The sequence below is a fragment of the Cenococcum geophilum genome, assembly GCF_001692895.1.
Source record: "Cenococcum geophilum 1.58 unplaced genomic scaffold K441scaffold_30, whole genome shotgun sequence".
NCBI classification, from domain to species: Eukaryota; Fungi; Ascomycota; class Dothideomycetes; order Gloniales; family Gloniaceae; genus Cenococcum; species Cenococcum geophilum.
The window spans coordinates 433,867-484,543 of record NW_027137588.1 but is presented as its reverse complement, the minus strand read 5'-3'; the positions used below and the strand labels follow the sequence as shown (position 1 = coordinate 484,543).

At 36.8% G+C, this 50,677-nt stretch overlaps 2 protein-coding genes across 2 annotated transcripts; one reads left to right on the top strand and one right to left on the bottom strand.

Moving 5' to 3' along the window:
• Positions 1–23,504: 23,504 nt before the first annotated feature.
• Positions 23,505–24,551, bottom strand: K441DRAFT_697516 (uncharacterized protein; the record flags this gene model as incomplete). Its single annotated transcript, XM_067652984.1, has 2 exons — positions 24,177–24,551; positions 23,505–24,104 (listed from the first exon to the last, which is right to left on the bottom strand). Exons 1-2 carry the CDS (start codon positions 24,540–24,542, stop codon positions 23,505–23,507), a joined length of 966 nt encoding a protein of 321 aa, XP_067502274.1. The 5' UTR covers positions 24,543–24,551.
• Positions 24,552–25,010: 459 nt separating this feature from the next.
• Positions 25,011–26,157, top strand: K441DRAFT_662388 (uncharacterized protein). The gene is made up of 2 exons (XM_067649026.1): positions 25,011–26,063; positions 26,118–26,157. The coding sequence occupies exon 1, from the start codon at positions 25,435–25,437 to the stop codon at positions 25,786–25,788; it is 354 nt and encodes a 117-aa protein (XP_067502273.1). The 5' UTR covers positions 25,011–25,434; the 3' UTR covers positions 25,789–26,063; positions 26,118–26,157.
• The last annotated feature ends 24,520 nt before the right edge of the window (positions 26,158–50,677 follow it).

Sequence of the window (50,677 nt, the reverse complement as noted above, 5' to 3'; positions counted from 1 at the left end):
CTCTTACGTACACCTCGTATACAGCTTATGTCAGCTACGCGTAGGTATATTACCTCCTTACGCCCTCGACCCTTACGATCGATCGCGTAACGTCTTATAGACTCCTTAAATATATACGCTTTATAGCCACTACCCCCGTCCTATAATATTACGTTGCGCCTTTTTTACCACTAACGCTTAGCCTACGACCAATTCTATATCTCTGTAATACTGTAGGCGCTGCCAGAAGTAGTATATCTATAAATTACCTCACTTTATACTTCTAAGGAACCTATAATAGTAAGACAATATCCCTTACTAGCTATTATATTAAACCTAAAGAACAATCCAATACCTATACCTAACCTACAACGCTAATTAATCCTAGGAGAATTTGATTTATTAGCCTTAGCCTTAACCCCTAAGGAGACGGACACTAATAATATCTTATCTTTTATTAACTATATAACTACGGATAAGTAAATAGAAGGGCTACTATCTATTAAAATTGAAATATAAGACGCCGAGACGTTTATAAAAATGGTAGCATAAGACCCTAATAAATACTACCGCCTTCTATAGAACTATTACCTAAAGCTTATATAAGCTAAGATGCGTACTACTTAAGATCGCGATATTATCTAAGACCTATAAGCTTATAAGGCGCTCACCAATAACATATATTAAGAAACTAAAGATAACCTCCGCGTATCTAAACGCGACATTTAATAGTTAAAGAAGGCTAAAATTATACTAATTACTACGGTTACTAAAAGAGAAGGCATAATTAAATACCTATAATCTTAGCTTAATAAGCACATTTGTAATAACGCTAGATACCTCTCTACTATATATAACGCCACCTAAGTCTCTACGCCCCTAGCAACTTTACCTACTTAATACTTAATAGAGGGCTAGCGTTAAGCAGCTTTACCTAATAGAAACCCCTACTAAAGCAGTAATAATAAAAGCTATAATAATTGGACCTAAACTGCTACTATAGGGTCTAATATACGCTACCCTAATCCCCTAGTCTTTTAGGGAGACTGTAAGGAATATAGCCACTAGAAGATATAAATCCGCGAGAAACTAATTTAGAGCGCCTGCCTTTTTCCTATAGAAGACACTAAGATTGGCTATATTATTGGGTAAATAAAGGGTATACTATTTAATAGACTCTTCGCCTAATAGGAGACTAGTAGCCCCTAGAAGTGGTAGTCCCACTAAAAAGTCCTTAATAATCTTAACCTAATATACCGCGACTATAACCTACTGGCTACTAACTAAGCTAAACTATATGCTCTAAAGATAAGCCCTACTAAATTATTTAATAAATTCTATATTAAATTCTAGGAATATACTAGAGCCCTTACTTAAGACGATATTAAAGACTAAGAGGACCTCCTTAAAAAAGTTACTTATCGCCTTAGTTACGCAGCCGCTAGCTATAACTATAATAATGTTTATAATATAGTAGCAGCTCTATAGAAGATTAAACGACAACTAAATTAGATTACTACTACTAACTTTTACCTAAAGACCTCTCTATAAAAGCCCCCCGGGCCTACTAAACCTATATATATTAACCCACTAACACCTACTACCTTAAGTACTACCGGAACTAATATTAATTTCTCTATACTAACCTTTTTATAGAAACTCCTAGATGGAGAGCACGAGCTACTTTAGAAACTAGGACGCTGCTATAGATACCGTTAAGAAGGCTGTTATTACAATAACCCAAACTACCTAATAGCTAGGTTTAGTAGCTGCTACCTAATACCTAACCTAATACCCTAAACACTAAATATGTTATTACGCGCTACTACCGTATAAGATAAAGACGTAGTAATAGTAGTAGAGTTAGATATAGAAACGGAAAACGCTAAGTCCTAGCCCTAAGTTGCGGGTTAGGACGCCCTAATAATAGAGGGATTTATATATTGGCTTGCTTAATAGAGGACTCTATAAAGATAAATAAACGGAAATAGATAGTTTTACTTATAATAGGAACTACTGCCAAAAAATAATATAAAAGCCGTTCTATAATTAATTGCGAAGCTATTAATAAATTTATAGATACCTAATTTATGCGCACTTACAACCTACCTACCTTACCCCTTACTAAAGCCCGCGCCCTATAACTCGCTAACGGTAATTATACCGCATAGAAGATTACCTATATAGTATAACTTTACCTAAATATAAATAGGTACTAGAAAGAACTCTAGGCCTATATAATACTACTTACTAACTACCCTATTATTCTTAGAATAAACTAGCTTAAATAATACAACCCCACTATTAACTAGAAGAAGAGAGAAGTAACCTTTAACTCTAAATACTACAGAGAGACTTACCTAGGGCATAGCCTAGCTTCCTTTATTTACTCTTTAGGATATTAACCTAAGGAACCCCTTATTACCCCACTTATAACTAACTACTACTATATAAGTGCCCTAGCCTTCTACCGTATAGTATATAAGAAAGGCTAGACCGTTACTATAGCTTCCTAATTATAACTATATAAGCTTAATAAAAAATAGGACTACGTCCTCTATAGTAATAGGATAGATATAGTTAACCTTTTAGAAGATAACGCCCCTATAGAACTCTATGGACTTTCACCTTTAGACTTTAAGAAGTTTATAAAGCTTAAAAAAGGACTTACTAACAAAGAACTCCGCAAGCTCCTCTTTAAGAGGTACTATAACTTTACTAATATATGCTTATAAAAGAGCGTAGATATACTCCCCCTATATTAACCTAATAACTATACTATTAATATTAAATAAGGAAAAATGCTACCTTATAAGAGACCCTACCTAATATTAAAAGATAAGCTTCTAGTTATAAAAAAGTATATTAATAAGCACCTTAACAAAGGATTTATTCGTCTTAGCATATTACTAGTAGCTACCCCTATTCTTCTTGCTAAGAAGCTAAAAGGAGGTATTTAATTCTACGTTAACTATAGAGGACTTAACGCTATTATAATTAAAAACTAATACCTAGTACCACTTATACGTGAGACCCTTAAGCGGCTTAGTTAAGCTAAAATCTATACTAAGTTTAATATTATTACCGCCTTTAACTATCTCTAAATATGGAAAGGTAATAAATAGAAAACCGCATTTACATCGCGCTTTGGCTAATTTAAATATACTATTATGCCCTTTAGCGTATATAACGGCCTAGGCACCTTCTAAAGCTATATTAATAACGCCTTATAGGACTACCTTAACGACTTCTGCTCTGCGTACCTAAATAACATACTTATTTATAGCGATAACCCCTCTAAGCATACTAAACACGTTTAAAAGGTCCTATAGCGCCTTAGGGACGTAGGACTTTATATTAATTTAAAGAAATGCAAATTCTTAGTTATAGAAGTAAAATACCTTAAACTAATTANTANTANTAAGGGTNTCNNTATNGACCCNAANAANGTANNTATANTTACTAAATAGNAAGCCCNTAACTNTATTNNGGNNNTATAAGCCTTCCTTAGTTTTACTAACTTCTATTAGAAATTTATATATAACTTCTTAGGCGTAGTAGTATTACTTATAGCAATAATGCAAACGAAGGGCCTTTCTATAAAAGGAAGAAAAACGTACCTATGCTTTACCTAGACGCCTAAATACGAGAAGGCGTTTTAAGACCTTAAAAATGCCTTTACTAAAGCACCTGTCCTAGCTTACTTTACACTAGGACGATAACTCTACCTTAAAACCAACTCCTTAGACTATATTAACGTAGGCGTCCTCTTCTAAATGGGTAATAACGGTCTCTTTTACCTAGTCGCATTCTACTCGTCTAAGCTTATACTATAAAAGTATAACTATAAGATCTATAATAAAGAACTCCTTATAATTATATAAGCGTTTAAAGAATTTTAACTAGAACTCTTTTTAGTAAAGCCTGATTAGCTAACTAAAGTCTTTACGGACTATTGTAACCTTAAGTACTTTATAACTATAAAGTAGCTAAACTAACGCTAAGTACGTTAGAACGAGTTCCTCTTTAGTTTTAACTTTAAAATTATATATAGATTAGGAGTATAAGGTACTAAACCTAATAGCCTAATATACCGCTCGCAAAACCTTCCTTAGTCTAAAGATAACCCTTATAATTAGTTCTAATAACAAACAATCTTAAAAGCACAAAATTTGGCCCTAGGTATACTACCTATAATAGAGCCAACTATACCCTAGCTTTATACTATAGAACTAGAGTTACCTCCTAAAATTAATAAGCTTATTACTACGGCATATAACGCCTTTGTTAACCTATTACTATATTAACTTATTGCCGTAAAAACCGCTAGCGCTTATACGCTGCCTACTAACCTTTAAAGCTTAGGCTAGATTAATATAGTAGCCTTAGAAGTAAAAGAGAATAGGCTCTATTATAGAGGCCGCCTATTTATCCCTAACTTAGAAAATCTATAACGGCAACTAATCTAAATAGCCTATAACCTCTAATTAAGCGGCTACCTAGGTAGAGGAGGAACCTATAAGCTTCTTAGCCGATACTACTTCTAGCTAAAAATAATAAACTTAGTTAAACGCTTTATAGGCGCCTGCTACAGTTATAAATATATTAAGGCCTTTAATATAAAGTACTAAGGACTACTATACCCTCTATTAGTACCTATATAACAATAGGCAGATATTACTATAGATTTTATTATTAACCTACTACCTTATAAACGACACGGCCGTACCTATAAGAACATCCTTATAATAATATACTAACTTATAAAAGAGCGCCACTACGTCCCAACTAAAGGCGTAGCTATTAGCGACGTTACTAACGCCTTCCTTTATAAAGTTTACTAACTATATAGGTTACCTAACTTAATTACGTCTAACCAAGGCATATAATTTAACTCTAATATATAGAGACGAATCTACTAACGCCTTAGCATCTCTGTTAAGATATTTATATTCTTTTATTATAAAACTACTAGGCAACCGGAAAACGCTAATGCCAGTATAAAAGCGTACCTATAATAGGTAGTCGCCTATAGTTAAGATAACTAGGTAGATTACCTCCTACTAGGTAAATTTATAATAAATAACTACGTCTTAACTATTATAGGACTTACCCCATTCTTTGCGAATAAGGGTTATTACCCCTAATCCGGTATAAAGCCACCAGAACCTATTAATAAAAAACTGCTATATAAAAAATGCCTTAAGATACTACTTACCGACTAGTATATAAACTGTATAAAAAATCTACTTAACTACTACAAGGGAGAAATGGCCTAGGCTTAAGTAAAGTAGGCCTACTTTGCTGACCGTTATAGAACGCCACTACTAGAGATGCGTATTAGCGACTGGATATAGCTAGATATATATAATATCTCTATATAAAGGCCTATAAAGTCACTTAATTATAAGAACCTTAGCCCCTATCTAATTAAATAAGTTATTAATAGGGGAGCCGTATATAAGCTAGAACTCTTGCCTACCCTAGCTACCCGCGGGATATGGCCTATATTTTACCTATAGCTACTATACCTTTATTAGCCTAACCCCTTACTAGGGTAGATATAGCCTAAACCCCTACTAGTATTAATCTAAGACAAGAATAAAGACAAGAACTATAAGGAGTAGACCATTAAACGAATTATTAACTCTAAATACTTTAGTAAAGGTAGAGGACGACGGCTCTACTATAGAGCTATATATACAGGATTTAACATAGATTAGCTAGAATGGCAACTATAGGAAGACTTTAAAAATGCAAAGGATCTAATTAGCGACTTTTACTACGCGAATCTATAGAAATTAGGCTTAAGTAGAGACTTTATAATAATAATAATTCTTTAATTAACGTCTGATACGGATACTATCTAGCCCTATACAGACTACTCCGTATATAAGGGAAAAGTAATATTAACGGGAAAAAACCCTTGCTGCTAGGGGGGAGGAAAAACCCTATGAGCCACCTTAGTAGGATAAAAAACCCTGATTTGCTATGTCCGTCCATAGCGGCGGCCCTACGGGTCTACGGCTACGTCCTGTCCTCCTTAGATGTTTAAACTTTTTAGGAACTACTGCTTCCTTCTCTAGCTTACCCTAGCTAGGGTTTACTACGTCCCAGCTAGGCCTTACCAATTAATTGCCGTACTGCTGTTTCCTATACCTTAGCTATCCCCTATATGCTATTTCTTGTCTAACTATTGCTATATACGCTATACCTTCCCCCCCTAGGGCCTATTAAAGGCGTAAGGGGGATTTATCCGTTCTAATTACCGTAATACTAATAAGCGAGCGGGATATTGTATTATATTTAGGTATCTTTTATATCTAGGCCCTAGCTAGGCCCTTTCTAAGGGTTACCACTCCGTTAAAAAAAGATAGGGAAAACCATAGGTCGCAATCCAGGCTGCTAGGTAGTATTTAGTAGAAAAAACGGTGAGTGACCGTATGCTCCGCGGGCGATCGCCCTAGGGGTTAGGAGGGGCCGTATATTTGCTTATTTATCTACTTATTCATTCGCAATCGCTCGTTTATTAATATAAGAGGTCATTAATGCTTTCTATTAGGGGTTAGGGGATACTATTAAATGCCGTATATCTATGTTGGATTATATAGGTGCCTTAATAGAAGAATAGCGTAGCTAAATTGTAGAGGGCCATAGTAGTGGTTTTTAAGATCTCACTATCTAAAAAATTTTTACCACCGCCTATAACGCTCACAACCACGACCACTAGGTCCTATCGCACGCTATATAACGTCTCTACGTTGGCTCTAAGTCTAAACTTCGAAGACCTAGGTTTGTAGCCATCACCACGTACAGGTGCAGAGTCCGTTTTCGACGGCTAGTAGAGACTTTATACCTAATCCTCTATAGGAGCCCTTATAGAGTTAAACTGTTATATATTGCTATATAAGGGCAAATTGCCGTTAGATTGCCGTTAGATTGTAGTAAAGTGTAATTATATAACTGGAATATCGTCGAGATATCCAGGAACTTTAACTAGCGGTTAAAGTTATCTAATTGGTTGGATTCTTAGATGCTAAGCCCTATTATATAACGTTGTTTTAAGCCTTTAGCGATACCCCCCTTTTCTTCTTTTCTATACCTTAAGTGTTTCTTCTATATATATATAGTAACCACAGCGTTGCTAGAGCTCCGCCTCTATAAGAAGGGGGGTAGTATTACGGAACCCTACTATAGGGGCCTCTATAGGAGAGCCCCGTGCTCTTGCATATACCTCGCGTACAGCTTATATCAGCTACGCGTAGGTATATCACCTCCTTACGCCCTCGACCCTTACGATCGATCGCGTAACGTCTTGTAGACTCCTTGAATATATACGCTTTATAGCCACTACCCCCGTCCCATGACATCTTTCTTCTTAAATAGGTCAATATACTGCTATACCTTATTAGTTTTAGCTATGTCTTAAATAATAAAGAACCATTAAATCTAATTAGGTGGCTTATTAAGGATAAGGTTAATTTTTAATTTAGTAAAGGTTGTTATTTTTAAAATTTAATAGGTTAGGAAGGGTCTAGGTTAGGGTCTAGCTAGCGTTTTAGTAGAACCTTATTTAGACGTTCCGAACTTTTAATTTAATTCGTTAGTTTAGATTACTAAAATCTAAAATTTTGTTACGGGGAGCGTAATTAATAACCCCTACTAACAGCTCTAACAACGTCTAATTTTTAATTTATAAATTGGCAGATTTATAGGTAATAGTTATTATAAGTAGCTTTAGATATAGTATATATAAAATCTTAACTATAGTATAGAGAAGTTATGGCTGCTAATATGGGGTCCTAAGTATTCTTAGAGGTTACGTAACTTCTTATATAAGCGACATTTCCACCCTTTAAAAAAATTGAAAAATTCTAAAAATTAATCAACGCTACAGATAGCAGTAATATTGATCTGGTAGTACTACCAATTCTTCTTATATACTATTGTATATATATCTAACAGCTTTAGAAGCGGTAAGAAGGTAGGACGGATAAGAGGGTTAAAATTTAGAAAATTAGATTTCGCGGTTAAGCTATTTAAAGGTTAGGAAACCAAGACGAATGCTATATTCTCTGCTTACCTCTAAGCTAGTATATAATTTCCTAATTAGGAAAAGTCGTTTATAAGTAGTTGCTACTGCCTCCGTGCAAAATCTTCTTATTATACCTCTTTAGTCTTACTTATAGATAACTAAAATCGTTTTATATTAAACCTACATTTAAATATAAGCCTTAAAAGCTTCTTAACTTGCGAGATTGCTATATAGGTTAGCCCAGCTGTTTTATTCTTTTCCTTAATATCTAAAACCACCTAGTTAAGTGTTAAGCCCTGGCTTTTATATACAGTAAGAGCAAAAGCTAGAGTAATTAGAAATTAACGCCGTGAGTAAGAGCCTCTTATACTCTCCTATTTACGAAGTATGGAAAATATAGGGACGACTTTCTTACTATCCTACCGAGTGAATAGGGTAGGTCCGTTATACCCATCTACTATAATTAGTAGTGACTGAGGCTGATTCTTTTTAATATCCGCGTGTCCCTTCTATATAATATCTTTAACTGTACTAGTAGTACCGTTTACTAAGCCTAGTTTAATCCAGATATTCTATATTAGTATTACTTTCGCGCCAATATATAGGGCTAGATTCTCTATAGTATCGCACTAATTAGGAGTAACTTTCCGCGCACCTATACTAGTGTTAACTAACTTAATAGCTACTACTGGCTGTAAAAGATCGCGAAGCCAAATAGTGTTATACTTACCTATAGTAGCGCGTGTGCTATATAGCCGAATTGCGTTGTTAAAGCCCGTAACCTTATTAGTAGATAGGCCCTGCTTATACCTAGTTAAAAGAAGCTTCTAGGTTAAATTACTTATAGAATTACTATATAGCTCTATAAGGGCGGTCCTAAATACAGAGCTCTTAGCGTTATTACCGCCCTACCATATAACTTGATCTAGGATAGTAGTTCGGTTAATCGCCTTATAGGCTTCCTTTTTATAGCTAGCGAGCTCTAATAGCCTAGCGGGTAGATTACTATATAAGGCCGCCTGACCTATAGGGGGAAGCTAATAGAAATTGCCTACTAGTAAGATATTTAAGCCTCTAAAGTAGTTGTCGTTACGCGTCATCAGGAAATTTTTTTTTAGGCACGTTGTCGCAAGCGAAAATCAGGGTCTGCAAAACCTGCGTAAGTCGCGATTTTAGCGATTTGCGGCAACTTACGGCAATTTGCTACAAACACATAGGCTACTCGTGCAAATTACTACAAATTACTACAAATATACAGGCTACTCGTGCAAATTACTATAAATTACTGAAATCGCGGCTTATACAGGTTTTGCAGACCCTAATTTTTAGCTGCAATAACGCGCCTAAAAAAAATCCTAATACTATAACCACAAAGCTCTACATAAAGCTCTGCACGAAGCTCTACACGAGGCTCTACACGAAGCTCTACACAAGGTTCTGCACAAAGCTTTACACGAAGCTCTGCTCGAAGCTCTATATAAAGCTCTGCTCGAAGCTCTGCTCAAAGCTCTATACGAAGCTCTACACGAAGCTCTGCACGAAGCTCTACACAAAACTCTACACGAAGCTTTACACGAAGCTCTGCTCGAAGCTCTACATAAAGCTCTGCTCAAAGCTCTGCTCGAAGCTCTACACGAAGCTCTACACGAAGCTCTACATAAAGCTCTGCTCGAAGCTCTGCTCGAAGCTCTACACAAAGCTCTACACAAAGCTCTACACGAAGCTCTACTCAAAGCTCTGCACAAAGCTCCGCACAAAGCTCCGCACGAAGCTCTACACAAAGCTCCGCTCGAAGCTCTGCGCAAAGCTCCGCTCAAAGCTTTACACGAAGCTCTACACGAAGCTTTGCACGAAGCTCCGCTCGAAGCTCTATACAAAGCTCTGCTCAAAGCTCTACACAAAGCTCTGCTCGAAGCTCTACACAAAGCTCTGCTCGAAGCTCTACACAAAGCTCTGCTCGAAGCTCTACACAAAGCTCTGCTCGAAGCTCTGCTCAAAGCTCTGCTCGAAGCTCTGCTCGAAGCTCTGCTCGAAGCTCTACACAAAGCTCCGCACGAAGCTCTGCTTAAAGCTCTGCTCGAAGCTCTACACAAAGCTCCGCACGAAGCTCCGCACGAAGCTCTACACGAAGCTCCGCTTCGAAGCTCTACACAAAGCTCCGCTCAAAGCTTTACACAAAGCTCTACCACAAAGCTTTGCACGAAGCTCCACTTAAAGCTCTATACAAAGCTCTGCTCGAAGCTCTACACAATCAGCTCTACATAAAGCTCCCGCTCAAATTAGCCTAAAGCTTACGAAGGCATACTAAGCTTCTCGAAGCTCTACGCGAAGCTCTACTCAAAGCTCTAGCACGAAGCTCTGCACGAAGCTCTACACAAGCTCTAACACGAAGGGATTACACAAAGCTCTGCGTACAGAGGCTCTGCACGAAGCTCTACTCGAAAGCTACACGACTTATAAAGCTCTACTAACAAAGCACTACAAAAGCTCTACGTATACGGAGGCTCTGCGACGGAGCTCTGCGCGAAGCTTTGCGTACGGAGGCTCTGCACAAAGCTCCGCATGATATCATTACTATCGGGTCCCGCTATATTCCCGAGTAGCCTCTACACATACACCTAGGTAGCCACCTTATTTTTACCCTTCCTTCCTCTACATCCTCCCTACCTAGGGAGGCACCAGAACGGCAGCCAGCTGAGGACCGTCGCCAGAACCAGACGACCGTCGCCAGAACAGACGACCGTCGACCGTCCGCGCCAGAGCCAGACGACCGTCGTCCAAGAGCCAGACGACCGGTCCGAGTCAGACGACCGTCGCCGGGAGCCAGACGACCGTCGCCAGAACCAGACGACCGTCGACCGTCGACCATCGCCAGAGCCAGACGACCGTCGTCAGAGCCAGACGACCGTCGCCGGAGCCAGACGACCGTCGCCAGAACCAGACGACAGACGACCGTCGCCAGAACCAGACGACCGTCGCCCAGAACCAGACGACGTCGTCCGCCAGAGCCAGAGCCAGACGACCCGTCGCCGGAGCCAGGACGACCGTCGACCATCGGCCAGAGCCAGACGACCGTCGTCAGAGCGCCGAGAACGACCGTCGCCGGAGCAGACGACCGTGCGCCAGAACCAGACGACCGTCGACCGTCGCCAGAGCCAGACGACCGTCCCCCGGAGCCAGACGACCGGCCGCCAGAAACAGACCGACCGTCGACCGTCCGCCAGAACCAGACGACCAGACGAACCGTCGCCAGAACCAGACGACCGTCGACCGTCGCCAGAGCCAGACGACCGTCGCCGGAGCCAGACAACCGTCGCCAGAACAGACGACCGTCGACCGTCGCCAGAACCAGACGACCAGACGACCGTCGCCAGAACCAGACGACCGTCGCCGTCGCCAGAACCAGATGACCGTCGCCAGAACCAGACGACCGTCGTCAGAGCTAGATAACCGGTCGTTAAAGCCAGATGACCGTCGCCAGAACACACACGACCGTCGCCAGAGCTACACGACCTCGCCAGAGCCATATGACCGGCTGCTAGAGCCAGACAACAACAGTTTAAACAACCAGCCAGCGAACACTATAAACGATTTAATTGATAGATTAAATCAAGGTAATATAGACAGGTAGATAGATAATAAAGATATGATAGATAGACAGATAGGACAGACAGATTAAGATAGGTAAGCAGGTAGTTAGCAGGCAGGTAGGTAGGTAGGTAGATAGGTAGGTAGGCAGGCAGGTAAGTTTAGCGTAGGTAGGTAGACTCAGAGATAAGTTAGGAATACGTTAATTAACAATTTGGAGCCTCTTATAAGAGCAATCCCTTTACCCAAATAGATAGCTCTATATTTTATATAGTTATAATATAAATATATTTAAAAGTATATTATAGCAATCTATGAAAATATATAATTATTTAATAAATTTAGAAAATATTTATTAAGGTGTTTTTTTGTTNCAAAACGTGCGAAATNTGCGAAATGTATAAAACGTGCGAAACGCATAGGCTCTACGCGAGGTGCTGTAAAACGCACAGGCTCTGCGCGAGGTGCCGTAGGCTCTGCGTAGCTCTGCGCAGGTTNCTGCAAAACGCACAGGCTCTGCGCAGCTCTGCGNAGGTTGCCGNAAAACGTACAAACCGCTAACGACCATATACCACTGCCGCGATTGTACAGTTTGCGCAACTTGCCGCAAACTGCAACAATACGCCTAAAAAAAAAATTCCTGATGGTAGGGTAGATTTAACGGAGGCGGCGATTAATCTAGGCTAGATGTACTTGCCTGATTATAGATTTCTTATTAAAAATAAGATAGCAAATATCCTTAAAAGCTTGTTATAGAGGCGTAAGACTAATAGCAGGCAATTTCTTAAAGGGGCGATTTACTAGCAACCTTAATAGTTCGTACGTAGTTCTACTGTTAATATTAAAGGCAGCTACTCTAGTAGAGGTGGCTTAAACTAATAGCGACGGCTTGCTATTAGATATGGCTATATTATAGAGCGTAGTAGACAGAATAGTAATAAGATATGACTTACCGGTTCCTACCTCTCTATTAATATTAATCCGCAGTGGGGGGGGGGGGCTAAGGCCTACTTGGATCTGCCTATAGTAACTAACTACGACATTATAGATATAACGCTGACCTGGTTATAAGGAGGACGAAGTTGCTATTTGGGATAGGCGGCTCTATAGTAAAGGCTGTAGCCATACTTCTTGCTAATAAGTCCTCTTATTAAGCTATGGGTATGTACCCTAATGCGTACTCTAGTCGTAGTTATAATTAAGCTCCCTATTACTAAGCCTGTCAGGATCCTCAATTTTAACTCCGTTGGTATTTTAAACGCGGGCATATAGGGCCTTAAAGGACTAGTATAGCTCTAAGTCGTCTACAAAATCGCCCTTAAACTTATTAACATTATTAGTAGTTTTATAACCTTCCTCTAGTTTCCGATTATAGAAGTAGTTAGGCTAATACTAATAAGAGTTAACGCAAGCCTAATAGGAAGCTATATAATTAGGAGCCCTAAATCTATTAGTATAAGTAGCTACTTCCTTATATTCCCTCTACGGGTGATAAAGAATAAGCTTTACGCGGTAGAACTTAGGATACTGCAGATAGAAACGATTGCCGTTATATCGCGGAAAGTACGATATAACTTAAGGCCTTGCTCTTAGCCGACGCTTATAAGTAAAGTAATTAAAATAGAGTAGAAAATTGAGGAAAGTAACGTCCTCTACCCTATCTGGGCGGCGCTTATATTTCTTATAGTTAGATAGCCTATACCCTCTTAGTTGCCCATTAGTAAGCTTATACGTAGCGCTTTAATTATCCTCTTAGTAGTAGTTTAAAGTTACTATATTCCTAGAGCCTTCGCAAAGGGGAATGTTAAGAAGTAGATAACATACCTCCTGCGCTAACTAATTGCGTTTAGTAATAAGCTTATTTATAAACCTAGCTACGACCGAATTAAAGGCATAAAGGCTATTGGCGTGCGGCTATACTAATTAGAGTAACTCCTAGTAGGAAGTTAACCTCCCCTCTTCCTTACTGTAATACTTGCCTATATAGTTAACTATTACTAATATACTTATAGCGGGTAACGTATTAATATTCGCCATCCACGCTAATATTATAGCTGCATTATAACTATTAAGAAGCTTATTATTACGCTATAGATAGAACGTCTAGTAATATAGATTTTGATTCTTTAATATAGCAGCCTTATTGCGGAGAGAGTGTAGAAAATAGAAGCGGCACTCCTTTGCTCTAGTGGGAGCCTTTCTTTAATCTTAAGCAGTAAGATTTAGTGTAATTACAGTGCCGTTAAAATCGATTAAGGTAGGCAGTAAGAAGCTCACTAGTATTAAGCTGTTCTTTATAGCTAAGAGTAGAAGGATATTAGAGATTAGGAGGCCTAGATTAATTAGGATTAATTACAAATATAAAAGTAGCCTAGTACTTAGTAAAAGCCGCCCTTAATTTAATAGCTAACGGATCTAGCCTTGGGGCTATTAAACTCCATAAGAAGCTATATATATAGCAGCTAGTAAGCAGCAATATATAGATTATTGTTAAGATTTTAAGAAGCAATCTGGTAGCGCTAAGCCTTATTAGCAGCCTTATATTCATTAAATCGAGGTATATAAGAGTGTAGATCATACCAATATAGATTAGCAGCGCTAAGTGTAAAGAATAGAGACCTGCTTTTAATATTCTTAGTATAAGCTATAAGCTTATTTCTTTTCTACCTCTAGTAAGGTCTAGTGCCCTTAAGGTTCCGTATATGCTGTATAATCTTATTTAGTAACTAGCTACCCCTATTGCTATTTATAAGATTACTAAGCTTATTTAAAAATAGACTATTTTTATTTAATTAGCCGTAGAGGAAGTGGGTGGCGTTAAGGGCTTGCTCTTTTATAATTTAATTAAACATATAGTAGTAAAATAAGGGGTGGCGGCCAAACCGACCGTCCTAATACTTAAGTATATGCTTAGCGTACGCAGCTAGGGTAACTATACAGCTTTATAGTATATTAAAATCGGCTTTACCATAAGGAAACAGAGTAGGAAAGGCGCTGCGTATAATGAAACTAGCTGATCGCTTAGAGAGAGGTGTCTATTATATAGTAGGAACCTCTAGGCCCGCTTATAGGTCTTATTAGTATTAAACCTTATAACCTAAAAGCTCTAATTTATTAAGGTTAGGTACTAGATTAGGAACTAAAGTATCTAATATATTGTTATTAAATTCGCTATCTAGTATATTACTGCTAAGCTTAGTAGGTAAAGAATTAATAGCAGGACGTTATATAGGAGCAGTAGGGTAAGCTATTAGGCCACTAGAATTAGACTCTAACTTATTAATATAAGGTAGCTAATCTAATATAGAGCTATTATTGGGTAAGCTAGTAAGCCAGGTGCTATATATTTTAATATCGCGATAATTAGGATAATTAACCTTTAGAAAGTAAAGCTATAGTAATATAGTAGAGCGCCTTATGGTATACCGCTTGGTAAACCGCTAACTTAGGTATTTGCTACCCTCTACCGCCGTAGGCCTTACGACTAGTATATTAAGTTTAGTAGGTAGCCGTAGTAGCTGCCTCTAAGTCTTTAGTATATTCTGGCTAAAGTAGCAGACATAGCTAGTATAGCGATATTATTAGCCACATATACGTTGTTACGGGACGGGGTAGTGGCTATAAGACGTATATATTCGAGGAGTCTATAAGATATTACGCGATTAATCGTAAGGGTCGAGGGCGTAAGGAGGTGATATACCTACGCGTAGCTGACATAAGCTATACGCGAGGTGTACGCAAGAGCACGGGGCTCTCCTATAGAGGCCCCTGCGGTGGGGTTCCGTAACACTACCCCCCCTCCTATAGAGGCGGAGCTCCGGCGACGCTGTGGTTACTATATACATATAGAAGGGACACTTAGGGTATAGAAAAGAAGAAAAGGGGGGTATCGCTAAAGGCTTAAAATAACGTCATATAATAAGGCTTGGCATCTAAGAATCCAACCAATTAGATAACTTTAACTGCCGGTTAAAGTTCCTGGACATCTTAACGATATTCTAGTTACATGATTATACTTTGCCGCAATCTAACGGCAATCTAACGGCAATTTGCCCCTACGTGGTAATGTATAACGGTTTAACTCTATAAGGGCTCCCATAGAGGATTAGGTATAAAATCTCTGCTTAGGCCCGGTTTCTATAGGTTCGCGTAGTGAAAGTCGCTGATTAGATCCTTTGCATTTTTGAAGTCTTCCTATAGTTGCTATTCTGGCTAGTCTATATCAAATCCTATATATATAGCTCTGTAGTAGAGCTATCGTCCTCTGCCTTTGCCAAAGTATTTAGAGTTAATAATTCATTTAACGGTCCACTCCTTATAGTTCTCGTCTTCGTTCTCGTCTTGGATTAGTACTAGTAGGGGTTTAGGCTATATCTGCCCCGGTAAGGGGTTAGGCTAGTAAAGGTATAATAGCCATAGGTAAAATATAGGCCATATCCCGCGGGTGGCTAGGGCAGGCGGGAGCTCTAGCTTATATACGGCTCCCCTATTAATAACTTATTTAATTAGGTAGGGGCCGAGGTTCTTATAATTAAGTGACTTTATAGGCCTCTACATAGAGATATTGCGTGTATCTAGCTATACCCAGTCGCCAACACGCATCTCCGGTAGTGGCGTTCTATAACGGTCGGCGAAGTAGGCCTGCTTTGCTTAAGCCCAGGCCATTTCTCCCTTATAGTAGTTAAGTAGATTTTTTATACGGTCTATATACTAGTTGGCAAGTAGCATCTTAAGGCGTTTTCTATATAGCAGTTTCTTATTAATAGGTTCTAGTGGTTCTATACCGGATTGGGGGTAATATCCCTTGTTCGCGAAAAACGGGGTAAGTCCTGTAGTAGTTAAGACGTGGTTATTCGCTGCGAATTTACCTAGTAGGAGGTAATCTACCTAGTTATCTTAACTATAGGCAACTACCTGTCGTAGGTACGCTTTTATACTAGCATTAGCGTTTTCCGGTTACCTAGTAGTTTTATAGTAGAAGGATATAGATATCTTAACGGAAATGCCAAGGCGTTAGTAGATTCGTCTCTATATATTAGAGCTAAACTATGTGCCTTGGTCGGACGTAATTAAGTTAGGTAACCTATATAATTAGTAGATTTCGCAGAGGAAGGCGTTAGTGACGTTGCTGACGGCTACGCCTTCGGTTGGGACGTAGTGGCGCTCTTTTATAAGTCGGTATATTATCATAAGGATGTTCTTATAGGTACGGCCATATCGCTTATAGGGTGGTAGGTCAATAACGAAATCTATGGCGATATCTGCCCATCATTATATAGGTACTAGTAGAGGGTGCAGTAGTCCTTAGTACTTTGTATTAAAGGCCTTAGCGCGCTTATAACCGTAGTAGGCGCCTATAAAGCGTTTAACTAAGTCTATTATTTTAGGCCAGAAGTAGTATCGGCTAAGAAGCTTATAGGTTCCTCCTCTGCCTAAGTAGCCGCTTAATCGGAGGTCGTAGGCCATTTAGATTAGTTGCCGTTATAGATTTTCTAAGTTGGGGACGAATAGACGGCCTCTATAATAGAGCCTATTCTCTTTTACTTCTAAGGCTGCTATATTAATCTGGCCTAAGCTTTAGAGTTTAGTTAGTAGCGTACGGGTACTGGCGGTCTTTACGGCAATAAGTTAATGCAGTAATAGGTTAACAGAGGTGTTATATGCCGTAGTAATAAGCTTATTAATTTCGGGAGGTAATTCTAGTTCTATGGTATGGAGCTAAGGTATAGTTAGCTCTATCGTAGGTAGCATACCTAGGGCTAAATTCCGTACTTTTAGGATCGTCTGTTGTTGGAACTGGTTATAGGGGTTATCTTTAGACTAAGGAAGGTCTTATAAGCGGCGTATTAGGCTATTAGGCTTAGTACCTTATACTCCTGGCCTATATACGATTTTAAAGTTAAAACTAGAAAGGAACTCGTTCCAGCGTACTTGGCGTCAGTTTAGCTATTTCATAGTTATAAAGTACTTAAGGTTACAATAATCCGTAAGGACTTTAGTTGGCTAGTTAGGTTCTGCTAAGGAGAGTTCCGGTCAAAATTCCTCAAACGCTTATACAATCGCAAGAAGTTCCTTATTATAGATCTTATAGTTACATTCTTATAGTATAAGCTTAGATAAATAGAATGTGACTAGGTAGAGAAGACCGTCATCGCCCATCTAGGAGAGGACGCCTACGTTAACGTGGTCTGAGGAGTCAGTCTTAAGATAGAGTTATCGTCCTAGTATAAAGTAAGCTAGGATGGGTGCTTTAGTAAAAGCATCTTTAAGGTCTTAGAACGCCTTCTCGTATTTAGGCGTCTAGATAAAACGTAAATATGTTTTTCTTCCTTTCGCGGAAAGGCCCTTTATTCGCATTATTACTGTAAGTAGTGCTACAACACCTAAGAAATTGTATATAAATTTTCAATAGAAGTTGGCGAAACTAAGGAAAGCTTATACGTCTTTAATGCAGTTAAGGGTTTGCTATTTAGTAATTATACGTACCTTCTCGGGGTCTATATAGACACCCTTAGTAGTAATAATTAGTCTAAGGTATTTTACTTCTGTAACTAAGAATTCGCACTTCTTTAAATCAATATAAAGTCCTGCGTCCCTAAGGCGCTATAGGACCTTTTAAACGTGCTTAGTATACTTAGAAGGGTCATTACTATAAATAAGTATATCGTCTAGGTACGCAGAGTAGAAGTCGTTAAGGTAGTCCTATAAGGCGTTATTAATATAGCTTTAGAAGCTGCCTAGGCCGTTATATACGCTAAAGGGCATAACGGTATATTTAAATTGGCCAAAGCGCGATACAAATGCGGTTTTCCATTCGTCACCTTCTCGTATTCAGAGGCGGTTAAAGGCAGCAATAATATCAAGCTTAGTATAAATTTTGGCTTGGCTAAGCCGCTTAAGAGTCTCACATATAAGCGGTACGGGGTATCAGTTCTTAATTGTAATAGCGTTAAGTCCTCTATAGTTAACGTAGAATCAAATACCTCCTCCTAGCTTCTTAGTAAGGAGGATAGGGGCGGCTGCTAGGGACATGCTAGGGCAAATAAACCCTTTGTTAAGATGTTCGTTAATATACTTTTTAATAACTAGAAGTTCGTCTTTTAATATTAAATAAGGTCTCTTATAGGGTGGCGTTTTTCCTTATTTAATATTAATGGCATAGTTATTAGGTTAATGTGGGGGGAGTATATCTGCGCTTTTTTATAAGTATATATTAATAAAGTCATAGTACCTCTTAGGGAGGAGCTTGCAGAGTTCCTTATTAGTAAGTCCTTTTTTAAGCTTTATAAACTTCTTAAAGTCTAAAGGTAAAAGTCCGTAGAGTTCTACGGGGGCATCATTTTCTAAAAGGTCGACTATATCTATCCTATTACTATAGAGGACGTAGTCCTGTTCTTTATTAAGCTTATATAGTTATAATTAAAAGGCTGCGGTAACGGTCTAGCCTTTCCTACATACTATGCGGTAGAAGGCCGCGGCACTTACATAGTAGTAGTTAGTCGTAGGTAGGGTAATAAGGGGTTTCTTAGGTTGGTATCCTAGGGAGTAGATAGAGGCGGCTAGGCCATATCCTAGGCAGGTCTCTCTACAGTATTTAGAGTTAAAGGTTGCTTCTCTCTTTTTCCAGTTAATGGCGGGGTTATATTATTTAAGCCAGTTTATTCTAAGAATAATAGGGTAGTTAGTAAGTGGTATAATATAGGCCTAGAGTTCTTCCTGGTACCCATTTATATCTAGATAGAGTTGTGCTATATAGGTAATCTTCTATGCGGTATAACTACTGTTAGTAAGTTATAGGGCGCGGGCTTTAGTAAGAGGTAAGGTAAGTAGGTTATAAGTACGCATAAATTAGGTATCTACAAATTTATCAGTAGCTCCGCAATTAATTATAGAACGGCTTTTATATTATTTTTTAGTAGTAGTTCCTATTACGGGTAAAACTATCTATTTCCGTCCATTTATCTTTACTAAGTCATCTATTAAGTAGGCCGATATATAGATCCCCTTATTATTAGGGCGTCCCAACCTACGACTTAGGGCTAGGACTTGGCGTTTTCCGTTTCCGTATCTAACTCTACCGCTATTACTACGTCTTCATTTTGTATAGTAGTAGTATATAGCGACGTATTTAGTATTTAAGGTATTAGGTTAGGTATTAGGCGGTAGCTACTAAACCTAGCCATTAGGCAGTTTAGGCTATAGCTATAATAGCCTTCTTAACAATATCTATAGCAACGCTTTAGCTTCTAAAGTAGCTCGCGTTCTCTATCTAGTAGCTTCTATAGGAAGGTTAGTATAGAAAGGTCGATATTAGGACTAGTAGTATTACTTAGGGTAGTAGGCGTCGGTGGTTTAGTAGGTCTAGAGGGCTTCTATAGGGAGGTCTTTGGGCGGGGGTTTACAGTAGCGATCTAATTCAGTCGTCGTTCAATCTTTTATATGGCTGCTACTATATTATAAACATTATTATAGTTATAGCTGGCGGCTGCGTAACTAAGGCAATAAGTGACTTTTTTAAGGAGATCTTCCTAGTCTTTAGTATTATCTCGGGCGAGGGCTCCGGTGTATTTCTAGAATTTAACATAGAACTCATTAAATAATTTAGTAGGGCTTATCTTTAGGGCACGTAGTTTAGCTTAGTTGGTAGCCAGTAGGTTATAGTCGCGGTACATTAGGTTAAGATTATTAAGGACTTTTTAGTGGGACTGCCACTTCCGGGGGCTATTGGTTTCCCATTAGGCGAAGAGTCTATTAAATAGTGTACCCTTTATTCGCCCGATAATATAGCTAATCTTAGTATCTTTTATAGGAAAAAGGCAGGCGCTCTAAGTTAATTTCTCGCGGATTTGCATCTTCTAGTAGCTATATTCTTTACGGTCTCCCTAGAAAACTAGGGGATTAGGGTAATATATATTAGACCCTACGGTGGCAGCTTAGGTTCAGTCGTTATAGCTTTCATTATTGCTTTAGTAGGGGTTCCTATTAGGTAAGGCTGCTCGGCACTAACTCTCCGTTAAGCGTTAAGTAGGTAAAGTTGCTAGGGGCGTAGAGACTTAAGTGGCGTTATATGCAGTAGAAAGGTATCTGGCGTTATTACGAATGTGCTTATTAAGCTAAGATTATAGGTATTTAATTATGCCTTCTCTTTTAGTAACCGTAGCAATAAGTACAATCTCAGCCTTCTTTAACTATTAGACGTCGCGTTTAGACACACGGAGGTCGTCTTCAGTTTCTTAACGCGTGTTATCGGCGAGCGCCTCGTAAGCTTATAGGTCTTAGATAATATCGCGATCTTAGGCAGTACGCATCTCGGCTTGTGTAAGCTTTAGGTAGTAGTTCTATAGAAGGCGGTAGTATTTATTGGGTTCTTATGCTACTATTTTTGCGAACGTCTCGGCGTCTCGTATTTCGATTTCAATAGGTAGTAGCCCTTCCGCTTGCTTATCCGTAGTTATATAGTCAATAAAAAATAAGACATTATCAGTATCCATCTCCTTAGGGGTTAAGGCTAGGGCTAATAAATCAAATTCTCCTGGGATTAATTAGCGTCGTAGGTTAAGTATAGGTATTGGATTGTTCTTTAGGTTTAATATAGTGGCTAGTAAGAAATATCGTCTTACTATTGTGGGTTCCTTAGAAGTATAAAGTGAGGTAACTTATAGGCACGCTGCTTCTGGCAGCGCCTATAGTATTACAAAGACGTAGAATTGGTCGTAGGCTAGGTATCGGTAGTAAAAAGGCACAACGTAATGTCACGGGACGGGGCAGTGGCTACAAGACGTATGTATTCAAGGAGTCTACAAGACGTTGCGCGATCGATCGTAAGGGTCGAGGGCGTAAGGAGGTAATATACCTACGCGTAGCTGACATAAGCTGTACGCGAGGTATACGCAAGAGCACGGGGCTCTCCTATAGAGGCCCCTGCGGTGGGGTTCCGTGACATACGTATAACTTACAGATAAACGTATACGCGCGTAATTAGAAGCTCCTCTACCGCAGTAAGTATAGGTAGGAAGCTAGGAACAGGCCCCAGATCGAGCCCGTTGCTTTTACTAAATAGAAAAGGAAGGGTTAAATCTTTAAGGCTATCGGCGTCCTTAATATAGGCTTTATATACACCTATATTATTACCCTCCGTAGCTAGGCCTATTTAGAACTACCGCTCCTTATAACAACTGTACGTCTCTATATATTTAGCCTATAGTATACTCCTAAACTTCTTAATTCGCTCCCAATTAACAGCTAAAACGGGTAATAGTATGGCCGTAGTTGGAGTAGAAGTAGGTATTAGCGGTAGAGTAGGTATAGGAGCTAGTTCCAGCAAAGACGTATTTAGGCTATTTAGTGTGCCTCTTCTACTATATAGAGCTTTATCTATAGTATATAGCGGAGGAGTAGGCAAGTAAGCTTTACCCTACTAATTAAGAATGCGGTGCTCCCGTTATATTACCCTAATTATCTTCCGCCGTTAAGCTATTTTAGGGGTATTTTGGCTATTCTGGCCGCAAGGCAGGAAGGCGTTCTCGGTATCATTTCTAGGTAGAGCAGTTCGCTAGCGCCTTATAGGACGATTCTTAGTAGTAGAACCTAACTCTATAGGAGCTCTTCGCTTATCTAAATTATATTTAGAGGCCTAGAAAAGTAAGCAGAAGTAGAAGTAGTATATAGGAAATACGCGCCTTTAACCAATATAACTGGCACAGCTTTAAAAGCTTTTTTAAAGGGCCATCTTTAACAAAGTTAAAGTGGGGCTTATAGATACAGCACCTGCTACACTTAATTACAGTAAGGTCTGCCATATTTACGGCATATATAGTAGTATTAATAGAGATATTAACAAAGACGTCAACAAAAAGGTACGTGTATAATATTTTGATGTTCTAATATTTTAAAGTTCGTTATGTGAATTCTGCCATAACTTACCGCTGCATCTTTTTTGAACCAATTAGAAGCTGGCTTGGCAAAGTTTGAATTCTAGGACCCGAAAATATAGACCACTCGTACCTCGGGTCAATAAAATTGTTTTTTACCCTCGGCTATATCATCTACCTCTCTAGTGCGACTTACATTTGTCCCTTTCCCTTTATATTCCCATTTTAATTTTAAGCCTCCCGTGTTACACGGGGTTGTAGGTAAGACTGACCCCCGTGTCACGAAGACAACCTGGCTGGCGGGATGGCACTGTCGGGAATCCAACTTTATATACAAAATGCCAAACTGCTGACATTGTTCCACTATATGATCCTGCAATGAAACCAATAGGGTGATAACAATGGTGGTGCCGAAACTCATGACTATATGATCCTGCAATGAAACCAATAGGGTGATAACAATGGTGGTGCCGAAACTCATGACTATATGATCCTGCAATGAAACCAATAGGGTGATAACAATGGTGGTGCCGAAACTCATGCTCTTGGCAGGCAACTGGAACAACGCTGAGTTCCCTGCCACGCCCAAATGGGACTCTTCTGCTTCGTGGCTCCCAACACGGTCTTGCAATCCCCGGAACTGCGCCGCACTCCCCAACATCTTCTTCAAATCGGCATAAATATCCGCCCTGCGTAACCGCTTTCACCGGGCCAACTGCGCAGCCTGCTTCTCTTCTTCACACACCCGCCGCTTCTGCTTGGTTCTTCCACTCATCCCTACCCCCTGATGTGCCGACAGAACCCCTAAAAAGCATTGCCATGCATAGCTGACCTGCCGGAACTTCTCTCGACGGCTAATGGTGGGACTTTCCCTTCCGAGCTTGGTTATCATCATCTCCCTCGCTGACATCATGTGGTGCTATTACCTTTTGACTGACGCGGATACCTCGTCCTAGTACCGGTCTTTCCCTTGGAAGAACATGCTGCAACCAGTTCTTGCGATGAAGTCTCGGCGCTGACTCCTGAATGGCTTAGCTCCGCTGTTTCAAACCCCGAAAGTAGTGATTCCAGAGGCGGATTTCTCGAGAAGCGTCCTTTGCAAAGCTGACCCCGCCAATGCGCGCCATGCTGAATTCGATCCAACGGATACGGGTCTCTGGGACTGATAATACCATAGCATTAAGGGTATTCTTCACGTCGCCGTGTAACACTCCTTGCTCGTGGATAGCTTTAAGACCTTCTCGGCCAGATAGAAGGATGTCGAGATTCGATACATCATTATCACAGAGTGGCCGGGCTGCCACAATGTCTTCGAGAACCAGACCCTGAAGAATGCAGTTCCCAGACGCATTTAAGAAATAATCCCTCCAAAGTTTATTCTGTACTGATTCGTTGTCCTCCGGATCCACGAGAAACACAGTATATAGAGCAGGTCGGTACGTTGTCGACTTCAACAGCTTCCGTGGTTTACTGCCAGGTCGATTTACCTGCGGTGGTTGGGAAAAATTTATGTAACCATAGCACGTCGGTATCGGTGCGAGCGGGGACTCGCTAAGGAGGGAAAGTTGAGAGTACGCGGCTCGTTCGGTCTCGAAGAAAATGTTTGGTTTGGGTGTGCCGGATTTCGATGACTTTATTGGCGTATTTATGCTGGTTATTGATTAGACGAACGGCTTGATCTCGTATAATATGCAAATACTTACAACCTTGAGAGCGAAAGTGCGTCCTCCAGCAGCGATGCGGTACACCACCGCATGATCCCCAGACCCAATAACCTCGAGAATCCTGATTTCCGACTCAGAATACTCGAATTTGCGCAGCAGATGTGAGCCGTCCAGGAAAGAGGGAGGTATTGCTTTCGGCATAGTTGCTTCTTCTCGTAGTCGGATATTATTATCGAGTAGTTGAAGGATAGTTGAGTCGGCGCGTCGACGTTTAACTCCAAGCGCGAGGGTAATCGCATCTTTGTCTTGGCAGGAGACGCGTTTCCTCTTTGCATGCGACGATATCAGTACATTGACTACCTTGGTTGCAGTGTCTGCAGCTCCAGATACTGAATCTGAACCCATGCTGCAGTTACTCGGTGTTGATGGGGAGTTGAAGTTAGCAAGAGGGCGTCCCTAAAAGTTCGCGGCAAAACCTCGGCCTTGCCGTTTAAACGCTCTAACTACTTCTAATATAACGTAGTCCACGGGCTAGTGACCCACATGGGCCAGTGATTCACCCCACCAAGAACGCGTCGCGATCTTTTTTACTACTGCTATAACTACACCACAACAACAGGCAGCCTTACGCAAAGAAGGTAGGCTTGAACTAGCTATTCAAGCCTACAAGCAAGGCCGCTTTCGAAGCTATAGAGACGCGTTCTTGGTGGGGTGAGTCACTGGCCCGTGTGGGTCACTAGCCCGTGGACTACGTTAGCTTCATTCGACGTCTGGGATTGAAGCCTACGAAGGATTCAAATCTAGTCTTGACATAGTCAAGCCACTAGGCAGACATGCTCCAGGTCGACAACTCCACACTGAGCAGTGTATATAGAGGCCCTTGAACCACCTTTAATAGACAGAGTTCTCAATCTTGATCTTCCGTTTGACAGAAGCAGAGTTATTTACTTCGATTTATCCTCAAGCCAGCATTATATTGTTTCATCTCAAAATAGCTCACTCATTGTAACTATGGCTAAGTTAAGCATCTTCAATTTTCTATCTCTTCCGCACAAACCTCTTGTCCACCATCTTACCAACCATATCTATAGAGGCAACACGACCAGCAGAACACTTAAGTAAGACTACACCGATGTTCACCGGGTTAAAATCTTGGGACCTATTCTGTTTAGAAACACTCAGGGATCGATTTGATCCGCTCTTTGACCTATAAATTTTAAGTGCCTCCCTAGTAGAAGTTATACCGGACAATTACCTCAATATTCGCTCAGAGGACCAATTGGAAATTCTTTTTCACATGACTATATTCACGAGAGTTAATATCACTTCGCAATCTGTCAACATACACCTAAATCAAAAACCTCATCTACTCGGTGCTTTCGGCAAAGTTCCAGACCGTCGAGTCATCTCTCCGGGCCTGCAATACGGGGCTGGTAAACCAGATCTCACTTTCCATCTCTACACCGATCATGGTCAACTTCATCCAATTGCCGTCGGCGATATCAAACTTTTTGCAAAATGGTCTCATGATCGTTGGAAGTCCTCGTCTCTAGAAGATCGCATGGACTTCCGGCAAGTTCTGGCTCAAATCAATTATTATATGCGCAAGCGGAAATGTAGATACGCGATCGCCATTAATGAAGTCGAATGAACCGCTATATATCGCGTACCGGGCTACAATGGTTGGCTGAACTTATCCGAGCCTTTCCCAATCGCACGGACGGACAACTCAGGAGGAGACGACGAAGTTATGACGGCTGATGTGGCCTTGATTGGCTTGTCGCTATGGGCACAGTGGGAGGCCGACACCAGCGAAGACGAAGAAGAGGAATATGCAAATTTGGACGAATACTACCCAGAAGAACCGCAATCGCCACCAATCCCCTTTTCTCCACCAAACCCCCATCATCCAACATCGGAGTACCTGTAGTGACTCGTTCCCGACCTTTCCACTTATACTTTCCTGACTTTTGCTACTAGGCCCTATTCGCAATAGAATTCTGCATCTACACGTTTACAGCTTCCCATCATCCTTCTATTATGAGGCGGATTTCTTCGAAGGGAGGGAAATAAGGTTGAAATTAATGCCAGTTTGTCAGACGGAGCAGTCAAGGAGGAGAACTCTGTCGAATTGATGTAGGCTGTTAAGCCTCAATATATACAGTCAAGCGAAATAGCCGAGACACCCCTAATCTATACTGACATAGGGGGCGGGACGACGATCGCAATTAGCGCGTCGTTCGACAGTTACTTCGCTGACTCGCTTCTGGAAGGCCTTGCAAAAGGCAAGGCTCCGTGGTGAGATATCCTTCTTCATTCGTAACATAGCTGGTTTCGATTTTTCCAGCTCCTCAAGCTTCAGACTTCTGTCTTCTTCATCTGAGCCGTGTGTCATTTCGTCCTGTAGCGTCGTATGCTTCCATAAAAAGTAAGCCATGACTTGCCTGTACTTACCTTATGGATAGCTTCTAGAGCCAGCTTTAATTGACAGAGTTCTTATTCTTAATTGTCCTATTTAACAGTTATAAACCTAGGCCATCTACTGCATTATCTTTAATTTAAAGTTGTAATTACATCATCGTCAAACTGTATCGTAGTGGCCTCAAATATGTCCTCTTAATAAGATACCCCAGTTACTGTCTCTACCGTAATCCTTATCCCATGCGCCGTCGATATAGGCGCTATGGTAAGCGAACCAACCAAATCGTCTAAATTTTTGATGTTCTGGTGTTTGCGCACGGACCACAAATTGTGGTAGCGCCTCGACGGCGCATGGGATAAGCCCAAACGACTAGGACAAATAAATTGAGGTTATTAAGTCTAAAGCTAAGAACAATGATATCTAGCAGTATGTTAACCTGTCACGGGACCACACCCATGACACCTTGGACACGCCCACCTGTTTCCACCGACTCAGTTAATCAAAGCCTGGTCACGCAGACTTGCTGATAAATAAACCCCGTTTACTAGTTTGTTTACTTGTTTGATTTGTAATTAAACAACCAATTAAGCCTAGAGGCCTGATTTTAGCAGTCAACCAAGCCCTATATCGTCCCGTTTGATTAAGTTGGTTTGCTCGTTTAATATATAAGATATAGGTATTGTTTTTAGTTAAGGAGGAGTTCTTAATAGTTAAGTTTTAGGTAGTTCTATAATATATAACGATCGTGATATAATATACGCGCTAAAAACAAGCGTCTTTCTAATTTAACGCTTTAAAGTCTCCTCTTTTACCTACTAATTCTGTCACGGAACCCCACCGCAGGGGCCTTTATAGGAGAGCCCCGTGCTCTCACATACACCTCGCGTACAGCTTATGTCAGCTACGCGTAGGTATATCACCTCCTTACGCCCTTGACCCTTACGATTGATTGCGTAACGTCTTGTAGACTCCTTGAATACATACGCTTTGTAGCCACTGCCCCCATCCCATGACATTACGTTACGCCTTTTTTACTACCGACGCTCAGCCTACAACTAATTTTACGTCTCTGCAATACTGTAGGCGCTGCCAGAAGCAGCATGTCTATAAATTACCTTACTTTATACTTCTAAGGAACCTATAATAGTAAGATAATATTCCTTACTAGCTACTATATTAAACCTAAAGAATAATCTAATACCTATACTTAACCTACAACGCTAATTAATCCTAAGAGAATTTAATTTATTAGCCCTAGCCTTAACCCCTAAGGAGACGGATACTAATAATGTTTTATCTTTTATTAACTATATAACTACGGATAAGCAAACGGAAGGGTTATTACCTATTAAAATTAAAATATAAGACGCCGAGACGTTTATAAAAATGGTAGCACGAGACCCTAATAAATACTACCGCCTTCTATAGAACTATTACCTAAAGCTTATATAAGCTGAGATGCGTACTACCTAAGATCGCGATATTATCTAAGACCTATAAGCTTATAAGGCGCTTGCTGATAACACACGTTAAGAAACCGAAGATAACCTCTATATGTCTAAACGCGACGTCTAATAGTTAAAGAGGGCTAAGATTATACTAATTGCTATAGTTACTAAAAAAGAAGGCATAATTAAATACCTATAATCTCAGCTTAATAAGCATATTTATAACAACGCTAAATACCTTTTTACTATATATAACGCCACCTAAGTCTCTACGCCCCTGGCAACTTTACCTACTTAACGCTTAATAAAGGGCTAGCGCTAAGCAGCTTCACCTAATAGGAACCCCTACTAAAGCAGTAATAATAAAAGCTATAATAATTGGACCTAAACTACCACTATAGGGTCTAATGCACGCTACCCTAATCCCCTAGTCTTTTAGGGAGACCGCAAGGAATACAGCTACTAGAAGATGCAAATCCGTAAGAAACTAACTTAGAGCGCCTGCCTTTTTCCTATAGAAGATACTAAGATTGGCTATATTATTAGGCAAATAAAGGGTATACCATTTAATAGACTCTTCGCCTAATAGGAGACTAGTAGCCCCTAGAAGTGGCAGTTCTACTAAGAAGTTCTTAATAATCTTAACCTAATATACCGTAATTATAACCTACTAGCTACTAACTAAGCTAAACTACGTACCCTAAAAATAAGCCCTACTAAATTATTTAATAAATTTTATATTAAATTCTAGGAATATACTAGAGCCCTTACCTAAGACAATACTAAAGACTAGAAGGACCTCCTTAAAAAAGTTACTTATTGCTTTAGTTACGCAGCCGCTAGCTATAACTATAACGATATTTATAATATAGTAGCAGCTCTATAGAAGATTAAATAATAACTAAATTAGATTGCTACTACTAACCCTTACCTAAAGACCTTTTTATAGAAGCCCCCTAGGCCTACCAAACCCATATATACTAAGCTACTAATACCTACTACCTTAAGTACTACTAGAACCAATATTAATTTCTCTATACTAACCTTCCTATAGAAACTCCTAGATAGAGAGCGCGAGCTACTTTAGAAACTAGGACGCTGCTATAAATACTATTAAGAAGGCTATTATCGCGATAACCTAAACTGCCTAATGGCTAGGTTTAGTAGCTGCTGCCTAATACTTAACCTAATACCCCAAATACTAAATATGTTACTACGCGCTATTACCATATAAGACGAAGATATAGTAATAGCGGTAGAGTTAGATACGGAAACGGAAAACGCTAAGTCCTAGCCCTAAGTTATAGGTTAGGATGCCCTAACGATAGAGGGATCTATATATTAGCTTACTTAATAGAGAACTCTATAAAGATAAATAAACAGAAATAGATAGTTTTACCTATAATAGGAACTATTACTAAAAAATAATATAAAAGCCGTTCTATAATTAATTGCGGAGCTATTAATAAATTTATAGATACCTAATTTATATATACTTATAACCTACCTACCTTACCCCTTACTAAAGCCCGCGCCCTATAACTTATTAATAGTAATTATACCGTATAGAAGATTACCTATATAGTATAACTCTACCTAGATATAAATAGACACTAGGAAAAACTCTAGGTTTATATAATACCACTTACTAACTACCCTATTATCCTTAGAATAAACTAGCTTAAATAATATAACCCCGCCATTAACTAGAAGAAGAGAGAAGTAACTTTTAACTCTAAATACTATAGAGAGACTTACCTAGGGTATAGCCTAGCCGCCTTTATTTACTCTTTAGGATATTAACCTAAGAAACCCCTTATTATCCTACCTATAACCAACTGCTACTATATAAGTGCCCCAGCCTTCTACTGTATAGTATGTAAGAAAGGCTAAACTATTACTATAGCTTTCTAATTATAACTATATAAGCTTAATAAAAAATAGGACTACGTCCTCTATAGTAATAGGATAGACATAGTTAACCTTTTAGAAGATGACGCCCTACAGAACTCTACGGACTTTCACCTTTAGACTTTAAGAAGTTTATAAAGCTTAAAAAAGGACTCACCAATAAAGAACTCTGTAAGCTCCTCCCTAAGAGGTACTACGACTTTACCGATATATGCTTATAAAAGAGCGCAGATATACTCCCCCCATATTAACCTAATAACTATACCATTAATATTAAATAAGGAAAAATACTACCTTATAAGAGACCCTACCTAATATTAAAAGACAAGCTTCTAGTTATAAAAAAGTATATTAACAAGCACCTTAATAAAGGATTTATTCGTCCCAGTATGTTACTAGCAGCCGCCCCTATCCTTCTTACTAAGAAGCTAGGAGGAGGTATTTAATTCTGCGTTAACTATAGAGGACTTAACGCTATTACGATTAAAAACTAATACCTAGTATTATTTATATATAAGACCCTTAAGCGGCTTAGTTAAGCCAAAATCTATACTAAGCTTAATATTATTACCGGGCCGTCGAAAACGGATTCTGCACCTGTACGTAGTGACGGCTATAAACCTAGGTCTTTGAAGTTCAGACCCAGAGCCAACGCAGAGACGTTATATAGCGCGTGCAAGTAGGACCTAGTGGTTGTGTGCGTTGTGGGGCGTAGTAAAAAGTTTTTACATAGGATGGTGAGATCTCGAAAACCACTACTAACGGTACCCCTTTATAATACAGCCACTAGTTCTCCTACTAAGCACCTATATAATCTAACGTGGATAAACAGCTTTTAAAAGCATCCCCTAGCCCCCAATAGAAAGCATTAATGACCTTATATTGACGGATAAATAAGCGTACGAGCGAATAAACGAACGAGCAAATATACGGCCCCTCCTAACCCCTAGGGCAGTCGCCCGCAGAGCATACGGTCACTCGCTGTTTTTAACTACCAAATATTACCTAGTAGCTTGGATTGCGACCTACGGTTTTCCCTATCTCCTTTTAACAAAGTGGTGACCCTTAGAGAGGGCCTAGCTGGGGCCTAGGCACAAAAGATACCCAAATACACAATATCCCGCTCGCTTATTAGTATTACAGTAGTTAGAATGGATAAATCCCCCTTACGCCTTTAATGGCTCTGGGGGGGGGGAGGCAAGGCGTATATAGTAGTGGTCTATATAAGAGATAGTATATAGGGGATGGGCAAGATATAGGATATAAAGAGATAATAAGACACAGCAGTTGATTAGCAAGGCCTAGCTAGGACGTAGTGAACCCTAGCTTTAATAAGCTAGAGAAGGAAGCAGTAGTTCCTAAGGAGTTTAAAACATTTAAGGAGGAGGACGTGCAGTAGGCCCGTAGGGCCGCTGCTACGTGCAAACATAGCAAATTGGGGTTTTTTATCCTACTAAGGCTGCTTATAGGGTTTTTCCTCCCCTAACTGCAGGGTTTTCTTCATGTAAATTATAAGTTTTCCCCCCTATAACGGAGTAGTCTGCGTGGGCCAAGATAGGATCCGTATCAGACGTTAATCAAAGAACTACTACTAATATTATTACCGCCTTTAACTATTTCTAAATACGGGAAAGTAATAAATAGAAAACCATATTCGTATCACGCTTTAGCCAATTTAAATATACTATTATGCCCTTTGGCGTATATAACGGCCTAGGCACCTTTTAAAGCTATATTAATAACGCCTTATAGGACTACCTTAACGACTTCTGCTTTGCGTACCTAGATAATATACTTATTTATAGTAATAACCCCTTTAAGCATACCAAACACGTTAAAAAGGTCCTATAGCGCCTTAGGGACGCAGGACTTTATATTAATTTAAAGAAATACAAATTCTTAGTTATAGAAGTAAAATACCTTAAACTAATTATTACTACTAAGGGTGTCTATATAGACCCCAAGAAGGTATATACAATTACTAAATAGTAAGCCCCTAACTGCATTAAGGACGTATAAGCCTTCCTTAGTTTCGCCAACTTTTATCAGAAATTTATATACAACTTCTTAGGCGTAGTAGCACTACTTATAGTAATAATACGAATAAAGGGCCTTTTTATAAAAGGAAGAAAAACGCACCTATACTTTACCTAAACGCCTAAATACGAGAAGGCGTTCTAAGACCTTAAAAATGCCTTTATTAAAGCACCTGTCCTAGCTTATTTTATACTAGGACAATAACTCTACCTTAAAACCGACTCCTTAGACCATATTAACGCAGGCGTTCTCTCCTAGATAGGCAATAACGGTTTCCTTTACCTAGTCGCATTCTACTCATCTAAGCTTACACTATAAGAGTATAACTATAAGATCTATAATAAAGAACTCCTTATAATTATATAAGCGTTTAAAGAATTCCAACTAAAACTCTCCTTAGTAGAGCCTAACTAGCTAACTAAAGTCCTTACAGACCATTACAACCTTAAGTACTTTATAACTATAAAGTAGCTAAACTAATGCTAAGTATATTAGAACGAGTTTCTCTCTAGTTTTAACTTTAAAATTATATATAAACTAGGAGTATAAGGTACTAAACCTAATAGCCTAATATACCGCTCGCAAGACCTTCCTTAGTTTAAAGATAACCCCTATAATTAGTTCTAACAACAGATAATCCTAAAAGTACAAAATTTAGCCCTAGGCATACTACCTATAATAGAGCCAACTATACCCTAGCTTTATACTATAGAACTAAAGTTACCTCCTAAAATTAATAAGCTTATTACTACGGCATATAACGCCTCTATTAACCTATTACTGTATTAACTTATTACCGTAAAGACCGCCAGCGCCTATACGCTGCCTACTAACCTTTAAAGCTTAGGCTAGATTAATATGGCAGCCTTAGAAGTAAAAGAAAATAGGCTCTATTATAGAGGCTGCCTATTTATCCCTAACTTAGAAAATCTATAATAGTAACTAATCTAAATGGCCTACAACCTCCAATTAAGCGGCTACCTAGGTAGAGGAGGAACCTATAAGCTTCTTAGCCGATATTACTTCTAGCTAAAAATAATAGACTTAGTTAAACGCTTTATAGGCGCCTACTATAGTTATAAGTACGCTAAGGCCTTTAATATAAAGTACTAAGGACTACTGCACCCTCTACTAGTACCTATTAACAATAGGCAGATATTGCTATAGATTTTATTATTAACCTACTACCCTATAAATGATATGGCTGTACCTATAAGAACATCTTTATAATAATATACCAACTTATAAAAGAGCGCCACTACATCCCAACTAAAGGTGTAGCCGTTAGCGACGTTACTAACGCCTTCCTTCGCGAAGTCTACCGACTATATAGGTTACCTAACTCGATTACGTCCAACTAAGGCATATAATTTAACTCTAATATATAGAGACGAATCTACTAACGCCTTGGCATCTCCGTTAAGATATTTATATCCTTCTACTATAAAACTACTAGGCAACTAGAAAACGCTAATGCTAGTATAAAAGCGTACCTACAATAGGTAGTCGCCTATAGTTAAGATAACTAGGTAGATTACCTCCTATTAGGTAAATTCGCAGTAAATAACTACGTCTTAACTACTATAGGACTTACCCCATTCTTCGCGAATAAGGGTTATTACCCCTAATCTAGTATAGAGCTACTAGAACCTATTAATAAGAAACTACTATATAGAAAACGCCTTAAGATACTACTTACTAACTAGTATATAGACCGTATAAAAAATCTACTTAACTACTGTAAGGGAGAAATGGCCTAGGCTTAAGCAAAGTAGGCCTACTTCGCTAATTATTATAGAACGCCACTACCGGAGATGCGTGTTGGTAATTAGGTATAGCTAAATGTATATAATATCTCTATATAGAGGCCTATAAAGTCACTTAATTATAAGAACCTTAGCCCCTATCTAATTAAACGAGTTATTAATAGGGGAGCCGTATATAAGCTAGAACTCCCGCTTACCCTAGCTACCCGCGGGATATGGCCCGTATTTTACCCATAGCTACTACACCTTTATTAGCCTAACCCCTTACTAGGGCAGATATAGCCTAAACCCCTACTAATACTAATCCGAGATAAAAATAAAGATAAGAACTATAAGGAGTAGACCGTTAAACGAATTATTAACTTTAAATACTTTAGCAAAGGTAGAGGACGATGGCTCTACTATAGAGCTATATATACAAAATTCGATATAAATTAGCCAGAATAGCAACTATAGGAAGACTTTAAAAATGCAAAGGATCTAATTAGCGACTTTTACTACGCGAACCTATAGAAACCGGGCCTAAGCAGAGACTTTATACCTAATCCTCTATAGGAGCCCTTATAGAGTTAAACCGTTATATATTACCACGTAAGGGCAAATTGCCATTAGGTTGCCATTAGATTGCGGTAAAGTGCGATTACGTAACCGGAATATTGTTAAGATGTCTAGGAACTTTAACCGGCGGTTAAAGTTATCTAATTGGTCGGATTCTTAGATGCTAAGCCCTATTATATAACGTTATTTTAAGCCTTTAGTAATACCCCCCTTTTTTCTTTTCTATACCTTAAGTGTCTCTTTTATATATATATATAGTAACTATAGCGTCGCCGGAGCTCCGCCTCTATAAGAGGGGGGGTAGTGTTACGGAACTTTACCGCAGGGGCCTCTATAGGAGAGCCCCGTGCTCTTACATACACCTCGCGTATAGCTTATGTTAGCTACGCGTAGGTATATCACCTCCTTACGCCCTCAACCCTTACGATTGATTGCGTAACGTCTTGTAGACTCCTTAAATATATACGCTTTATAGCTACTGCCCCCGTCCCGTAACAAATTCCTATTGCTATACTACCTATATTATGTCTTCCTATCTTACTAAAGCTAGCCTTATTAATTAGCAGAGAATACGCCTATAATTGCGCCTAGTAAAGCCTATAAAGGTTCTAATACCTTATTAGAATTAACCCCCTACTAGCTAGCTATAAATAAAAGAGGGAGCTAGATTAAAGTTCTAATAAAAATATTTATTAAAACTTCTAATATTTACTAATATTTAAATCTAATAAAAGAATCCACAAACTATATACTACTAGTATATATTACGGACCTTATATTAGCAGTAGTAGCACTACTAGAAAGAGATATAAACGGTTTAGTTAAGATAGTATAGGAGGCACTGGAACCGATCGAGCTATAGGACAAGGGGTAGCCAAGTTACGTAGCTAGTTATGTTATAAGTTTAGAACATAAAAACGTAGAAACGTAGAAACGTAATATATTAACGTACTAACGTACCGACGTACTTAGTATATTTCTTAGGCTAATGACTCTACAGTAGTAAAGTAAAGTTTGCGATACTAGCGCGTCCGTAGGCTTGTTACGGCAGCAGTAGTTCCTAAGAAGGTCAAAAAGTAAGGTAGTAGGAGCACTATAGGTGACTCGCAGGGGCCTTACAGGGGCCTCGTAGGCGAGTCCCAAAAGGCGGGGAGGTGGATTACGGGGTTTTCTCAAATAGAGTTTTCTCCCCATATGTATATAAGGAGTAGTCCGCGTGGGCCCAATAGGGATCTGAATCAGACGTTAAGCAATGAATTATTATTATATTTCTTAGGCGTAGTATTATATATTTAAGGAACTATAGTCCCTACCTAGATATTTCTTCTTTTTTATAGTAAATCTTAGAATATAATTAGAGTTAATCTATTAGGCAACTGCTCTATTAGTTATTATTATGTTATTAACTTCTTCTTACCTATATACCTAGCCTATTAATAAGTTTACCGTAGTATTCCCTATAAGGCTTTATTATACATTTACTACCTAGTTACGGTATTAATAAGTTAAATAACATGTTACTAAAAGCACTAGCTATAACGCCGTTAACAGTAGCAACTACTTTAGGATTAGGTAATAATACTAGTATAATAAACACTAACTTATAGCTAGTTACGGTTAGATAGTTATAGAAAATAGTTAATTAATTAATAGATAATAATAGGATACTTAAAGAAAGGATTAATAGGATTAGAGTAGCTAAAGTTAAGCTACTATTAATTAAACGATTCTTAGAGGAGAAGTTAAAGCTTAAATGATTTCTTATATAAATGTACTTTAAGGTTATATAGGAGGGAATAAAGCTAGCAATATCTATAGATTAAGTAGCCTATATAGGATTGTTTCTAATAGGGAGAGTACTTAAGTAGTTTAAACTTTACCTTATAGAGGTATAGAAATATAGCATAGTAACTACTAACTAAGAAGTATAATATATATTCGCTAGCTAGAACGGGTTTGCGGAATAATTAATATAAATATTTAGAGACCTAGAGGCGACTACTATAGTAGAATAAAAGCTTTAGAACCTAATCTAATAAATCTTAGTAATTAAGTATATAACGTAGTTTTAAACGTTAGCTATATAAGGTAAATGGAATAATAAGGCGCTTATAGCATAGTATAAATAAGGACTTAAAGTAAAAGTTTAGGATATAATTATCCTAATAGAAGACGCGGAAACCCTAAAAGAGTTAATTAATTAATTAAGTAATTAAGATTAATAATAGGATCTACTAGAGGGAGCAGACTAAAAAGGGTTAGAATAGAGTTTTATAGTTATATAAGACGCAAAATATATAATAGTAAAGTTAAAACTAGAAACTATAGTATAGCGTAGAGCTAATAGACCTAAGTGGTACTAAAGAAACCTATAAAAGATAGATAAGAAAACTATAGAAACCTAAAGGATAAGGATTAAGTACTTATAGGTTTAGAGAGTAGAGGCTAAACTAGGGATTATAATAGCAAAAGATATTTAGGCAAACTCTATAATAAGACAAGTGGTTTAAAGAGGGAGCTTATATAAATTATAAGAAGTAGGGTTATTTCGCTAAAAACTATAAAGGTAGTTAGAGTAACTATATGTAAGGGCACGAAGAGACTTTAGGGAAGATTTAAAGGAATAATATAAATTCTATCTAAATCTAAGGGTATATAGCTCTCGCTAATAACAAGACGTTATATAAAGAAGAGAAAGGAATAATAAGAGAGTTATATATTAAATAGTTAGGGGTCTTTATAGTCAATACATGTGCATATGCGTACGCGGTCTTCGACTAACTTTAATAGAATTTAATAGATCTGGCAAAACTTAGCAGAAGTCAATTAAGCTGGCAGAATTCGGCAGAATTTAATTAAAGCGTCGGAATTTATCTGTTAAGTATTTCACCAAGACATTCCTACTATAATTAGGCTAGTACCGTTACACTATATAGTAAAGGGAACTAGACTAGTAGACGGTATATATATATAAAGGGATAAAAGTACACTATAAGGAATAAAAGAATATTTAATTAAGCACTTTACGTTTTGTTATAATAACGTATACTAAATTAATAAAGACGCTAAGTATAGCGTAAGCTATTGGCTATAGGAGCTAAAAATTCTAAAGTTTAGAGAAACTAACAAACTATTATATAAATTAGATATTAAAGATAACGAGTTTAATATAGGTAAAACATTTACTAATAATAAGGTAGTAAAGGTAGCTTACTAGGAGTATATAGACCTTAGAATAGTTATATTAAAAGTAGAAACTAAAACCGCTATAGAGCAAGGATTAGTAATGGAAATTATAATGCTATTAAATACGGTATTTATTGCTTTATAAGACGGAAGGAGAAATATTTAGTAAGAAGAATTAAGTAAGCAGATAACTACTAGTGCTTATTTACTACTTAATAAAGGCAAAAGGCTATAGATTTAAGATTCTTAAGGCGAGATAAGACACGCTTAAGGACCTATAATAGATAAAAACTAATAGAGTAGAGTAACGGCTTAGTTTAGGAATATATAAATAAGTATAGGATAAAGTTTTTCTAAGGCATAAGACTCTTAAAGCGAGATAAATAAGATTTAAGATTTTTAAAAAGAGATAAGAGCACTATAAAAGCCTAGTTAGACTAAGGCTAAAGTATAGCTTAAGAAAGAAGTAAGCTTAGGATTAAGAATTTTATAGAACTAAGACTTTAAGACACAAATAAGGACTATTAAAGAAATTAATAATAAGATTAAGAAGTAAGGAGACTTTAAGGATCTACTTGTTAAATAAGATATAAAAGAAACTATAGAGGAATTTAAGTAGAGGATTCTTGTGTAATAAAAATATAAGTTAAAATAAAGATCTAGTATAATAGGACGGATAAGGAATAAAGTACCTATATAAAGAATTACTAATAAGCTAAAGGTAGGAACGCTAAAAGCAAAGTAGTTAGATAAACTAGAGCAGGAAGAAAACTTAGAAATTTTAACTAGATTTAAAAATATATATATATATAAAGGGCTATTATAACGCAGTAATAAGAAGATACTTCCGTATAAATAAACTGTATATACTTAGGGAGCTATACTAAAAGTAGTATAGACAGTGACATAATAATAAGTAGAAAGATTTTTATATATAGCTAGATAAGTAAGTTATTTAAGACTAACTAATTATAATATTAAAAGATTTAGAGGAATAATCTAAGGACTAGAGAAGTAAATAATAAATTTTAGTACCTATAAATAAAATAGTAACGTTTAGATTAATATAATAGAGGGTTAAACTTAAGAATAAAGATAAGCTAAGAGTTAATCTAAAGTACTTAGTGTATTATATATTGGCGTAGATTGCATATATAAATAATATATACAATATATACAAAAATCTAAAGGAAAAAAACTAGAAATACCTATAATAATATATTGGGCGCTAGAGGAGCAATAGTATAGAAATGCTAAATATATATATAGATGGCACCTAATAAAAGTTTAGGAGTTGGGGGACTTAATACTTTAACTAGGAAGATTCCTTATAGAAGAATGCTTAAATAGATAATAGTAGTGGGAATGTTTAGAAAATACGTGCGTATAGTATATTAAGGACAAAAAACGAACTAAGTATTAGCCGAGAAGTAAGCTAAACGTAGTAGGATTAAGTAGCTAATAGTTAGGAAAAGTAAAGGCCTATAAAACTAGAGGGAACTAATAGTAGAGCCTTAGACCCTTAAAAGAATTTAAGGACACCTAAATTTGCGAGTTAATAAGTAAGATTAGCAATTTAAAGTACTAATAGATAGTAGAGCAATAAGGAACCATATCTTACTAGCAGTAGTAAAAAGAATAGAACCACCGTATAGACAGAGGGAGCGCCCTTATTTATTAATTATAATTTTAGGAGATCTAATAGCCTATAAAGGAGGTATTATTAACTTTAAAATAGGACCTATTTAGATAACTATTAAAGGAAGATAAATTAAGATATCTTTTAATATCCTACTATTAAGACGGGATAAGGTAGTATTAGGAATGCCTTAGCTATAGGAATACAATCTAAAGATTAATTAGGTTATAGGCTATGTTAATACAGTTAAAACTCTTTATAACGATGCGAGTCGTATAGTTAAGCGTATCGTTATAACAGGGGTATCGTTATATTTAATATTTATATGTTAAATGCACTAAAGGTCAAAATTATATAATGATATCTTATATCTATATACACGACGGTAAAATCGAGCAATTGGCTACACCAAAATAAGCCGTAATCGAATTTTGCTTAGTGTTGCGAATTCGTCATCCTTGAATTCGACGATTATACCTTGTAAGAGCCGTAACCAGGTCTCTATTACTATCTTCCTATTATTTCTTATAGAGACGAAACTTTTATAAGGCTTATAAGGCCTTATTAACCTTAATTTAAGGCTATATAAAGTCGTTCTTATCTATTTCTATATTGTGATCGGGCCCCATATAGAGCTCTACTACGTACTTAATAAGATCCTTAGCTAAATCCTTTACTTCCTTACCTGAAAGCTTAATAAAATTGCGAATATTTGTAACGTTATAAAATCTTCCTGCCGTATATAACTGTTCTGCTATCTATTGGATCTTATCTAGAATAGGAGGATCTATATAATTATAAGGGCGATTCTATAGGCCCTCCCTTATACTAAATAAGGTAGATTTAATAAAGCAGCTCTTAATTGCCTATAGTGTTACCTCCTTCTAAGCAGCAATTGTCTATTAAATCGCCTAAAGGACGTACATCTACTTAATTGGATCTTAGTTTTCTAGCAAGTGTTCTACTATAAACTGCAGCCAATATAGTTGGTAGAGAACTTTAAAGTTTATAATTATACCCTAATTAAGTAGCTAGTAAACGGAGGTATAATTAGGAGGAAGGAACTTAACTTTCGTATTCTTTAAAGATCTGTATTTAAGAGCTGTTCGAACAGCTGCTTAGTAGGCGCTAAAGCCGTTAATTAATAGAAGAACCTTTCTATTCTATATCCTTTTGTTAAACTAAGTAAGCCACTTAAGTATAATCACTGTTATTATCTAGGCCTTCTTATTATACCTCTAATATACATTTAACGAGTTAATATTAATTTAAGCTTAGGTAAAGTAATATGGTTGCTTTATTACACTAATACTCTAAAAAGGGACCTTATTAAAGCCATCCATATTAGAGTAATTAGCGAGAGAAAGTCTTACCTTCTACTTCTTAGTCCCTAATTATAACTTAGTAGCCAATATAGTATCTAATATAGCCTTCTAAAATAGCCTAGTCTTATTTATATTGCAAACATCCTTTAAAGGATAAGGCGCGATAATTGCACAAAGCTCTATTATACGATCTTTAGCGCCTTCTATATTAACTAACATAGCCTTACCGTGCTACTTTCTCTTATAAATTCCGTTATAAGATTTAAAGCCTTCTAACTAGCTAATCGACTACTTAGGCTCTAGTAACTCTGCTAATATAGGTATACGATTTTATAATTAAGTCGCGGTAGTATAAATAAGGTCGCCCGTAATAGGAACGCAAGAGTTTTATAGGCGTTAGTGCCACTTAAAGAGAGCTTCCTCTAAGAGAGGCTGCTTAGCGTCTCTTTTATACTTGCGTACACCTTTTCTATAATAAATTTTAATTAATCTAGGTGGCTAAACTTGTTGCTAGGTATTTTAGATATTATAGATTAATTAAACCTGTGGCGGAAGGTGTCGGTGGCCTATATCGCAAGGTATTTTTGCATAAGGTAAGGGTGCTTATATTAGAGGCTACGAATCTTATAGCGCTCGTAGTTAAAAATACCGTAGCAATAACGCCTTTTAGGATTTTAGCTTCTTGCTATATTAAAGAGATCAAATTAAGTATAGAGAGTAAGATTTAAAGGTTATTTTAATGGAATTTTATTATTGTATAATGAGTATTAATAGCTGAACTAGCAGTAAGGAACCACTAAATTAGCTCTATAAAATACTAGCTATACTAATTTTAGTAGAGAAAACTTAACAATATTGTTAATAGTTAGTATATTGTAATATTACACTAAACAAGTTTTAATTAAGGGGTGTAGATTATAATATAGAGTATATCGTTATAAGCAAATATCGTACTAAAGAGTTTCGACTGTATTAGAGATATATAATAACTAAGTTAGTATAGTATTAGGTTAGAGCAACTTATAAAGAAACTAAGAAGGGTTTAAGTTATATACTAAAGAGATACTATAAATATGGTAAGAAGCTATAGAGCCTAAAAAGTAAGAAGCTATTAGAAGATATAGTATAGGATTATAAGATAGAATTAGAACCGGGAATAAGTCTAAAGTATTTTTTAATCTATAAGTTAACCAAAGAAGAGTTAAGAGCACTTAAGGAGTTTGTCTAAGAAAACCTATAAAAAGGATATATTAGACTATTATAGTTATTAGTAGAATATCCAGTGCTATTCATATTAAAGAAAAATGGAAAACTTAGACTATATATTAACTACAGATAGTTAAATAGCATTACTAGAAAGAATAGATATCCTTTACCCTTAATTAGCAAAATTTAAGACTAAATAGGTAACGCGTAAATCTTTACGAAGATAGATCTAAGATAGGCGTACTATTAGATTAGGATTAAGGAGGGTAATAAATAAAAGGCAGCCTTTAGGTTAAAGAAAGGACTATATAAACTATTACTTATATAATTTAGACTTATAAATATACTAGCGACATTTTAGAAGCGAATTAATAGCGTATTAGAAGAACACATTAATAAATTTATTATAGTATACCTTAATAACATTATAATCTACTTAATAAATAAAGAAGAATACAGAGAATATATTAAATGGGGGTTAAGGAGACTATAGGAAGAATAGATACTAATAGTAACTAAAAATACAAGTTCTTTACTAGGAAGATAGATTTTGTTAAATTTACCATTAAACTAGGCTATATTAATATAGACCTAAAGAAGATTAAAGCTATAGTGAGTTAGTAGGAACTAAAGAACGTAATATAGTTAAGATTATTCCTAGGGTTTTATAACTACTATAGGAAGTTTATAGTATAATAGTTAATAAGTATTAAACCATTTATAAGATTAATAATTAAAAAAAAGAACTATAGATATAGGAAAATAAATAAAAGAAGTTATTTATAAAACTTAAAATAAAGTTTACCTAGGAACTAATCCTTAAAATCTACTAGTTAGGGCTAGAAATAATTATAGAAATAGATATATTAGACTTTATACTAAGAGTATACTTACTATAGAAGTATAAAAATATATAGCACCTAGTAGTATACTATAGTTAAAAATTAATATTACTAGAACTAAACTACGACATCTATAATAAGGAGTTATTAAGTATAGCTATAGTACTTAAAAAATAAAAAGCATTCTTATAAGGTATAGAAAAACTATTTATAGTTAAAACGGATTATAAGAACTTAACGGGATTCCTAATAATAAAAGAACTTAATTAGAGATAAGTTAGATAGGTAAAAATGCTTACAGAATACTATTTTAAGATTTAGTATACTAAGGGCACTAAAAATATAAGAGTAGACGCGCTTAGTAGAAAGGCTAAACTATAAAGTAATAAGAAACTATTAGGGGCAATACTACGTAAAGATAGTAACGGATTAATTAGATATAATTACCCTAAAATTATAGTAACTTAAGAGTATAAGCTACTGGAAAGTGACTAAACTAGAAGAATTTAAGAGGCGTAATTTAAAGATCTAGATATGGAATAATACGAAAACCGAAAAGTAATATATTGTAAGGCACATTGCTAGGGTGTACGGTAGGGAGTAGGTAAGCCGAGTATAAGTTATAAGGAGAGTCGATAGAAGAGGACGATATGGTAATAAGGGTAGGCAATAGCCTCGTACGGAGAGAGACGAACTAATAAGGAGGGAAAGGGCTGCAAGCTTGAGGAGTGTATAAGGAGGTGCCAAGTCTAGCCTTCGGCTAGGCCTTGGCTACCCCTTAGAGCTCCTAGGCGATGCAGCTAAGTAAGGGCCAAAATAACCCTATATATATATACTAAGGGATATTATAAAAGAATTTATTTGGGAGTTTTATTTGGGAATAATATAGGGATATAATAGAGCTATAGGCTTAGTGTTAAGACTCTAAAAGGAATATATTATTTGTAAGAGTACATATATTAGATCCCGCCGCGCTTATAAACAAGTTCGTAAGCACTCCGTGTCTTTTTGGCCGAATAGCGACGTTGGGGCGGGAAACGTTACATTATTAATAGAATTTAGGGACTAGTAAGATAAGTTATAAAAGAATATTTAGATTACTAAAGAAATAAGCTAATAAGGTATAAACTGTATGGAAAACTGTAACTAGTTAAGACACTAAAACGTTTATAGGAAACAATATTATGGGACTTTATTATAAAGTTACTAAAATCAAGAGACCCTATTACCGGATAGGATTATAACGTAATCCTTATAATAATAGATAAGTTAACTAAGTTAGGCTATTTTATAGCATGTATAAAAGAAATTTTAGTAGAAGATATCGCTAAAATCTACATTAAAGAAGTATTTATAAGATATAGAGTATTAAGCAAAATTATATTGAATAGAGACCTAAGATTTATAGCAGTATTTTAGGAGGTATTTTTAGCGGAATAAGGGGTTTGCGCAGTAATATTTATAATATATTATCTACAGATAGACAGATAAATAAAAATATTAAATTAGATACTGGAATAGTATTTAATATATTATATTAATCACGTATAGAATAATTAGGTATCGCTATTACTAATTATATAATTTTTATATAATATAACACTATAAGAAGGTATAGGGATGTTACTATTTTAGGCAATTTATAGATATAAGTCTAGAATATCGTTATTACTATAATAAGTAAAGAAAATAAGTAAAATAGCTAAATAAAAAATAGAAGATCTAATAAATCTTTATAAGGACCTCTATATTATAATATAGATAGTATAAGAAAAGATAAAAAAGTATTATAATACTAAAAGATCTAAGGGACTAGATCTAGAGGGGGATAAAGTATAGCTATTATATAAAAAATTTATAAGCCAATAACTAAGTAAGAAGTTAGACTATATTAGACTAGGACTATTTAAAATTATAACTAAGATTTTAGAAGTTATATATAGACTTAACTTACTAGCAAAAATAAAGATTTACCCTATATAGTATATTGTAATGCTAAAGCTAGCGTATAGAGATATAGAGCTACTAGTTTATAAAGTAAATACGTATAAAGGATAACAAAAAGATAAATAGTAATGTTACGGACGCTTTAAGTACGATATTATAACTACTTAGATAAGAGTCGAAAGAAGCTAGTTAGTTAATTTAGGTATAGTTTAAGATGGAGCCGATAAAGCTATATAACGAGGAATAGTAACTAAGGTTATATAACGTTATACGCGGTATACGTAGTGTATAAAGGGAATATATATATAATATGTATAATATATACCTTACGTATAAAGGGGATTTCTTAGAAGTACGGTTGTGTATTTAAAGGACTACAGTCCCTACCTAGATAGTTCTCTCCTTTGTAGTAAATCTTAGAATATAATTAGAGTTAATCTGTTAGGTAACTACTCCACTAGTTATTATTACGTTGTTAACTTCTTATTTACCTATATACCTAGCCTATTAATAAGCCTACCGTAGTTCCTGCTACAAGGCTTCGTTATATATTTACTACTAAGGTTATAGTATTAATAAAGCTAAATAATATACCACCAAAAGCACCAGCTATAACGCTATTAACGGCGGTAACTACTTTAAGGTTAGGTAATAACACTAGTATAGCAGATACTAACTTATAGCAACCTATAACGGTCGGATAGCTATAAGAGATAGTTAACTAGTTAACAGAAAATAATGCGATATTAGAAAATAGGATTAATAGAATAGGAGCAGCGAAGATTAAGCTACTATTAATTAAAAGGTATATAGGGGAAAGATTAAAACTTAAAGGATTCCTTATATAAATACACTTTAAAGTTATATAAGAAGGGGTAAAGCTACTAATACCTATAGATTAAATAGTATATGCGGGACTATTCCTATTAGGAAGGACACTTAAATAGTTTAAATTTTACCTTACGGAAATATAAGCAAATGGCATAACAACCACTAATTAAGATATACGGTTTATATTCTTAAGCTAGGAAGGATTTGCAGAGTAACTTATATAAATGTTTAGAGACCTAGAATTAACAACTATAGTGGAAAGAAAACTTTAAGACATTATGTAATAAACCTTAGTAATTAAGTATATAATGTAGTTCTAAACGTTAGCAATATAAGTAGAGTGGAATAATAGGGCGCTTATAGCATAGTATAAATAAGGACTTAAGGCTAAAGTCTAGGACGTAATTATCCTAATAAAAGATACGGACACCCTAAGGGAACTAATAAATTAAGCAATTAAGATTAATAATTAGATCTACTAAAGGGAACAGGCTAAAAGAGGNTAGGATAGAGTTNTATAGTTNTATAAGGCGTANAGTANNNANNNACTAAAGCTAAGTTANAAACTATNGTATAGCGCAGAGCTAATAGACCTAAGTAGTACTAAAGAATCTAAGAAATAATAGAAACCTAAAGGATAAGGTTTAAGGAGTAAAGGCTAAACTAGGGATCTTAGTAATAGAAGACATTTAGGCGGACTCTATAGCAAGAAAAATGGTTTAAAAAAGGAGCTTATATAAATTATAGAAAATAGGGTTATTATATTAAAGACTATAGAAGTAGGCAGAGTTACTATATAGTAAAAGAGATAAGACTAGTAGATAATATATACATATAGAGGGATAATAATATACTGCGAGGAACAAAAGAATATTTAATTAAAAGTTTTACGTTTTGTTATAATAACGTATACCGAATTTATAAGGACGCTAAGTATAGCGTAAGCTATTAGCTATAGGAGCTAGCATCTATAGAATATAGAGGAACTAATAAACTAGTTCGCAGATTGGATATTAAGGATAATAATTTCAATATAGGCGAAACATTTTATAACGATAAGGTAATAAGGGCCGCTTACTAGGAGCGAGTAGACCTTAGAGATGTTATACTAAAGGTAGAGGATAATTCTACTATAGAATAGGGAACATTAGTAGGGATTAAGACCCTACTAGACATGATGTCTATCGCTTTACAAAACGTAAGAGAAGTAGGGTAGTAAACTACTTCGGCACTTAATAAAGGCAAAAGGCTAAAGGCTTAAGATTCTTAAGATGAGATATAAGATAACTAAGATTCTTAAGACGAGATAAGGTAAGCTTAAGGACCTATAATGGACGATAACTAATAGGATAGAGTAGCAGCTTAGTTTAGCAATATATAAATAAGCTTAGGACGAAGTTTTCTAAAGATATAAGATTCTTAAGACGAGATAAGTGAGATTTAAGACTCTTAAAAAGAGATAAGAATACTAATAAAGCCTAGTTGGACTAAGGCTAGAGTAAAGCTTAAGATAGAAGCAAGCTTAGGATTAAGAATCCTATAGGGCTAAGAATTTGGAGAATAAATAAGGACACCTATAAATAAGAAGCAAGAGACTTCCTTATAAATTAGAGAATCTGTAGTATAAATAGCAATTAGACTAGGAGACAGATATATAGACCTAGAAGACTTACTAGGAAAACGCAGTATTCGGCCTAAAGATTAAAATGTTAATATTAAGATTAAGAAGTAAGAAAACTTTAAGGATCTAAGCGCGAGACGTAAACTAAAAAAAACTATAAAAGAATTTAGACGAAGAATTATTGTATAGCAAGAACAGAAACTAGATAAGAGATTTAGTATATTAGGACGTATAAAGGATAGAGCACTAGTATAAAGAATTACTAATAGGCCTAGGGCAGGCATACTAAGAGCTAAGTGGCTTACTAAACTGGAAAATAAAGAGGATTTAGGGATCCCTATTAGGTTCGAAGAACGATATATAAAGGGCTATTATAATGTAATAATAAAAAGATACTTTCTTACGGATAAACTATATACACTCTAGCAGCTATACTAAAAGTAGTATAGGTAATGACATAATAATAAGTGGGAAGATTTCTATATGTGGTTAGATAAATAAGTTATTTAAGACTACCCCATTATAGAGAAGGCTATATAACGGCTTAAACTATTAAATAAATGTCTTACTAGAGACTTAAACAAATGCTTATAAGATTAAGCGAACGAATGCTGTATTACGAAGATATTAAGCTAAGGAGTAAGAGAAGGTGGTGAGGCTACGTCTATATATATACGCCAAGTCTTAAGCGAACCCCTAACTAGGTGACGCGCTCCAGCGCCATTATAGGCTATAACTTATATTAAAGAAGCCTTAATTATAACGTTAAAGGATCTAGAGGAATAATTAGAGGACTAGATATAACGGAACCTTATAGTAGGAACTACAGTAGGCTCGTTAATGGGCTAGGTGTGTAGGTAATGTAAGTTAAAGTTAACAACGTAATAATAACTGGTGGAGTGGTTGCCTAATAGATTAACTTTAATTGTATTCTAAGAATTACTATAAGGAAGGAACTATCTAGGTAGGGACTATAGTTCTTTAAATATATAACCGTACTCCTATAAAATCCTTTTTGTATATAATATATGTGTTATATATATTATATATACGTTTCCTTTATATACTGCGTATACTGCGTATAATATTATATAACCTTAGTTACTATTCCTCGTTATATAGCTTTATTAGCTCTATTTTAGACCATGCTTAAATTAACTAACTAGCTTCCTTTAACTCTTCTCTAAGTAGTTGTAATATTATACTTAAAGCGTCCGTAACACTATCTCCCTCCTTTTTAATTAATAAATTCAATTTACCGCCCGTCCCGGTCCCCCTAGTGGGTCTACACAGGCTAATACCTTCTATAGGAAAAACTCTAACTTAGAGAAAACCCCACCTCGGGCCGCGCTGGAGAGATGGCAGTGTTCCGATATCGAAGCGCCGGCGGCTCGCCTTCTACCTGCCTTCAAGTCTGCATATTAAGCTAACTAGCCGCGCTTCGCGGATAATCTTACTCTACCCCCTTCTTTCCTTATCCTTTTACCCTTATTCTTTTACCAGTCCTCTAGGCTTTAAAAGGGCTAGTATCCACTTATATCCTCTGCATCCATTACCTTTACTACCTAAAACTAGGGTAAAACACCTAACTATACTAGCCATTTTACTGCCGCTTAGGCGCTTTCTTTATTATTTAAAATATCCTAAAGGCGTTTAGAGGCGCATTTTGCTATAAAGTCCGCCCTTTAGTAGTATAGATACTAGAATAGCATATAATAGACTATCTACCTTATCCAGCCGCATTTATACCGCGGGAAAACCACCGGTACCCTAACGGATGCAAGCCATATATTAAGCCCTATTACCTTTATATAAAGAAGAAATAGTACTATAGCCTCTACTTTTATTAGGCCTTTATATAATAGGATTATAGGTTTCCCCTATAGGGTCTTCTATATAGTTTCTATGCGGTCTTTAGCCTTTACCTACTACTGTTATCGCTATTCTAAATCTGCCCATTTCGCAATAAAGGTAGTTGCCCGCCTTTAGTGCTAGTGACCTCTTATACAGTAGCGGCGCTCCGCCTACGCTTTGCCGGTATTCCGCTGGCCACGCTTATAGGGGTTTATTATAGCTTCCCGCTCTATATAGTCCTTTTAGTGCATAAAGAAGCCTTATATCTTATTTTTATAGTCCTTTACGCGTTCCCTAAGCGCTTCTAATAGTACTAGTAGCCGTTTTATTTTTTACTAACGCTTTATTAATATATTCTAGATACCGTTAAATACCTCTATTAATTCCTTTTCTACCCTATTAGAGGCCGTCTTAGCGGCTCTTTAAAGGGCTATCGTTTTAATATAGAGTTGGATTAGGGGAATAGCCGCTTTCTTCTCTATTACAGCTATTAGTGTTCGCTAGTATGCCCCTATAACCCTACAGAGACACTAGTTCTAGACTTTCTATAATAGTTTAAGTAGGCTTTTTGCTGGCGTTCCGTCGTTATCCCATACTCCCCATACTTAGGCGCTATATAGCATTGCTAGGTAGACGGTAGCTGTATATAGGAGGCGTAAGCGGCGTATTAATGGGCCTTATATAGATGCGGTAATCCTTAATATTACTTTAAAGGCTACTAAGCCCTTACTCGTAGCCTTTTTAACCTACTCTTTCTATTAGAGCTTAGGGTCTACCTAGATCCCTAGGACTCGCATGCTGGTTTTTTAAGGGGCTATCTTACAGCCGGCGATACGTATAGTAGACGTAAGGTCTATAGTAGCGTAGCACCGTCGCCTTATAAAGTGCATAAGCTAGTACTTCTTAGGGGCGAACGCCGCCCTATATCGGTTTGCCTATGCTACGCAGCAGTTATAGGCGGCCTTTAGTTATCGACAGTTCTCTGCCGCGAAGTCCCCCTAGGTAATGAGGTTTATATCATCTACGAAGCTAAACCCCAGTATGCCGCTATTAGGGCGCTGGAATTCCTCTAATAGCTCTAATATAAAAAAGAGGAATAAGATTAGTAATAAGGGTAACCCCTAAGGGATACCTGTCTGCGTCTAAATCTAGTTACTCTTATATCCTATAAACTTAATACGGGTTTTATATACTGTTAGGAAGCTTTATATAAAGTCTATAAGCCACTTTAAAAGGCCTTTTCTTTTTAGAATGTAGAGAAGCCTTTTATAGGAGACGTTATTAAATACCCCTGCTAAGTCTAGGCTTAGCATTAACACTATATACCTACGGCGTATTTGCTACGCCATTTATATATAGGAACTAAGCAGTCCTACCGCTAATAGTGTAAATTATTTACGCCTTACTCCTATTTAGTTCTAAGGGAGTAGCCTATACTCCTCCGTAGCCTTAAATATAATATTAGCTATATACTTTTCTAGGACTTTTACTAGCGTATTTTTAAGGGTAATTAGTCTATAGCTGCCTAGGAGAGAGTAGTCTTTCCTTCTTTACGTAACACTATAGTTATAGATTCTTTAAGGCTTTTTGGTATTATTCCGCTAGCAAGTAATAACTAGCTACTTTTGCTAAATCTTTTAAAATAACTAGGGCAACCACTTTAAGGACCTTGTTTAGTATACTATCTAGCCTTAGGGCTTTTCTATTTAGAAGACTCCTAATAAGCTTACCAATTTCTTCTGTTGAGATAGTAGGGCTAATATTAAGCACATTTTGTTCCCTTATTGTCTCTATATTACTAAGGTCTGCTATTTTAGTTTTAGAAAAGAACTTAGCTATAAGGATATCAGCCTTTATAATATTAATGTCTGTTAAGGGATCCTTAGTAGACCTCCTAAGGTCTAGTAGATAGGGGTCCGCCTTTACTACGCTTACTTTTTTACTCCA

What these genes read in the sequence shown, in the direction of transcription:
- K441DRAFT_662388 (XM_067649026.1), top strand. Translation starts at nt 25,435, where the DNA reads ATGACTATATTCACGAGAGTTAATATCACTTCGCAATCTGTCAACATA.